Source organism: Hemitrygon akajei, chromosome 6, assembly GCF_048418815.1.
Source record: "Hemitrygon akajei chromosome 6, sHemAka1.3, whole genome shotgun sequence".
Lineage (NCBI taxonomy): Eukaryota > Metazoa > Chordata > Chondrichthyes > Myliobatiformes > Dasyatidae > Hemitrygon > Hemitrygon akajei.
The window spans coordinates 63,633,939-63,706,027 of NC_133129.1; the positions used below are offsets into that span (position 1 = coordinate 63,633,939).

Below are 72,089 nucleotides of genomic sequence, written 5' to 3' on the forward strand. Positions count from 1 at the left end.
AACTTTATCTCACCACTACTTCTTCACAGTTCCAGTGTACTAAAATTGTCAAACTGTTTGCCCAACAATGGATGAGCAGATAATTCCTCTGATTAAATCTTGAAAGACCAAAACCATCAATTTTATTCCCAATGGATCAATCCCTCTGTGAAAATGTGTTTACAATTCTATCGTCATCTTTGACCTGTAGAACAATCTTCAAAGATCACCTATTTTCATATTTAACATCTCCCTGTCTCATATAACAACTTTCTTGTTTTTATACCTTACTATTCCACCACGGTCTTAAGCAATCTTTCTCATTATATCCTCCATAAACTTGACATCATCCAATTTGTTGCCCACATTCAATGTTGCATCAAATCTTGTTCACCAGTGGTCATCCTTCATTTGGTTCCCAATTAAGCAAAGCTAGTATTTTAAAAATTGGTGTCTTCCTTTTCAATTCTCTTTTTTTTAATCTCAAACTTACAAATCTCTATTATCTCCTTCCAGTCCATAAACCTCCCTCATCTTCTCTAAGTTTAGTCTTTTGACCTTTCCTATATTTAATTGTCCCACAATTGTTCATGGTGTCTTCAGGGGTGATGCACCATCAATAACTCTCGGAGACGTGAGGCGAGAGATAGGCTTTTATTAGCTGGAAGAAAGCACTGTCAGCAGCAAGAGACCATCACACAACATCCTAGAGACTGAGGGAGGAGCAGTGCCTCCAATCGCCTTTATACAGGGGTCTGTGGGAGGAGCCACAGGAGCAGTCAGCAGGGGTCTGTGGGAGGAGTCAGCAGGGGTCTGTGAGAGGAGTCAGCGGGGGTCTGTGGGAGGAGCCACGGGAACAGTCAGCGGGGGTCTGTGGGAGGAGTCACAGGAGCAGTCAGCAGGGGTCTGTGGGAGGAGCCACAGGAGCAGTCAGCAGGGGTCTGTGGGAGGAGCCACAGGAGCAGTCAGCAGGGGTCTGTGGGAGGAGCCACAGGAGCAGTCAGCAGGGGGGCGTGTCCAGACAGGTATACAGAGTTCACCACAAGAGGCCAAGGCCAAAACACAGGAATTCTTTCCATCTTCATCCAGCTTTAAGATGCACCTTAGATCTACCCTTTGATCAATTTCTCTGAATTGTCAACTTTAGAGTAAAACCATTAATTTTTGGTTGATAATACCACAGAGAACCACTTTAGGATGTTTTGCCTTATTGAAAGTACAATATCAATTGAAGTTACGTTGACGTTTTGTAACAGGGGAGCAATTGTCAGTGTGCGTTACCTTTAACATTGTCCTTGACTTTGAAAAGTGCTTTGTTTCACAAACAGATACACAGTGTTTTATTTCTAACCAAGCAGGTTGTGCAATGTTTAAGGGTTGAGGGCAAGGTAGATAAGGCTAACATATATTCTCCTTTCCAGTCTGATCTGGAGAACATAATGATGAGCCACTTTTTTTTTTAAACTTTTTTTTATTGTGGTTTCAAGTAGTTACAGAATAAAAGTGTATGAAAAAGAAAATGTGTGTTACCCATCCCCCTCCCCTTAACCCCTCCCCCCTAACATCCCTATGGAAAAAAAGAAGAAAGAAAGAAAAAAAAAAGGAATGCCTGGATATTGGAAGATCCCCACATGCTCCATGGAGTTCATAATAACTTTAGTATATATATTTATTTCTTTCCCCAAGTAACCAATTATTTCATCTTCTGAGCACCTATATATTTAATCCTATCTTTTGTAAATAAGGGCGCCAAATTTTCAAAAATGTTTCATATTTATCTCTTAAATTATAAGTAATTTTTTCAAGTGGAATACAGCCATAAATTTCTTTCTTCCAACGATCTGTACTTAAATATGTATCCGATTTCCAAGTAACTGCAATAGCCTTTTTGGCTACTGCCAATGCAATTTTTATAAATTCTTTCTGATATTTATTCAATTTGGATATTGGTTTTATCCCTTCAATATCACCTAGTAAAAGTAATATTGGATTATGTGGAAGTTGTATTCCAATAATTTGTTCCAATAAAACTCTTAAATTTGTCCAAAAAGGTTGAATTTTAGAACAAGACCAAGTAGAATGTAAAAATGTACCAATTTCTTGGTTACATCGGAAACACTGATCAGATAAATTTGGGTTTAATTTATTTATTTTTTGTGGTGTAATATATAATTGATGTAAAAAATTGTATTGCACTAATCTTAATCGGACGTTTATTGTATTTGTCATACTCTCAAGACATAGTCTTGACCAATTTTTTTCTTCAATTTTAATATTCAAGTCACTTTCCCATTTTTGTCTTGACTTATGGACTCCTTGTTTAATTGCCTGTTTTTGAATCAAATTATACATACAAGAGATAAATTTTTAAATTAAAGTTTCTATTTCATTGGATTTCGGTAATAACATTGTTTGACCTAATTTTTCTCTTAAATAAGCCCTTAGTTGAAAGTAACAAAAAAGAGTGTTGTTTGATACTTCATATTTATTCTTTAATTGATCGAATGACATTAATATACCTCCTTCAAAACAATCTCCTATATATCTAATCCCTTTTTGAAACCAATTATATAAAAGTTGATTATCCATTGTAAAAGGAATAAGTCTATTTTGAGTTAAAGATCTCTTTGCTAATAAGGATTTCTTTGTCTCATTGTCAACATTTATCTTATTCCATAAGTCAATCAAATGTTTTAATATAGGAGATTCTTTCTTTTCCCGTATCCATTTAGATTCCCATTTATATATAAAATCTTCTGGTGTGTTTTCTCCTATTTTATCTAGTTCTATTCTAATCCATGCCGGTTTATCTTTCTCAAAAAAAGATGCAATAAATCTAAGTTGATTTGCTTTATAATAATTCTTAAAATTTGGAAGTTGTAACTCTCCTAGCTCAAATTTCCATGTCAATTTTTCCAATGATATTCTTGACATCTTACCTTTCCAAAGAAACTTCCTCACATATTTATTTAGCTCTTGAAAAAACTTCTGGGGTAATTGTATTGGTAGTGATTGAAATAAGTATTGTAATCTAGGGAATATATTCATTTTTATGTTATTTACTCTACTTACTAATGTTATTGGTAATACCATCCATTTATCAAGATCTTCTTGAATTTTTTTCAATAGTGGTAAATAATTTAATTTGTATAAGTTCTTTATGTCATTATCAACTCTTATACCTAAATATTTTATACCATTTGCCGGCCATCTAAATTGGGTTATTAATCGACATTGACTATAATCTCCTTTAGTAAGAGGTAAAATTTCACTTTTATCCCAATTTATTTTATAACCTGATATTTTCCCATATTCTTCTAATCTATAGGATAATTTACGCAATGAGTGCAATGGGTTTGTTAGATAAAGCAGAACATCATCAGCAAATAAGTAAGTTAATCTTGTATTCTTCCTGATTAACTCTGAAACCCTTAATATCTGGGTCCATTCTAATCAATTCAGCTAATGGCGATGAGCCACTTCTTGAACCACTGCAGTCTGTGGGTTGAAGAAGCACTTTCAGTGGTTTAAATGAAAAAAAAACAGGCTGCTGGAGGTCAGGCAGCATATGTAGATGAAAAGAGACAGTTAATTTTTGGGTCTAAACCCTTCTATTAAACTGATGAAGGATCTCGACCTGAAATGTTGACTATCCATTTCCCTTCATCGTTGTTGAATTTCTTGAGCAGTTTGGTGTTTTTGCTCCAGATTCCAGTATCTACAGCCTCGTGCCTCCCACACATTGTCGTTTGGTTAGACAATTCCAGAAATTTGACATAGTAATCATGAAGGAATGTTGATGAACTTCCAAGTCATTGTGCTCTGCAGAAACTAAAAAAAACTGCAAATGCTGGAAATCTGAAATTGAAACAAAAAATGTCAGAAAATCTCAGCAGGTCAGGCAGCAAAGAGAAACCTAACATTTCAGATGAGAGCCCCTTCATCAGAATAGGGGAAGAGAGGAACAAATTAGTGTAGTGAAGGGCAGTGGGTAAAACAAGGCAGATTTCCACCACTTCTTTGATAGGATGAAAAATGTATATTACTTAAGGAGCTATTAAGTATCTTTGTCCCTATAATGTGTTACTCTTGTATAGTTCAGCCTATTAGGACATGCCCAACATACCAGAAGAGATAACAAAAAACCATGGAGTAGCAGACAAAGCTGAATGCAAATAGAATGAAAGAATGAGTTAGCTAAAGGAGGGGAATTTGATATTGAGCCCTGCAGGCTGCATTTCTGTCTAGACAAAAGATGGGAAGTTGTCTCTCAAGCTTGTTTTAGGTCTTAGCGTAACAGTGCAGGAGGCACCTGACAGCAAGGTCAGAGTGGGAGTGTGCTGGTGAATTAAATCGGCAGGCAGCTGAAAACTCAAGACACACTTCTGTTGGCTGTGCAGGTGCTTCTCCAAGTTTAATATGAGTTGGACGAGGAAATGGATGTGGTGATGCTCCCATGTATCTGCTGCCCTTGTCCTTCTAGACAGTAGAAGTTGCTGGTTCCAAAGGTGCATTTGAAATTGTGCCCCATTGACTAAATTCCAATTTATTAAAATAGTTCCAACATATCTCAAGTTGCTTTTTTAAAGGCGTAAGCTGCCTACTGAATTTATTTTGTGCTATTATATTTTTAATGCTGAGTAAAAACTGTCATAGAATCAAACTGTTTTTATTCTAATTTTAACTACCTTGGTTGAAGAAAGATGGTGAGTTAATTTGCCAAGTTCTTAAAAAGTGATGAATCTTCTGGGAATAGTGCATTTCTCCATCTGTAACACTAGCTCATTGAGATGTGGGGCTGAATGTTTCCTTACCCTTTCTAATGCCATTAAAACCATATCATCAACTTGCTTGTGAAGGTTGCACACTGGGAGGGATCTGAGACTTTCAGATGGGGGGCTCACAGAATACTGCTGCCAGGATTTCCTATTTAATAAACACAGAAAATTCTGCAGATGCTGGAAATCAAGAGCACACACATGAAATGCTGGAGGAATTCAGCAGGTCAGGCAGCATCTATAAAGGAGAATAAACAAAGGTCCTGATAAAGAATCTTGGCTCAAAATGTCTGTTTATTCCCCTCCATAGATGCTGCCTGACCTGCTGAGTTCCTCCAACATTTGTGTGTGCTTTCCTGTTTAATGCTGTTTTTGAGCTGTTAATGCCCAAACAACAAAGAAATGTTTTTCTTTTGTTTAATCAACTTTACTTTCAATGTTTTAGTTCAGTACCTGAAGGCTGCTTCCTTTTTTCCCCACCATCCCACCTCCCCCCTCCCCCGACACACATAGAAGCACAAGTGCATATGCCTACTAAATACTTACTTAGTCCAAATGAACAGAACTCAGCACTGTCTCAGTATGCTGTTCCCTATCAATATATTCCAAGTTCATGCTGCTTTCAACACTCAGGCTTGCTGCTGCGAAGTTACCTCTTGGGAAAATGTAGCACAGTTTGATCATCTCTCAACTAGCCACAGGGAAACATTATAACAAAGTAATAGATGGGAGATTGCCCCTGGGAAATTGTGTTGACATGGATAGGTAGTGAAGAACAGTCCAGTAAAAATGTGTCTCTTGTGCAAGGGATCCTCCTCTGCTATAGCCTTATGTTCCCGGCACAAGACTGAGGAATAGAGTGTGGTCAGTGAATCCTGTACTTCAGGGAAACTTGCAATGCAAGCAAAAGCTCATGCCTGATTCTATGGATGGAAGGAAAAACAAACAGGTGGTCCGTAAGTGATCAGTGAGCAGCAACCTGATGGACACTGTAGATTAGCAGTAGCAGCCTTGAAACAGTCTGGAGGCTGGGAAGCTGAGACAGAACATGACCTCGTCTTCTACAGATAAAACAGTCAAAATATATGTCATGGGTTGTACTAGTGGTGACAGGAATTTACGGATATCTGTGATGATAGAATGTAATTTCAGTGTTTAAATACCATGGTTACAAAGGAAATGAGATGAGTAAATCTTGGCTGTTCTGAGGGACTGTAGGAAAGATGGGCAACTGAACCATGCCACCATGGTTCAGGGTGCCATCAAAGAGGCAGGAGAGAAGAGAAATTGCGTTGTAATTGGGGATAGGATACTCAAGGGAATAGACACAATTCTCTGTCGCATGGACTGAGTGCTGTTTTGTCTGCCTGATGCCCTAGTCCAGGAAATCTTATCTGACCTGCAGAGTAATTTGGAGAGGGAAGGTAAAGATCCAGTTGTCATGGACCATATGAAAACCAACGACATAAGAAGTGTGAGGAAAGAGGTTCTGTTGAGGGAATTTGAGCAGCCAGGGAATAAATTAAATTAAACACAGCACCAAAAAGGCAATAATCTCTGGATTGCTACTTGAGCTACATACAAAATTGGCACAAGGTTAACAAGATCCTAAGGTTAAATGCGTAATTCAAAGATTGGTGTGGAAGAAGTGAGTTTGAATCCCTAGGACACTAGCACTAGTATTGGCAAAGTATCTCCAGCTACCTGCCTTTTCCCCATACCCCTTAATTACCCTACAATGCATGTATCTATCCAACCTTGTCTTAAATATTTTTACTGAGGTAGCCTCCACTGCTTCATTGGGCAGAGAATTCCAGATTCACCACTCTCTGGGAAAAAGTTCCTCCTCATTTCCGTCTTAATCTACTCACCCAAATCTCGAAGCTATATACCTAAGTTCTAGTCTTATGTGCCTCTATCTTATCTATCCCTTTCATAATTTTATATGCTCTATAAGATCTTCTCTCATTCTTCTGAATTCCAGCACGTACAGTCCCAGGCAACTCAATCTCTCCTCATAGTCTAACCTCCCTCATCTCTGGAATCATCCTAGTGAGCCTCCTCTGCACCACCTCCAAAGCCAGTACATCCTTCAACTAAGGAAATCAGAAATGATGTACCCTGCACAGCTGCAGCATTATCTCCCTGCTCTTAAATTCAATCCCTCTAGTAATGAAGGGCAACATACCATTTGCTTTCCTGATAGCCTGCTGCACCTGCAAACCAACCTCCCAAGTCCCTCTGCACAGCAGCACTCAATTTTTCACCATTTAAATAATCTGCTCTTCCATTTTTCCTTCCAAACTGGATTACCTCACATTTACCAACATTGTACTCCAAATACCAGACCCTTGCTCTCTCACTTACCTATATCTCTCTGTATCTTCTAAACAATTTGCTTTTCCACTCAATTTAGTATCATCAGCAAACTTAGATATATTACACTTGGTCCCCTCTTCCAGATCATTAATGTATATTGTGAACAGTTGCGGGCCCAGCACCAACCCCTGCGCCATACCACTCACCACTGGTTACCAGAGTAACACCCATGTATCCATCCCAACTCTCTGCTTTCTATTAGTTAACCAATCCTCTATCCATGCTAATACATCGCCCTCAATTCTATACATCTTTCTGGGCAAGTCCTCTGGAAATCCAAGTAAATAACATCCATCTGTTCTTTTCCTTATCAATTCTTGACCATCCTTTGTTGAGGTCTCAAATTCATGTTTGTATAGTTGCAAGAAAAAGCAGAAAGCATTTTCATAGATTTAATATTACATTTTATTTTCCTGTAACCCGGAGTTGGAACACTTACTGTTATACTACATGCAACATGTAATACAATTCTTCTTGTTTCTAGTCATTGATTACTTTCACATCTGTGTAAATTTACAACAAAACTTGCATTTTTAGCATTAAAACAATGAGGAACTGTGGCTTTGGCACATGACCTAGTCAACTGACAACTTGCCAAAAGAAACTATGTGATTAAGTTGATAATTTTGAAAGATTAATAGCAGCCACTTGCCATAAGGACCCACCCTTATATCAGAACCTCTGGGCATTCCAGAGCAGGTCACAGCCAGTGAAATATTTTTGAACTGAGGTTTTTGAATTACAGGAAACAAGAGTAGTCAATTTGCCCATCAAATTAGTAAGGTGATAATGACTAGATAACCAAATATTAGCCCAAGATACAAGTACAGGACATTCTAGGGAACTATTGACAGATGGGCCATTTGGCAATCATGCTGTCTTTCTGATGAGATGTTGGATCATGGCACAGATTTGGCAACCAAAGCTCCATTGTGATGCTCAAAAATTTCTGCTTGTTTGAACTTTACTATCATCAAAGCACCATCAGGAAATGGCCAGCAAAAAACTGCCAACAAATATGTGCTTTTCTGCTCTAATGGCAATCCTGAACTTAGTGCCGGTTATGTGAAGAAATGCTGTTATGTTCTAATGCATTACAACCAGATTATAAAATACATAGGGTAGGGAAATACTACCAGATTCTTGACGGCTATTACATTCACCAATGAAATGTCCACTAAACTTCTAGCTCATTTATATTTGTAATTTGCTATGTGCATGTTGACTACCATGTTTTCTTTAATGGGTAAGTGCCATCCAAAATTCAGTAATAGCTGTAAACTATAGCTGATAGAGGTACAACGCAAGTACTTTTTTCTGCAATCTTATGGAAAGATAGAAAAAAAACAAGTTTTAAGAAATAGACATTTTCTGAGAAAAAGTAAATTTATCTAGTTTTTCTTATAGTAATTTTGAAAAATTTCTGAACAGCAAACATGTCTGAAACTTTTTTAAAAAAAAACACCTGAAGCCATGGTTGGTTTTGAGAACAAGATTCAGGAATCAGGTTCGTAACTGGGGTTCTCAGCATGTGATCAGAGCCAGGATCTGGAACATCAGGAATGCAGATAGGTTTACATACAGATTAAAACTGAAGTCTAATGCTGAAACATACACAAAAGTTATATCCAAAGACTGGTTGACCACTGTCTGTCATAACATCCTCTGTGTCACATTAAGTGGCCTTAATGGCATCTACAGTTTTGTAACCTGTGTCCTTTTCCCTCACAGATAAGGATTTAACGTATACAAAACATGAGGAAATCTGCAGATGCTGGAAATTCAAGCAACACACACAAAATGCTGGTGGAACGCAGCAGGCCAGGCAGCATCTACAGGGAGAAGCGCTGTCGACGTCCTGACGAAGGGTCTCGGTCCGAAACGTCGACAGTGCTTCCCCCTATAGATGCTGCCTGGCCTGCTGCGATCCACCAGCATTTTGTGTGTGTTGCTTAACGTATACCAAGTTGTTTCAATCCTATTTGATATTAGAAATTCCAATTGCTGAGCAAAAGAAATCAAAAATCACAGCTCTGAGAGACCTGGTATCAATCACCCCAGACAGAAAATAAATGATACAATTTTGAGGAATTGAGTGAAATTGTCACCGCAACCTAAATGACATAGCAGTATTATGGATAAAACTTACAAAGAAACATTACCAAATTAATTTTATCTAATTCAGTTCTTCAGAAGAAATAAGCACATTACTGAAATTAAAGTTACTGATAGAAACCAATACGGTTGCCTGAAAAGTGGTGCAAACCTAATGATGAATAAATATTAAAATCACAATAGTTCATGAGTATTTTCTTCAGATGAAGGATTAGAGAACAGGTTACAAGACTGTTTCCAGTCTAAAGCCAATTATACATTCTTATCTTCAGAAGGAAAGTTTCAACATCACTGAAACACCATAACTTCATAACAGTAAAATGAGGGTAATTCAATGGAATAAGAATGGAAATGCACTTTGTAAAATCTAAGTGTTTGCTCGAAAGGTATTGCAACTCATCACGGAAGATTGTTAAAGGTTTGTTATTTTATTGAAAGTGCAATGCTTTCAGCTGGACGAATTTAAACTTTGACAGTTCCAATGTCAGGTGGCTCTTTCAGAGGTTTTATCCTGAGGATTTCACTAAAGCCATCTCCAAACCAAGTGGTGATGTGGGCAGTGTCCAGAGTGAAATAAAAGAGCATGTCCTGGCACTGTGTCCTCCGATATATGGATCTTGGATCAGCTGATAACACAGACATCATGGCAGATTTTATTTCCTCTACAGACTGGAAATAGTTCAATGTCATTTTCTCTGGATCTGTAAATGTACAGAAGGTGAAAGATTTAGATTGGAAGTCAGATATTATAATAAAATTTAAGAAACACAAAAGAGCCATAAAACTAAAATTCTACAGATGGTGGTGGTGGCGAGAGGTGGGGGCTTTTAAAAATGATGCCATAAATACTGAACAGATGTAAAAGCATATGAGAAGCAGAATTAACATTTCTGGTCTATGACAGAGATTTCATGAGAACACTGGCTTGACACATCAATGCTGGCTGACATTAATCAGGTAATAAGGACTGATGTGGCAGGCATGTAAAGCAACTTTCATCTTCCTTTCAGGTCATCCTAAGCATTTAATATGCAATGAAGTGCTTCCAAAGTGTGCTTACTATTGCAGTGTAGCAGCTGCCAAATTATCAGGAAACTCTATTCTATTTTGATCAGGATTGAGAAGTGGGCCTTTTCCATTTTTATGTCTTCCTGACAACACAGCCTCACTTTAGCAATCCAAAAGACAGCACCCTTAGCAGCAGAGCAAATCTCACTTTATTCTCAATTTTCACCAAACACACTTAAATCCATAATGTTCTGACTCAAAAACGAAAGTACTATTCACTGAATCGCACCCAAAAAATAACTAAACACTCAACACATGAAACAAGGCTGTTAGGTTAAGGCATCCTATTCTTTTCAAAAGTAACTTCTTTTCATAACCAACTGCACAAACTTCATTCATTGTTATCAACTTCAAAGAAATCTAAATTAATGCTTACAAAATATAACATCTTGCCTGCATGAACACCGTAATGTCTCAGTATTAAGTGTAAGCAGTGGTGCGGTATTTGTGTTTGGGTGATAACGAACTACACTATTTTAAAAAGTACATGCTCCCCTTGCCCCACATTTCATTGTAGGATCACTGTAAACAGAAAATGTTTTAAATCCATACATGAGCAGATGGGTGGATGCAACTGTACTCATCTTTTAAGTACACAGGATCTGTAGACTTACTACTATAATGTATAAGGCAGCTTTTAGACCTCAGATGAAATGCTGAGTTCTAGTCTGCACAAGACACCTTGGGAAAAGGATGCCAGACATCCAATAGAAAAGGCTCAGTGACATTGATTATTTAGAAAAAGTAAAGGAATTAAAGCTGTCCCTGGGTTACGAACCCTGACTTATGGACAGCGGTGATAGAAAGCTTGTGAACCCTTTAGAATTTTCTCTATTTCTGCATAATATGACCTAAAACGTGATCAGATCTTCATGAAAGTCCTAAAACTAGATAAACAGAACATAATTGAACAAATTGAACTTTTTCATTTATTTACTGAGAATAAATATCCAATATTACATGTATTCGTTGGAAAAAGTACGGAAACCTTGCTTTCAGTAATGGGTGTGACCCCCTTGTCTAGCAATAACTTCAACCAAAGGTTTCCAGCAACTGTTGGTCAGTCCTGCACATGGCAAAGAACCCCACGCACCCCTCACACAATCTGTTCTCCCTCCTGCCATCTGGCAAAAGGTACCGAAGCATTTGGGCTCTCACAGCTAGACTGTGCAACAGTTTCTTCACCCAAGCCATCAGACTCCTCAATACTCAGTGCCTAAACTGTCATATACATCATTTATTATATTGTAATTTGTCCTCTACTGTGCCTATTGTCTTGTTTATATAATTATTGTACTGCCCGGCACTGTTTTCTACACTTTATGTAGTCCTGTGCATGTCTGTAGTCTAGTGCAGTTTTTATGTTGTTTTACGTAGTCTAGTGTAGTTTTGTGTTTCATGTAGCACCAGGGTCCTGGAGGAACATTGTTTCGTTTTTACTATGTACTGTACCAGCAGTTTATGGTCAAAATAACAATAAACTTGACTTGACTTGTTGTTGTGGTACCATTCAGTCAGACTGAAGATCTACCTCCTATATGCTGACTGCTTTTGATTCTGCCTATGGCAGTGGTGGCATCAGCAATCTTAAACATGGCATTCAAACTATGGTTAGCCACGCAGTCCTAAGTGTAAAGTGAGTAGAGCAGGGAGCTAAGCACACAGCCTTGTGGTGCACCTGTGCTGATGGAGATTGTGGAGAAGACATTGTTGCCAATCCAAAATGACTAGGTCTGCAAGTGAGGAAATCGAGGATCCAATTGCATAAGGAAGTACTGAGGCCAAAGCCTTGAAGTTTATTGATTAGCTCTGAGAGGATGATAGTACTGAATGCTGAGCTGTAGTCGATAAACAGCATCCTGACGTATACATCTTTGCTGTTCAGGTATTCCAGAGCTGAGTCAATGAAATGGCATCTGCTGTAGTCCTGTTGTGCAGGTAGGCAAATTGGAGCAGATCCAAGTCACTTCTCAGTTATGAGGTATTGTGTTTCATCATCAGTATCACAAAACAATTCATCATTGTGGATGCAAATGCTACTGGACAATAATCATTGAGGCAGGTTACCACATTCTTATCAGGCACCAGTATAACTAAAGCCTGTGTGAAGCAGATGGGTACTTCAAACTGCCAAAGCAGGAGGTTAAAGATCTTAGTGAACACTTCAGTCAGTTGATCTACACGGGTCTTTAGTACTTGGCCAGGTAACCCACCTGGGCTGGATGCTTTCCGTGGGTTCACCGTCCTCACGTGGGCCTCAGAGACTGAAATCACAGGGTCATCAGGGCTGTGGAAGTTCATGATGGTTCCTCCATGCTTTAACAGTCAAAGCAATCAATGCAGCGCAGACACAGGCCCTTTGCTGCATCTAACCCACGAAGAACTGTTATTCTATCTAGTCCCACTGACCCACAGCTGGGCCATAGCCCTCAATAACCCTCCTTATACTTATACAAACTGCTCTTAAATATTGCTATCAACTTGCTCCACCACTTCGTTTCATACTCACAGCACTCTCAGAGTTAAGACGATCCCCTCATGTTTCTGTTAAATATTTCATCTTTCACATTTAGCCCATGACCTCTTATACTAGTCTCATCCAACCTCAATGGAACGACCCTGCAGGCATATCCCATCTATACCTTTAAGTTCTGTATAACTCTATTAATTAATCTCCCCTCTTTCTCCTATGCTCCAGGAAATAAAAGTCCTAACTTATTCAACCACTCTCTAAAACTCAGATTTTCAAGTCCCAGCAACATACTTGCAACAGTCTTCCCAGTACTCTTTAAATCTTATTGATGTTTCTTATTGGTAGGAGACCAGAATTTCACATCTCTCCAATTAAACCTCAACTACACCTCATACAATTTCAACGTAACAGCTCAACTCCTGTACTCAGTGCTTTGATTTATGAAGGCCAATGTGCTGAAAGCTCTCTTTACAACCTTATCTACCTGTGACACCCCTTTCAAGGAATTACGGATCTGTATCCTCAGGTCCCTCTGTTCTACTGCACTCTTCAGCACCCTAATATTCATTGTGCACGTCCTACCCAACGTTTGTCAACCCAAAATACAACACCTCACAATTATTTACATTACATTCCATCAGCCATTTTAGCTGATCCACATCCTGCTGCAAGCTTTGCTTCTTTGCTGTCTAATACACCCCCCAATCTTGGTGTCATCCACAAATCTGCTGATCCAGTTTAACAGATTATCATCCAGATCAGTGAGACAGATGACAAAGAAACCAGCACCAGTCCCTGTGGCACATCACTGATCACAGGCCTCCAGTCAGAGGGACAACTACCTACTATCACTCTTTGGCTTCTCCCATGAAGCAGATGTTGAACCCAGTTTACATCATCCTAAATACCAAGTGACTGCACCTTCTTGACCAACCTCCCATGCAGGACCTTATCAAAGGTCTTGCTGAAGTCCATGTAGGCAGTAGCCATTCATCATCAATTTTCCTAGTAAAAATCTTTGAAAATCTCTAAGATTGGTTAGACACAACCTACTACAAAGCCATGTTGACAATTCATAATCAGGCTGTCTATCCAAATACTTACATATTCTTTCCTTTAGAATACCTTCCAATAATTTACCCACTACTGACATCAGAATCCCCAGCTTATTATACTATTGTTTATTTTTAGAACCTTTCTTGAACAATAGGACAACATTGGCTGCCCTCCAGTCATCTGGTATCTCACCCATGGTTAAGGTCATTTTAAATAGCTCTGCAATTTCTGCATGAGCCTCCTGCAAGGTCCAAGGGGATACTTTGTCATTCCCTAGGGATTTATCCATCCTAATTTACCTAAATGACAGCAAGTACCTCCTCCTCTGTAATCCTGATACAGTGCATGACCTCACCACCATTTATAGATATATAAATCATATAAAGCATCAGTTATATAGATTCCGCATCCATCTCCTGCATAAATACACATTCAAAAAAATCCATTTAATATCTCCCCCATCCCTTTTGGCTCCATGTGTGTGTAGATGACCATCCTGATCTTCAAGCAGACCAATTTTGTCCCTTGCTATCCTTTTGCTCTTAGTCTACATGTAGGGATTTTTGGGATTCTCCTTCACCTTGTCTGCCAGAGCAACCTCATGCCTTCTTTTAGGCCTCCTGATTTCCCTCTTTAGTGTTCCAATGCATTTCTTATACCCAAGCACCTTGTTTATCCCTTCCTGCCTATTCTTGCTATGCACCTCCTTTTTTTTCTTAACCAGGGCCTCAATATCCCTGGAAAACCAAGGTCCCCTAAACCTGTTATCCTTATCTTTTATTCTAACAGGAACATACAAATACTGTACTCTTAATATTTCACTTTTGAAGGCCTCCCACTTACCGTGCATCCCTTAGCCAGAAAACAATCCATCCTAATCTACACTTGCCAGATCTTTTACTGATACCATTAAAATTGGCATTTCTTATCCTTGTCCATTATTATCTTGAAACTAATAGAATTTTGATCACTAGATCCAAGTGTCCCCTATACACATTCTTCTGACTTATGGACAAAATCAACTGATGGATGCATGTAAAAAACAGAACCCACTGATTATCTGGTGACAGTTAGCACAAAGATTTAATACAGGTGTTCAAGATAACAGGCAAAAAAACTAGAGGGAAAATTAATTATTTTGTGCAGCTATTTGTGATTATCTGCAGTGGTCCTCTGAAAGAAAACTGGAAGCAGGATAGTAATTTTCAAATTGGAGCTGATTGGAAGCAACTAAAACAGAAAACAAAAATCACAGGACCAGATGTGGGACAGTGGATAAAAAGCAATGCAGCCAAAAACTTTATCCAAGAACTCTCAGAGGCTAGTAACCTTACTTATGAGTCATTACTATTACGATAATTTCATTATTCAGTTGGTGATACATCTGAAAGCAGAGACCTGGATTCTACATTCCAATTTCACTATTAATTGCTACTGCACCATCATTCATACCTGACCCTCCTGGAGCCTGAAACTGCTGCAAATCCATTTCTGCATGAGGAGTGAATCGAACCTTTAAGGAAATCACAGGTGGCTGTTTTATCCAAGTTGCAATATTTCCATTGGGCAATTTATTCCAAGGTATGTTAATAGCAACATTATCTGTTTTCTTCCTCTTGCTGACTGTCAGAGATTTCTCAGGCTTAAAGCAAATTACTTCTTCTTCTTCAGTTATGTTGTTTACAATATCACTGTGAACTAACTGGCTTTTGATTTTCTCCACGGTTAAGTGTATGCTTTCATAAGAAGCAATCCCTTTTCCAGCAAGCTGATCAACTTTCTCACTTAGTTGATGTTCACAATACTTCTCTTTTTCGGGGTTATCATTGGTAGTTTGTAGTGAGATTTTTCCGACCTTGCCTTTTTCATCCATTATCTCGCCATCTGTCTTTCTAAATGGACACGAGGTATCTTTGGGGGAATGTTCTACCTCACCAATAGCACAATCGGCTACTACCTTTGAAGCCACTTTGACATGGATTGATTGCTTATCCTCACTCTCCTCAGTTACCTTCCCAGAGATTGGATTGGGTATTCCTTGGCATTGCTCTTCTGGCACAAAAACCCCTTGACTCTCATTTACATTATCCATTGGATCAACCCTAGGTGCGTCATAATCTGGAATATATGGTTTAATGTCCAGTACTGGCGTTCCTTGTATCATGTCAATTCCCGAAAGATAAAGAGTATCACCTGAAAAAAGTTTGGAAATTATACAGTATCAAACGCAAATAAAAATCAGTATTCATTGTCAAGCATGAGTAACCACAATATTAAAAATTGGGCTGAATCAATTTGATCTATTTTTGATGGAATACAATTTAAAATACTGACATAAAGAGTCAAAGTTGATGTGAACTGGGTTCTCCAAATCCGGGAGAAACTGATCCAAAGCTGAGCTTTCAAAATTGCTTCAATTAAGAAACAATTTCACCTGTATAATGTAATCCCAACCTTCCCATGTCAGAACATGTGTAACACACTTAAGTCTCCAAAGTTTCCCAACAAATCCTTATTTTAACTTGATTTTGAATTAGATCACTGTTAATCATTACTGGCTCAGAATTTTGGAATGATCCATCGAGAAACTTCACTACACATGCTGCAGCTGTTTCAAGCAGTGGTTATTCAGCACTTTTAAAGGCAAGTAGGGACAAGTGATGAGTCCCAGGAGTATCAAAGTCCTCTATATTTAGCGTGTGAACTACCAAATTTCCAGTGCTTCCCTCTCAGCTCTCACAACCTCTATTATGGGCACTGGCAATTTTGCAAAGGTTAATAGCATTGTTCTTCAGATTCCTTTCACTGATCATTTAACCAGTTTGACACACTATCTTAGTAATTTTATGACTGTTCATTTTTTAGTATGGAAACTGCAAACACTCATAGAGCAAACATTCTATCATTAAGAAAAGTTCCACCCTCACACTTAAAAATTTATTACTGCCTCCTTAATCTGGAATTCATGCAGACAGCACTAAGATCCTTACTTCTGCTTTTCCTGTTTTCAATGAAGTCTTATTGTATGCAGCAATGTAGTCTAGCGCCCACACTGAATATATCTGAAGCAGCTTACCTTCAATCTTATCAAGCTTCCCCAATGTTAAACCTACTGCATTGGGGCGGTGTGGACTTCTTGTAGAAAACACTCCAGTTTTTAATCCATTCAGTCGAGGTGGTTTGACTTTAGCTTTATAGCTTTGATGCCCATTCTTGTGAAAAATAAAGATAATCCTGTATAAATCAATTGTTTCACATTTAAAATTTAGATACTTAATCACATATTCAAGCAAAGAATAGGGTTATTCATTGGTACAGAAATTTTTTAAAGAGTATAGAACTTGTGTTGCAATATACCTATCGATTATTGATGGAATAATATAAAATGACTCTCAGACAGTGATTGCAGTATTCTGTAAATTGAGATATAGTCTTTAGTAACACACAACCACCACCATGACCACCACCATCTAGAGGACAAGAACAGGAGATACCTGGGAACACCACCACCTGGAAATCCCCTCCAAGTCACTCACCATCCTGATTTGGAAACATATCACCGTTCCTTCATTGTCGCCTGGTCAAAATCATGGAATTCCCTCCCTAACAGCACTGTGGGTACCTACACCTCAGGGACAGCAGTGGTTCAAGAAGGCAGCTCATCATCACCTTTTCAAGGGCAACTAGGGATGGGCAATAAATGCTAGCTTAGCTGGTGACCCCCATTATCTCGTAAATGAATAAATAAAACACAAACATAACAGAAAGAGCCACTCATACTTGCTGCATCATTCAATGAGTTTTAAGGCTAATCTTTATCTTAGCAGCACTTTACTGCACTAACCACAAATCCCTTAAATCTGAGTACCTCACAGTTGTTGTTATATCAGTGTCATAGAACTGTACAGCACAGAAACAGGCCCTTCAGCCCAATTTGTCCCCGATACCCATGTATACTAATCCCATTTGCATACATTAAGCTCATATCCCTCTTCTTTCCTATCCAGGGATCTATCCAAGTATTCCCTTACCCATTCGTCCCTCCCCACTATTTTCCCTCCTCTCATATATACCTGTAAGTGGCAGAAACACTACACCTACCCATTCTCCTACTCCCTTACTTCAATTCAGAGTCCCAAGCAGTGTTTCCAGGTGAGGCAACACTTCACCTATGAATCTGTTGGTGTCATTTATTGTATCTGGTTCTTCCGATGAGGCCTCTTCTACCCAATGTGAATCCGTGGAACTACTTTTTCAAGCAATTCCGCTCCTTGTGCCAAAAGTGGAATTTTCTGGTGGCCTATCCCCATTCCAATTCCGATATTTAAATTCCTATCCCCATCGTTATTCCGACATGATGATCCATGGTCTCCTCTTTTGCCATGATGAGGCCATCCTATGGGTACAGGAGCAACATCTCATATTCTGTCTAGCTGGCCTCCAACATGTTGGCATGACCGTTGATTTCTCCTTCCAGTAATTTATCCCCTCTCCCTTCCCTCTTACATTCCCCATTCTGGCTTCTTACCTTTTCTCCTCACCTGCCTATGACCACCCCCTAGTGCCCCTTCTATGGTCCACTCTCCTCTCCCATCAGATCCCTTTTTCTCCAGTGCTTTCCCTATCCCTCTCTCCTGGATTCACCTGCACCTTCTTACATGTCCTCCTTTTCCTCCCCCTCCCCCACCTCACTTCATTCCGGCGTCTTCCCCTTTCCTTCCAGTCCTGTTGAAGGGTCTCAGCCCAAAACTTTGAATGTTTATTCATTTCCATAGATGCTGCCTGACTTGCTGAGTCTCTCAAACATTTTGTACATTACTCTATCTGGTCAATGCCTTTTAAACATTGTAACACATTCCAAAGATGTACCAGTTGGCAGGTTAACTACTCATTGCAAATTGTCCCGTCAATAGGCTGGGGTTGCCGGGTGAGAAAGGCCAATAAATAAACAAATGTATCTAGCTCTACCAGTTCCTCTGGCAACTTGTTCTATATATTCAGTACCCTCCATATGGAAAACTTGGCCCTCATATCTCCTACTTCAAATAAGAAGTACTCAGTCTATCGAATCTCTCCTTATAAATAAAGCCCTTGAATTCAGGTGCATTATGATGAATACCATCTGCACACTCTGAATGCAACCACATCCTTCCTGTAGTGTGACAACCAGAACTGCACATGATACTCCAAGTGCAGCCTGACCAATACTCTGAACAAATCATAAAGCATATTTTGTACTTAAATGCCAGACTGATGGTGGAGAAAATATTTCTAACTTTCAAGGAAATCCATCATCATATTAAAATAATCCACTCTTCATATTAGACAAACCTAACATATTTGCATATATTTTGTTTTCAGACTGAGATCTTGCATCAATACTCGAGCCGGCCAGTGGAAAAGTGGCATCCGGACTGGAATTCAAGGCGGATGGTCCTGCGTTGAAATCTGGCCAGGTCCCAACTGGACAGGAGCAGTATCTGCGCGGAAGAAAGGCCTGGCAATTTGCTTCCATATTTTGCCACAAAAACCAGATGGACAACTACACTATCCATAGGGTTATCATGAGTCAACAATGACTCGACGGCACAACACTTAAAAAATTATATTATACTATTATTCTCAACATCCCCAGTAGACAATCTTATGACAAGACAAGGAACTAGAAAAATATACTGCAAGGCTCTATTGTTCTTATGGAATCTTTCAGGATGAGGCTACAAATCAGAGCCTCTCTTATTTTTTTTTCCCACTCTGCTCTTTAGTCCAAGGACATATTCACTTATCCTAGCTGGGAACTGTATCAAAAAGGAATGCTGATCCGAGATATTAAAAATCACACTGTGATGCTGGTGCTCCAATTTGTTACAGCATTGTCTTCCTCTGGGAGTGTACAGTACCTAAATTTGAACATATTGCTACAGTTTTATTTTCTTTCTGAAAATTAATATCCAAGTTATAGAAATTGATCACAAATCATTAAGCATTAGAGCAGGAGCTATAGTTCATGGTAGAGTAGCCCCACCACTTGTATTGGAATCCACATTCCTGAGACAATGCAAATATAAGCCAAAAGAAGAAAATGAATTGGTTTGTTATCTGCAGCATTGCTCATTGGAATCTAGGGACTCAGATATACAAATGACCAGAAACAAATGAAAGCACCAGACATGTACACTGGAATAGCAGAGAAGCTTTGTTAAGCAACTTTAACACTCCACATAAATTTCTCATCTCCATAAAAACATCCCAGAAAAGATAGAATCTGATAATTTATTTTCAAGTTTAAATTTACAGTTACTTTCTCTAAAAAAAAGGAGGGCGATGTGTCAACCTGAGGTTTATAATATAACAAAAAGCCTTGACAGGGAAAATACTTGCAAACTGAGAACCCGAAACTAGAAATCAAAAATAAGATATAGCCACTAACTAATACAGTGGGGAATTCAGGGGAAGAACTTCTTAGAATGTGGAATTCTCTTCCAGAATATGCTTAAAACAAACTGGGCAGATCCATTTACAGTGAAGCTTGGTAGCAAAGAGGAGAAAGGAATTAAAAAGGCCAATGTGAAGGGGTTTGAAGCAGTTGATTTGATACACAAATAGTAGGATAATTAAGTTGAACTGAATAGCTTGCTTTTGCAATGTAGGTTCAATGTATGAAGAATTATTTTAAAATACATCATAGTTATGACAATGTACTTTACTTACATCCTAAAATCTTATCATTCATTGTATTTATAAAATCAAATGTACTGATTACCCACCTAATCCAGAAAGAGAAATAATTAAATATATTACATTCAGTTGATCCACTGGAATAAACTAATGCTTCAACAATCTAATAAATAATTTATCCAAATCCTTAGCTGAATATGTGCTTGCCATTTACCCATTCCAGTGCATAACTAAGTAAAGCTGACCAGCTATCCAATCACAATATATTTCCAATTATTTATTTCTGAGATTATGATGCAAGCTTGGAAACTGAGTATTTTAAAATCCCATCACTGTAAGCTGTGAAATTGAATTTGCTAACAGTGGTGACATAATCAACAAGGTGACATGGATATTGGATTTTCATGAAAATAATTTATTTTGTTTATAGAGATACAATACCGGCAGAGTAGGCTCTTCCAACCCTTCGAGCCAAGTTGCCCAGCAATCCCCAATTTAATCCTAGCCCAATCACAGAACTTTTTAAGCTACGAACCGGAGCACCTGGAGGAAACCCACCTAGTCACGGGGAGAACATATGAACTCCTTATAAGCAGCAGCAGAAATGACCCCAGGTCGCTGGTATCGTGAAGCACAATGCACTATGCACCATGCAACCCAAATAATACTGGTTCATCCAAGTCAGGTAAGGGAACCTATGATACCAGAAGTGGCATAAAAAACTACTGTACTTTATCAGATTTACTCAAAGAGTGATTGAGTAACATAGTTGCACTAACAATCACAATGAAGCACGATGGAAGTTAGCCCAATAACACCTAAACAAAGTAAAAACTTGTGCACTAAATATGCCCTGCCAATTTTATACAAAAGGATCAGTACAGCAGCTAACACGACCAAAGATCCCCACCAACCCTGGCCATCGTCTCTTCTCTCCTTTCCCATCAGGTAGCAGATAGAAAAGCTTGAAATAAAGTACCACCAGGTTCAAGGACAGCTTCTATCACGCTGTAATCAGACTTTGGAACATAGCTCGTATGACAAGATAGATTCTAGCCTCATAATCTACTATACTATGATCATGCACTTTATAATCTACACTGCACTTTCTCTATAGCTTTGACATTTTATTTTTAATTGTTCAGCAACACACACAAAATGCTGGTGGAACACAGCAGGCCAGGCAGCATCTATAAGGAGAAGCGCTGTCAACGTTTCGGGCCGAGACCCTTCGTCAGGACAGTCCTGACAAAAGGTCTCGGCCTGAAACGTCGACAATGCTTCTCCTTATGGATGCTGCCTGGCCTGCTGTGTTCCACCAGCATTTTGTGTGTGTTGTTGTTTGAATTTCCAGCATCTGCAGATTGTTATTTTTAATTGTTACTGTTTTACCTTATTCTACCTCAATGCACTCTGTGATGATTTGATCTATATGAACAGAATGCAATTTAAGCTTTTCACTGTACAGTCGGCCCTCCTTATCTGCGGGTTCCGCATGCGTGGATTCAACCAACCGCAGATCGGGAAAACCCGGAAGTTCTCTCTCCAGCACTGGTTTGAGCATGTACAGACTTTTTTTCCTTGTCATTATTCCCTAAACAATACAGTACAACTATTTACATAGCATTTACATTGTATTAGGTATTATAAGTAATCTAGAGATGATTTGAAGTACAAGCAGTCTTTAAGTCGGATTTGGACGCAAGTCAGAACAGGTACATCTGGTATTATTTAGTGTCAGTTAGTCAAACGTTTGTCTTAGTATATAGTATATATTTTACCTTTCTATGCATATAAAACACTTAAGAAGCATATGTATTTCAATAATTAAACCACTGCATTGCTTAGTAATAACTGTAGCTTTCATTGGGGCAGGGCCTTTCGCATGCTCCATTATTCTCACTTTATCCTTTAAATTTGTTCCAATCGTTGACCGACTGTAGCCTAACGCTTTTCCAATGACCGATGCCGTTTACCTATTTCCGATCGCTTTATTATTTCCACTTTATTTTCAATCGTGATCGTTTTCCGTCAACGGTACAGAAACACTGCAGATTCAGCAGCAGCTGCGGGCCGCAGGTCCTGAGCTCCGCCGGGTCCTAAAGTCCACTGCACTGAGACATGTTAAATAAGGGACTTGAGCATCCACGTTTTTTGGTATCCGTGGGGGGTACCGGAACCATTCCCCCGCGGATAAGGAGGGTTGACTGTATTTTCATAAAAGTGACAATAGTAAACTAATAATAATGAAAGTGAAGATCACAATACAATAAAAAATTACAGAAAAAGGCCAGGAGTCAGATTTATTTTGCTGAAATTTCAGTACATAAAGTGTATTGACCAAATCAGGTTGCCAAAAAGTGCTACTGTTAGATCCAATGAGCTTGCTAACAGACAACATTTCCAGTCAGTTAACCAATTTCACAAAACATTTAATCCTTTTGTCATAATCGAGTGGTTATCCTGTGGCTACCCACTTTCTATGCAGGCGAACCAGCTCACAAAATGGCGCACGCAACAGCAGAGGCCAACGGATTACCAAGCCACGTGCCTAACAGCAGGCCAGACCAGGCCCGGCAAAGGAGCGCACACAACCCAGAGGCAGGCATGAGGAGGCCAATGAACAGTGGTGTTTCTACCACCAGCGGTGGGGCACAGAAGCCCACCATTGTCGCCCGCCCTGCAAGTTCCCAGGAAACGCTAGGGCCAGCCACTGCTAATAGCTATGGTGGCTGGCCACCAGGACAGCCTCTTGTTCGTCTGGGACAAACAGTTGGGTCGCCGCTTTTTGGTCAACACCGGAGCGGAAATCAGCGTCTTACCCCCGATGGGGTACGACACCTGCATCAGGGAGCCAGGACCCACCCTGAGGGCTGCAAAAGGCAGCACGATACTGACCTACGGCACCCGCACAGTGCAGCTGCAGTTCGGCGCAAGCCGGTTCACGTGGGACTTCACACTGGCTGCCGTGGCCCAACCATTCCTGGGGGCAGACTTCTTGCGAGCTCACAGCCTGCTGGTTGACTTGCAAAGGAAAAGACTGGTCCATGCCAAGACTGGGTGAAGCCAAGTTACCGGCCCCGCACCTGGACTCCATCACGCTGTCTGACAACGAATTCACCAGAATCCTGGCGGACTTTCCATCAGTTCTGGCACCGCAGTTCACGGCAGCCATGCCCAGACAGAGTACAGCACCACATTCCGACCTAGGGACCACCCCTCCACGCCCACACACGAAGGCTCCCCCTGGACAAGCTCCGCCTGGTGAAGGAGGAGTTCAAGAGGATGGAGGAATTGGGGATCTTACGGTGGTACGACAGCCCATGGGCCTCCCCCTTGCACATGGTGCCCAAAGCAGCCGGGGGCTAGAGACCATGCAGCGACTACCGCAGACTGAACGAGACTACAACCCCAGACCGCTACCCCGTGCCACGCATACAGGACTTTGCAGCAAACTTGTACAGGGCAAGCATCTTTTCCAAAGTAGACCTCATCCAGGGATACCATCAAATTGCAGTACACCCTGAAGACATCCCCAAAACAGCACTCATCACCCTGTTTGGCCTGCTCGAATTCCTCTGAATGCCGTTTGGCTCGAAGAATGCCGCACAGACAATCCAGCGGCTAATGGATGTGGTGGGACACAACCTGGACTTTGCGTTCATCTATTTGGACAACATCTTCATAGCCAGCAGTAGTCATCAGGAGCATCTGTCCCACCTCTGCCAGCTCTACTCCCGCCTGAGTGATTTCTGCCTCACTATCTACCTGGCTAAATGCCAGTTCCGACTCGACACCATCGACTTCCTGGGCCACAGGATTACCAAAGACGGGGTAACACCTCTGCCTGCCAAGGTAGACGCGATCCGCCACTTCACCCAGCCTGACAGTCAAAGGCCTGCAGGAGTTCGTTGGTATGGTGAACTTCTACCACCGTTTCCTCCCCTCAGCAGCCCGTATATCATGCGCCCTTTGTACACCCTGATGTCGGGTAAAGGCAAGGATATTACTTGGGACGAAGAGGCCATGGCCGCTTTCGTTAAAGCCAAGGAAGCCTTGGCAGATGCCGCGATGCTGGTGTACCCCAGAATGGGCGTTCCAACCCCCCTCACAGTGGATGTATCCAACACAGCAGTCGGTGGGGTGCTGGAGCAACTCATCAAGGGGCGCTGGCAACCCCTGGCGTTCTTCAGCAGGCACCTACGCCCACCCGAACTCAAGTACAGTGCCTTCAACCGGGAGCTGTTGGCACTATATCTGGCAATCCGGCATTTCAGGTACTTCTTAGAAGGCAGGCCGTTAAACCGCGTTCACGGACCACAAACCGTTGACCTTAGCGTTCACGAAGGTGTCCGATCCCTGGTTGGCCTGCCAGCAGCGACATCTGTCCTACATCTCTGAGTACACGACGGACATCCAGCACGTCTCGGGAAAGGACAACGTCGTGGCGGACGCACTCTCCAGACCAGCTGTCCAGGCCCTGTCCCTGGGGGTTGATTATGCAGCACTGGTGGAGGCACAGCAGGCAGACGACGAGATGCCCAGCTACAGGACCGCAGTCTCCGGTTTGCAGCTGCAAAACTTCCTTGTAGACCCAGGTGAGAGGACCCTCCTGTGTGATATGGCTACCGACCAACCTCGCCCCATCGTCTTGGCAGCGGCGAATTTTCGACTCCATACAGGGCTTGGTGCACCCATCTATCAGGACAACCGTCCGGATGGTCTCCAGCAAGTTCTTGTGGCACAGACTTCGCAAGCAGGTCAGCAAATGGGCCAAAACGTGCACGCAGTGCCAAACAGCCAAGGTGCAGTGGCACACCAAAGCCCCGCTGCAGCAGTTCGAACCCACCCGCTGGAGGTTAGACCACATTCAAGTGGATATCGTGGGGCCCCTGCCATTGCCGCAAGGAGCGCGGTACCTCCTAACTATGGTAGACCCGTTCACAAGATGGCCAGAGGCGGTCCCGCTCACCGACACCACCGCTGATTCCTGTGCCCAAGCGCTGATTGCAACCCGGGTAGCACGCTTTGGGGTACTGGCCCACATTACCTCCGACAGAGGCACCCAGTTCACCTCCAGCCTATGGTCGGCTGTAGCCAGCCTGTTGGGAACGCAGCAACACCACACAACTGCCTACCACCCACAGTCGAACGGACTAGTGGAACGCTTCCACCGTCACTTGAAGTCAGCTCTCATGGCCCGCAACTGGGTGGACGAGCTTCCCTGGGTCCTGCTTGGAATCCACACACCTCGTCGGCCGAGCTGGTGTACGGCGCATCCCTGGTCGTCCCAGCAGAGTTCATACCAGTCCCAAGTTGACAAGAGGAAGAACCCGCAGCAGTCTTGGACAGACTACGCGAAAGGCTCGGCAACCTGGCCCCTGTACCAACTTCACAGCACGGACAGATCCCAACCTGAGTACCCAAAGACCTGCAGAAATGTAAGTTTGTATTTGTACCAAGGGGCGCATACCGGGCACCGCTACAGTGGACGTTAAAGGAACAATCAGGAACAATGGGTCCATGTACGTTTTGGATATTGGGGGGAAAGAGGAGGTTTTCACGGTGGACCGACTCAAACCAGCCCATGTGGACTTGGCACAGCCGGTCGAGGTTCAGGCACTGCGGTGCAGAGGGAGACCGCCCAAACAGAGACTGATCCAGACTGTGGACATTGGGGGGTGTATCGCCGGTTCGGGGGGGTTATGTGGCGACCCACTTTCTACGCAGGCTAACTGGCTCACAAAATGGCGCACGCAGGAAGAGACTTTTGTAATGCACCTCTGACGTCATTTCCGCCCGAAGAGGGTGGGAACGGAACTGCGTAAAAGCCAGTGCCGTGAAGTTTGAATAAACTAGTCTGGAGTGCAACTTACAGACTGCGTGTCATTATTTCTAGCTCTGTGTGTAGCACATCACTACAATCCTAAAGAATAAAAGGACTTTATATCAATTCAAAAGGGAAATTGGAAGTTGTTTTTAATTGAAATTTATGTTTCTTTACAGCTCTGTGGACCAATCATTGAGTTATAGCCAGTCATAGAAAACTACAGTAGAGTAACAGGCCCTTCAGCACATTTAGCCCATGCCAAACAGTTTAAACTGCCTAGTCCCATTGACGTGCATGCAGACCAAAATTCTCCCATCCATGCACCTATCCCAAACTTCTCTTAAGCGTTGAAATTGAATCCATCACTCACCCCGGCAGCTTGTTCCGCACTCTCACCACGCTCTGAGTGAACAAAGTTTCCCTTCATGTTGTTCTTAAACATTTCACCTTTTATCTTTAACCCTGCCTCTATCAAATCTCCCCTCAATCTTCTAAGTTCTAGAAAATAAAGTTCTAACTTATTCAACCTTTCCTTATAATTCAGGTCCTCAAGTCCCAGCAACATTATTGTAAATTTTCTCTGTACTCTTTCAATCTTATTTAAATCTTTCCTATAGGTAAGTGACCAAAACTGCACACAATACTCCAAATCAGACTTTATCAACGTCTTATACAACTTCACCATAATATCCCTATGCTTGTACTCAATACTTTGATCTATGAAAGCCAATGTGCCAAAAGCTTTCTTCACGACACTATCAATGAATTATGGAGATATCTGTTCTACTGCTAATGTGCAAGACCTACCCTGGTTTGTCCTCCCAAAGTTCACACTTGTCTCTATTAAATTCCATCTGCCATTTTTCAGCCAACTTTTCCAGCTGGTCCAGATCCCGCTTCAAGCTTTAATTAGTCTTCCACAAATTTGCTGATCCAGTTAAGAACATTATCATCCAGATAGTTAATATAAATGACAAACAACAGATCCAGCACTGATTCCCTGTAACACTTCACTAGTCACAGGCATCCAGTAAGAGAAGCAACCATCTACTACCACCCTCTGGCTTCTCCCGCAGCCTCATCTTGAATCCCAAGTGTCTAAATCTTCTTGACCAAGCTCCCATGCGGGGATTTGTCAAATGGCTTGCTGAAGTCTACGTAGATAACTGCCTTGCCTTCAATTTCCCTGACAACTTCCTCAAAAAACTCTAAGATTGGTTAGTCATGACATATCACACACAAAGCCATGTTGACGATCACTCCATCAGTCCCTGTCTATCCAAATTCTCATATATCCAGCCCCTTAGAATACCTTCCAATAACTTCCCCACTACTGATGTCAGGCTCACTAACCTTCAGTTTCCTGGTTTATTTTTACTGCCTTTCTTAAATAGCAGAATGACATTAGCTGTCCTGCAATACTCCGGTACCTCACCTGTCACTAAAGATAATTTAAATATCTCTCCTAGGGCCCCTGCAATTTCTGCACTGCCTCCCACAGGCTCAGAGAGAACACCTTCTCAGTCCCTGGGGATTTGTCCATCCTAATTTGCCTCAAAAGAACATACACCTCTTCCTCTATAATCCGTATAGAGCCCACGACTTCACTGCTTCTTTGCCTTACTTCTAAAGACTCTGCGTCCTTCTCCAGAGTAAATACAGCAGTCCTGACGAAGGGTCTCGGCCCGAAACGTCGACAGCACTTCTCCCTATAGATGCTGCCTGGCCTGCTGTGTTCCACCAGCATTTTGTGTGTGTTGCTGTTTATCCATTTAAAACCTCTTTTGGCTCCATGCATAGATTAACATTCTGATCTTCCAGAGAATCAATTTTGTCCTTTGCAATCCTTTTATTCTTAACCTTACGATTCTCCTTCACCTTGTCTGCTAGAGCAACCTCATGCCTTCTTTCAGTCCTAGATTTCTTTTTTAAATGTTCTTCTGCATTTCTTATACTCAAGTACTTCATTTATTCCGATCTGCCTGTATCTGCTACCTCCTTTTTTCTTCACCAGGACCTCAAAATTGCTTGAAAACCAAGATTCCCTAAACCTGTTATCCTTGCCTTCTATTCTGACACGTACAATTTCTCTTTTCAAGGCCTCCCAATTACCAACTACACCTTTACCAGAAAAGAGCCAATCCATACTTGCCAGATCCTTTCTGAAACTATTAAAATTGTCCTTTCTTCAATTTAGAATCATTAAACACTGACAATGTAAATACGCTGGAGCACTAAAATGCTTCAAAGTAAAGTTGCGATCCATTTATTATTCACAAAATTTATGGATTATATTCATTAACACAATTAATTACAGGGTATTTCCTAATTATATGAACATAGATTTTCAAAATTACATTAGCATATGAACATAGATTTTCAAAATTACATTAGCATATGAACATAGATTTTCAAAATTATATTAGCATAATTTCAAAATTATATTAAAATTATATAAAACAAAATGTCAGCTGCTCGGCAGGAAAGACTACGTGTGGGAACATTTCAGTTACTAAGCAGCCTCACACCTGCACAGCTTAGAGGGAACAGTGATTTTTACACACAAAGGTTAAATGATGCAGTTCAGACAAATGTGTTTTTACAATTAAAGCCAACTTACCAAACATGTGAAAATTGTTCCAAGCCCATGAGTGAATGCTCCGCATTAGTAAAAATAGTCTTGCTAATTTTAAGTCGTGCACGAGACAAACCACAAACTGTTGGTTGCCGAGGTGTGCCATTTTTGGCAAAGAAGCAGGAGTCAATGTATCCTATGGGTGTAGTTTGAATGTTTCCTTCAAAATTACCAAAACATACTTGTTTATTATTTCATGACTTGGGTAAGAAACTACAATTAACTTATACTATACTTAATTCTGCTATAACACTTTTCCATGATGCAAATTGGATATAAAGCAAATGATGAATTGGGGAACACCATATGTATTTTGCAGACCTAATTGGTTATAACACTATTTCAATCGGGAACTAGACCCCAATAACCAGGTACCATTGTCTCTTAAGAACACAGTATGCCAGTTTCACCATGGGAGACCTTTTGAGAGTTACTCCGGAAACTGACAGGCAATCGCTTTTATTGGTACTTAGAAATACAATTATAGTGTAATAGCAGAACCACCTGTACTTCCATTTCTAATCAGCAGGTCTGGGGAAAAATGTTTATCATATGTTGACTTGAAGGATAAACAGACTTTTATGCAATAAAGCTACTTACCAATGCTATCAGTAACCAAAGAGATATAACTTGGCAATTTATTTAAATTATCACTTATATCATGGGTAAAGCCCTCCTAACCACTGAGCATATCTGCATGAAATGCTGTCATAGGAAAGCAGCATCCATCATCAGAGATTCCCCACCACCCAAGTCACACTCTCTTCTTGCTGCTGTCATCAGATAGAAGGTACAAGAGCCTCAGGACTCTCACCACCAGGTTCACAAACAGCTACTGAAATGAAAGGGAATAACTACACTCATTTGCTCCATCATTGAAATGTTCCTACATGAGATAATGAGATAAAGGATTCAATCTTATTATCTCAAGTTCTCCTTACTTATTGCTATTTATTCATATTTGCATTTGCAGTTTCTTGTCTTCTGCACTCTGGTTGATCTTTCAATGATCCTGTTGTAGTTACTTTTCTATAGATTTGCTGAGTATGCCCACAAGAAAATGAATCTCAGGGTTGTATAGGGTGGCATACTTGTACTTTGATAATAAAAATTACTTAACTTTTAACTTTTTATATGAAAGTAAATTATCATTGACCAACAGGTATGGAATTTTATAATTGCACCTGCATACAAAGTTTCACCAAATTGAAAACTTCCCATTTTTATGTCATGTCTAATTTGTTACAATTTGTTCAGTAAATGTGATTCAAGAATGTATTTTCATTAGAAACACAAAAGCACACCTTCATTTCAATCTTCTGTTTTCATCTGGTTTCTAATCCAGTTCGTTTTATAGGTTTAATAAGTTAACAGTCACTCATTGTTGTATTCTGAAATCACGTTCACACAAAGTAAAAGCCTCTACTAATGTTTATACAATAGGTTCCCAGGCTTTGACAGGCTTTATTCCTGAAAACTGTTCGTACATTGGAAATAAGCAAAATTTGTCTGTGGGATAGGACCTGCTGTGGTTCAGGAAGATTGACAGCTGGCCAGCCTCAATAACTCAGTGAGCGAGTTGGCTCAATGCTCAACTTAGCTTAGTTCGACAGCTGAGTTGTTGCTGCTCAGGAAGGGTTGCTGAGGGAAGCCAAGCAAAAAATGACCCGTTCCACTCAGCAGAAGTTACCCACAGCCAGAAAAATGTAGGCCCATCCATCCTGCCACTCCCACAAATGTTCATATGTAAGGGAAATCCACTAAATCGGGTATTCATAGTTCAGGGAGGACCCATATCCTAAAGTTATAATCTAGGATCGCTAAATCAATGATACAGTACAAAATTAAAACTTAACCAAACACTACATGTGCCCTCAGACAATTATTATTTTGAAGACAGCCACCACTAACATCCAAGAGCTGACCCAGGCCAATGCAACCCAAACCATACTCAAAGACATCATTTTCTTCAAAATCAACCCAACCTAAACCTTATTCATGCAGTTTCCTCCCGCTGAGATCCTAATTCCTTATTCAGTCATTCTTTATTTTACATGAACAGAGGCGGAATGGCATAGGACAAAGGACACCATGATAACCCTGCTGTACAGAATTTTATTCTGGTACTTAAAAAAGAACCAGTAGTTCTCAATCCATGTATAAAGACGTATTACTTCAGCAAGCAAACCCACTTCAGCAACATAGACAAATACCATCTGAAATAGAAACAACATATGCTGCGAAACTCAGCAAGTCAGAGAGTGTTTACTTAAAGAAAATCTGTCAATGTTTCATGTCTTGACCATTCAGGAAAATTTTTTAAAAAAGGCTGCCAGTTAAATTACAATTTGGAGAGAAAGCGTGGGAGGGATAGGTAGAACAAGTCAAGAGTTAAAATGACATAATGGCAATAGATAGCCAGCCAGCAGTGAAGTGGCATCAGCACTGAAGTGGCATCAGCACTGGACTTCAAGGCGAATAGTCCCCAGGTTTGAATACGGTCAACTCTTTGCATGCTCTCCATCTGTGCTGGATTGAGCATTGAACTAGCAACTAGGGCTCAGAAAAAAAGTCAAATGTTACAGAAACAGCAAAGATGCTGCCCATGTGTCAGAAGGCACGAAAAGGAACAAACAACAATAATAGCAATAGTTACTAATGCATAAAGCTTCTTGGACTGTGCAATGAGTTGTTAAATGTAAGGCACTGAGACAGCCTAGTAGGTTTAACAATTACAGAAAGTTAAGAAAAACCAGGCCCATTGCATGTTTATTACTTAAGTAATATTGTAAAGACAGACGCATTCAACTGCGCGACAGATAACTGGGTGATGCATACTGAACGAATTGATCAGTATTTTAAAGGAAATGGAATAGCCAATGAGAAATGAGTGCCAGTTTTGCTGAGTACAATTACTTAGGCGTTTGACTGCTCCAACCAAACCAGACAAAGTGAATTTTGCTGATAATGTGAACATAACAGAGGAACGTTTAGAACTGAAACCATTGCTGATTACACAATGCTTTAGGTTTCATAAACAGAATCAAAAGGCAGGAGGGTCCATTTCAGTTTACATGAATTGAAGCAGTTGTCTGAGCATTGTCAGTTCAATAATGGGCTTAATGATGCACTCAGAGATCATTTGTCAAATCTTACAAGAAAGCAATCAAAAACGGCTCTGAACTGAAACATTTAAAAGAGCAGTTGAAATCACTGCATCAATGGAAACAACAGCCAGAGATGGAATTGAGTTGCAGTCAGAAATGAAAGTGAGCGTGAACAAAATTGCAATGGTTAAACAGAAACTGTCCTGGCTGAACTAACTGTGTTATTGTTGTGGCAGGGGCTCACAAACACCAGACCAATACTAAATTCACATCGGGCAGACAAAAATAAATGGACTGCACAGGGAAGAGAAAAAGATAAAATAAAAATCAAGTTGCAGTTTCAAGAAGAGCACTAAATCTGCATGCAATTGATTTAAAATCTGATAATGATGAAAGTGACACAGGACTGAGTAGCCTTGAGATCTACAGTGTGAAATCAGACAGGAGACAAGCAATGTGGCCAGAAGTGAACGGCATACTCATCAAAATGGAACTGGACACTGGCTCAACCAAGAACTTATACTGGAGAAAAAATAACTCCTGAGGGAATGACAGCTGTGAAATGAAACAACCCACAATTATGTTGCCACCCACAACTCTAATCTGCTAAATTTGGCAATGACACTACATTGATAGGCCTAATTGCAAATAATAACGAGGCAGCCTACAAGGAAGAAGTCATCTCTCTGACACAGTGATGTCATGAAAACAACCTCTCCCTCAATGTCACAAAAACAAAGGAGCTAGTTGTGGATTACAGGAGGAATTCCTACTAACCCCAATTAACATCAATGGCTCTGGTGTTGAGAGGGTAAACAGCTTCAAGTTCCTCTGCATCCACATCACCAAGGACCTCATGTGGTCTGTAACACCAGATGTGTGGTGAAAAAGGCACAACAGCGCCTAATGTTGAGTAAGTTTGGTATGGGCCCCCAAATCCTAAGAACTTTCTACAGAGGCCCAATTGAGAGCATCCTGACTGGCTGCATCACTGCCTGGTATGGGAATGGTACCTTCCTTAATCACAGGATTCTGCAGAGCGTGGTGCAGACAGCCCAACACATCTGTAGTTGTGAACTTCGCATGATTCAGGACATTTACTAATACAGGTGTGAAAAAAGGGCCCGAAGGATCACTGGGGACTTGAGTCACCCCAACCACAATCTATTCCAGCTACTACCATCCAGGAAACGTTACTGCAGCATAAAAGCCAGGACCAACAGGCTCTGGGACAGCTTCTTCCACCAGGCCATCGGACTGAATAACTCATGCTGATTTGAGTGTATTTCTATGTCACATTGACTGTTCTATTTATTATAAATTACTATGTTTGCACATTGCACATTTTGACAGAGACGTAACGTAAAGTTTTTACTCCTCATGTATGTGAAGGACATAAGAAATAAAGAAAATTAAATTCAACCAACCAACCAACCACATTGGGCTTGTATGTGGTACAAACAGGAGGGTCAGATTTGTGGGGCGTTGATTGGAGATTCATCCACCATTTGCATGCCACATCCACTTCAAGAATCAGCTGAACGGGAATTAATTAAGAAAGGTACTGGTTCCTTAGATAATCTGTGATAATGCAGCCAATGAGCTAGATGGTATGGAGGCTGGAGGAATTCTTTCCAGTGTTGAGTGGAGCCCATGGGCAACACCAGTGTTTCCAGTAGCCAAGAAGAATGGGTCTGTCAAGATCTGTAATTATTTTAAGGTCACCATCAACTCATTTCTGAAGGTAGATCAATACTCTCTGCCCAGGATAGAGGATCTCTTTGCAAAGCTTTCTGGAGGGAAACACTTCAGCAAAGTAGACTTAGTTCAGTTAGCTGAGGCCTACCTACAGATGGGGATGGAGGAAGAGTCCAACTAATTTCAGATCATAAACACTCACAAAGGGCTGTAATTGGCTTATTTTTGGAATAGCATCTGCACTCTGGCAGAAAGTTATTGACCAGATGCTGTAAGGCTTCCCAGGCAGTGTTACCTGGATGACTTCACTATTACTGGTGAGTATGAAAAGCAACATCTCCAAAATCTCGAAACAGTATTAAAAAGATTAGTAGATTGTAAGCTCAGAACACGATGCAGCAAGTGATTTTTAAACCAAACATCACTTCCTGGTCACACCACTGACGCACAAAAATTACATGAGTGCACTGAGAAAATTCAAGCAGTGGTTGATGCCACAAGGCCAAAGGGTGTGTCACAGTTGAGGTCCTTTTTAGGACAGAGGCCTTCAGCCTGGTTTGGGGTGTAAAACGTTCCAACCAGTACTGTATGATCATTATGATCATCAATCACAAGTGTCCATTTTCATTCCAGACAGCAGCAACATGAGTGCAGAGATGGGCTCTGCTTTTCTGAGGACAATTCAGGAGGACAATTAATCACAGAAATACTGATGGACTGTCCCATTTACGTTTGGAAAAGGAAATACCTGAAAACTTAATCCTCTAGATGTAATCTCCTATAGTAAATTGAAAGTCTACTTATTACAGCAGAGATGATCCAGAGGGAAACCAGCAAAGACCCCACATTGTCTCAAGTCTACACGGCAACCCAAAATGGCTGGAATGTGCATCAGAAATTTCAGTTCCTCCATTCTTACCAGCACTAGGATGAACTTCCCTTTGATGGGGTTTGCCATACATGGGGATTGAGAGTTGTACCATCTAAGTTGAGAGCTAAAGTGATGGAGTAGCCACATGCCTGTCGTCTAGACATGGTCAAAGCTCTGTTTGGTGGCCTGGGATAGATCAGCAGTTCGAGCAGCTTGTCATGCACTGTTCAAGATGTCAACACATCCAGAAGAGCAGTGCATCTCCATCTCTGGGAATAGAATGATGATTGACAAATATTATCTGGTCTGCTCTGATTTTAAAAAACCATAATCCAAAGGCCAGCAGATCAAATAAAAATAATTCACCACAGCCAAAATTAAATTCTACATTAAAGTTAATAGTTTTTTCATTCCTAGTTAACAAAGTTCAAAGTAAATTTATTATCAACGCATAAATATATACATCACCATATACAACCCTAAGATTCTTATTCTTGTGGGTCTATCAATAAATCCAATAACCATAATAGAATCAATGAAAGACTGCATCAACAGGGGCAGATGTACAACCAATGTGCAAAAGACAACAAACTGTTCACATACAAAAAGAAAGACATAAGTAAATAATATTAAAGAAATATGCAGTAAATATCAAGAACATGAAATAATAAGTCCTTGAAAGTGAGACCAAGGTTGTGGGAATAGTTCAGTTGAGTGAAATTATTCCCTGTTTCAAGAGCCTGATGGTTGAGAGTTAATAACTACTCCTGAACCTGGTAGTGTGAATCTTGAGGCTCCTGTACCTTCTTCCTGATGGCTGCAGCAAGAAGAGACCAGGCTGATGGGGATCTCTGATAACGGATGCTGCTTTCCTGTGGTAATACTGGCTCCATCTATGGCCAGCATCCTACAGATACCAAAGACTTATTGAATATGAATCATTCTTTAAAAAGATACTGTGAACCATAATGCACCATAATGAATGCTTGAAAATATTAAATAACATACTTTTTCTTCTTCTACTGTCGTTAAGGAATATATAGGTTAATTGTCAAATTAGAACTTTAGCTAATTATAATTTCTTACCTTTCTCCAAAGATAGAGATAGTTGATTTCTGGTGGGAACATCATTCTGGATGGGCACATCAGCTTGGATAGACCCTCTTTTCAAACTATACAAGAGAGCTCGTAGATCCTCAATTGATTTCTTATGTACTTGAACAGCTTTGTTGACTTCTTGCCTAAGATTTTATATATTTAAAAGAGATCATTAGCAATATGGATACAATACATTTCAGAGTAACTCCTCTTTTGCAAAGGAATCGATAACTCTGAATTAATCTAAAAGTTACCCATGTCTGAAGACTTAGTAATAAGAAGACAATTTTGTAACGATGTAATATACAATACAAAAGAAAAAGTATATTAAACAAAAGGATTACCTTATAAGAAGTGTTAAGAGAATCTTTAGAATTCCACCTGCTATGCATAATTCTTTTTACAGATCACTTTGAAGAGATATTTTGATTCTGGAATGCATTTAGAGCACCACTGCATGATTTCAACAACTTGCGTACGGTATGGTCTCTTTAGAAAAAGAAAGACAGGAATTCCTCACAAATGCAGATGATGAGCCTATAAAGATATTACGAAGGGTTGGGAAATGCTCCTTTAAAAATGTAATAAAATAAAGGACACGTTTAAAAGAAGAGCATGAAGGCCTTTCGGAAAAGGGAATTCCAAGGCCAAAGCAACACCCTGAACACCAATGAAGAGACGATGGACATGGAATGATTCACTGGAAGAAGAGCACCGTTGAAGAGCAAAGTGCTTCCATTTACAGAGCATTGCTGAAAAATTGTGGGCTAGGTTTACACGGAAGAAAGCTTTTGAGAGGTATCTTGTACAGAACCATTTTTGAAACAAATGCAGCAAAACAATTTCACATTCAATTAATTGTATTTTTAAAAAATCAGCATTAACTCTATATTGACTTTTAGGTTTCCTTGCTCAAGTTACTGGTCAAAAGCTACCTAATAAAATTTTAGCAACAGACACAAATCTTTCAAATCTACTCCTCAGCTTTTTTTCTCCAGTCTTGCTGAAGGGTTTTGGCCCGAAACATTGACCGTACTTTTTTCCATAGATACTGCCTGGACTGCTGAGTTCCTCCAGCATCTGCAGACTTTCTCTTTTGTGATCTAATAAAATTTGAAACACATTAATCAGAGTGTATGCCCAATATAAGTAAAAACAGAACTGAATGTATTTTAGAGAAATATTTACATTTACAAAGCACCTCCTTTATCTTTTCCTAGGTCATCCTAAAGCATTTTACAACAAATGGAAGTATTAAGGTGGAGTTGTTACTTTAACCTAGTGAAGAATATTCAACAATTTGTACACAGCAATTGTCAATATGCATTCCAGAATCTAAATATCTGTTCAAAGTGATCTGTTTGTCCACAAACAGTAATGAAAAAGAACACTTCAGATGCTGGTAAAGTGCAATAAAAAAAATAAAAAGTTGAATATAGTCAGAAGGTCAGGCTGTTTAAATGTCTCTCAATCTGTCCTAATAGAGACTCAACCCTAAATGTCAACCATTCTTTATGCTTGACCCAGTGAGTTCTTCCAGCAGTTTATTAGTTAACCACTAGAAATAGATTATCTTCTTTTGGATGCTGGTTCAAGATATAACCAAGTAATTAGAAGGAATGCCCTAATGATCTTCAAAGTGGCAGCCAGAAAATATTTTATATCCAGATGGGGCTCAATTTAGTGTCACTTCAAAGAAAACTGCATTCCATTCAAACCAGCTGGAAACACAGGTTGCAAAATAAGAGTGGGAGTTTTTTTGCAGTCCAAAAATCAAATAAAAACAGAAAATACTGGAAACATTTAGCAAGTCAGGCAGTATCTGTACAGCAAGTGATACACACAAGATGCTAGAGGAACTCGGCAGGCCAGGCAGCATCTACGGAAACGAATACAGTCGATGTTTTAGGCCAAGCCGATTTCCAACCAATGTAGATTTTCTCTTGTTTGTGATCTGTACAGTGAGAACTGTTAATGTTTCAGGCCAATAGCCTATTAAATAATTTTCAGCATCTGCAGTTTTGTGATTTTTAAACAATTAATAAATCCCTCTTTTCCAATTAGAAGTATAACCAACTATTCCCAAACCAATTCCATTTGGTCCTCTACATCAGGTTTCTGTCCTACTCAGAGACTGGAACATAACTGAGACAGAATCTCCAATGGAATAGAAGAACTGCTATACTGTCAATGAGACAAAAAACGGCTATCTGCCATCTCAAATGAGCAAAATTTCTAGTAAATTTTAAAAAATGAAGATGTGGATATTTAACGAAGGGCTGCTACCCCATTTCTTTCTCCACATATGCTGTCTGGCCTGAGGTTTTTTTTTTAGGCATTATCTGTTGTATTACAAAATATCCCAGGGCCACAATATGAAAGATTGGGGCAGTTTTATCAAGAGTCCTGGAGGCAATGTTTATTTTCCAGTCAATATCAATAAAATCACATTACAAACAATAGCTATGATCAAAAGCCAACACAAAAACAGAAACTACTGAAAATGCTCAATAGGTCAGGCTACATTGGTGGGAACAAACAAAGTCAATACTTCAGATTGAAACCCCTTCATCAGAACTGAAAAGGAAACAAAAGTTTGTAAAGCTACAGAAAGAGGGACATGTCTGACAGGTTAATATTGGGGTAATCATGGGGTTAAAACTGGGGTAACTATGAGGATGAGCTGAATTAGTTGATCAATGAGGGAACATGGACAAAAGAATGATTGAGATTTGAAATGCAGAGTGCAAGGACAGGCCCAAGTCAGACTGGGGATATCTTCCACTCCCAGAGGGAAAAAAGGTTTAAAAAAAAGATGAGCTGGTATGATAGGATGAATGACTGATCCAAACTAGGAAACCTCATTACCTGAAGTTGTAGAATTCAATATTATGCTAATAAGGCTCCATCCTGCCCAGACAGAAAATAAGGTATTGTTCTGGGCACATTGCAACCTTTTGGGCTCATTATTGAATTCTGTAACTTCAGGTATTTTGATTTCTGTAATATTACCTCGGCTTATAGATTTATTTAAATTCCTTGCTTATCTCTTTGGCAGCTCTGGATATGCGCATGCTAACCTTCTGGGCCTGTTAAACAGCACAGAAACAGACCCTTAGGCCCAAGTGGACTGGGCCAACCACAGCATCCCCCTGCTGGTCCCAGTTGCCTGTGTTCAACACAAACTCTCAGAGCCCTTTCCCTCCAGGAAAGAACCATTTGCCTCTCCAAATGTCTCTTAATTGTTATAATTGGACCTGCCCTGGCCACTTCCTCTGGCAACTCATTCCAGAAACCACCCTCTATTACTCTCGGTGTAAAGGAGTTACTTTTCAGGTGTATTTTAGATCTCTCCCCTCTATCTTTATCCTCTAGTTGTAGCTCCCCAACTCTCAGAAAAAAATACGACTTATTCATACTCTTCATTTTATGAACTTTTGTGAGGTCATCTCTCATTCGCCTATACTCCAACCTCTAGGTTCTCTAGTGCAGGCAGCATCCTTGAAAATCCCTTCTACACCTTCTCTAGCTTGACGCTATCTTTCCTGTAACAGAATGATCAGAAATGTACACAATACACCAAGTGTGTCATTACTTGCATAACTTGGACATAATGCCCCTACTCCTAAACTCAAAACGTCTTCACAGGTGAAGGGCAGTACACAAATGTCTTCTTCACCACCCTATGTGTGGGCCACTTCCAGCACACTTGTAGCCCCAGGTCCCTCTGTTCCACAACACTTGTCTGTATCCTGCCATCCACTGTGGTCCTCTCCTGGTTTAAAAGTCCAAAATGCACTGCTTCATGCTGAACTCAGTTGAAATTTATTTGTTATATCTCACCTCATCTCCCTTACTGATCAAGATCTCCTCATAATTCATTGTAAACTGCTTCATTGTCAACAAGACCTATAACTTTGCATCATCAACAAACTTGCTAATCATGCCATGTACAATCACATCCAAATTATTTACATAAATAGTGAGTAAAAGGTCCCAACACTGAATTATGGAGCACCCCACTAGTCAGAAGCCCCCAGTAAGAGAAATGACCTTCAGTCATGACCTGCTGTTTCTTAACAATGAGCCAATACTCAACCTCATGTAACCTAATTTTTCAGATAAGCCTGCCAAGCAGGACCTTGTCAAAGGCTTCAATGATGTCCATATTTATTTATCGATACAACCTCCACTGCCCTACCTTTCACCTATCCCCTTAGTTAGCTCTTCAAAAATAAAGTCCAAATGGTTCATCAGACATGAATTCATTAGATGATCAGAGGTGGAGAGGGTCAGTAACTTTAAATTTCTTTGCATTATCATGTCAGAGGATCTGTTCTGGGACCAGCATGCAAGTGCCATTTCAAAGAAAGCACAGCAGTATCTCCACTTTCGTAGAAATTTGCCGCGATTTGGCATGTCATCGAAAAACTTGACAAACTTCTACAGATGCATTGTATCCTGACTGCTTACACCATGGGCCAGTATGGAAACACCAACGGCCAATAACAGAAAAGCCTACAGGCGGAAGGCCCTCCCCAACATCGACATCTACAAGGAGCAATGCCTCATGAAAGCAGTATCGATCAACAAGAACACCAACCATCCAGGATATACTCGCTTCTCACTGCTGCCATTGGGAAGGAGGTACACACCAGAAGGTTCAGTTACAGTTATTACCTTTCACCCATGAAGCTCCTGAGCCAGTGGATAACTTCACTCACTTCAACACTGAACTGATTACTGAACACAACCTATGGACTCACTTTCAAAGACCCCACAGCTCATGTTCTCAGTATTGTTTATTTATTATTTGTGTTGTGTTTTTGTATTTGCAGTAGGTTCTCTTTTGCACACTAGTTGCTCGTCAGTCTTTGTAGTTTTTCATCGATTCTATTCTACTCCTTTGTTCTACTATGAATGCCTGCAAGAACATGATTCTCAGGGTAGTATATGGTGACATACACACACTTTGCCATTAAATTTACTTTGAACACTTCCAAAGCCATGCTGACTTTCCCTGATCAAGTATTGACCATCCAAGTGATGGAAGGCCTTGTCCCTCAGAAATCACTCTTTTCTCCTCCTGTACATAACTACCTCATCATTTTGTCTAACTTGTCACTAAATAACTGCTCCCATTCACTGAATCATAATTTACCCTTCCTTGTTTACAACTAATTCCCTTAGCCACCCAGTGTTTTATCCAATCACAGACAGGCACCTGCAGCTCACCAAGTTTATTTAGTTCCATTCTCAGTTTTGACAGTCTTCAATCCAAGTTACCTAATCATTTCTCGCCCCACAAATGCAGCCCGTTCTGTCTTGTTTTACTTTATCAAATTGCTGCTTGTGGATCACGCTGTGCATACTGGCATTTCCTATTAATATTCCAAAAATTCGGACAGGTGTACGTAGAGGAACAGGTCGGGTGGATGAGAGTCAAATGCAGGTCTAGTTCAGGAAGAAACCCTGGCCAACGTACACGAGTGAGACAGACAGAAGGGCCCGTTTCCGTGTTCTGTGATTGCAGACCTTCGGGAACGGCGTGGGGAGCGTCCTACAACCCGGTCCATTGTCTGAGGCCCGAAAGGCCGCAGACCCCACCCCCTTCGCTTCGGTCCCGCTCCCTCACCTCAAATTCTTCAGTTCAGCCCTCAGGGTGCGGGCCTGAGCCAGCAACAGCTGCGTGCTCGCCGCCTGCACTCCAGTACGGATATCGGCCTCTGCTCCCACCGCTACATCTAATCCAGTCACATCCATGACAGCAGCAAGCGCTCTGCAGCCACCCACGTGATCCGCCGCCCCGCCTCCACCACGTGACCCAGAGGACCTCGGTTACCATGGCAGCGGATTGGCCCGTGGGAGTCCCTTCACATTCAAAGTTCAAAGTGCATATAATCCTGAAGAACTATCTATTTCCATAGGTGCTGCCTGGCCTGCTGAGTTCCTCTAGCATTGTGTGTGTATTGCTTTGAATGTCCAGCATTTGCAGACTTTCTCGTGCTTATATTATCAAAGTATGCATACAGTATACAACCATGAGATTTCTATTCCCGCAAACAGCCACAAAACTAACACCGTAGAACCTGTTCAGAGAAAAACCCCACAGGAAAAAGACCATCAAACGCCCAACAAGCAAAAAAATAGAATAAGTCATGAAAACAGCAAAAAGTGAGCAGATAACACCCAGAACATTAAACAAAAAACCACAGTCCTGGAAACGATTCCAGAGCCACAACCCCCAAGTCAGTCAGTTCAGTGCTGTGTCAATGGCTGCAGGCCACAACATGCATAGCTAGTTCCATGCCTCAATCAAATTGCATAAACAGTAAAAAAGAGTAAACACAAAATACATGGAAAGTGAACCGTAGAAACCGCAAAAGTGAGTCCACAGCCGTGGAGCACGTTCAGCATTGAGGACATCAAACATCAAACTGCAGAGTCCCCCAAAAATGAGTCCACACTCACGAGCCTCTGGGATAATTGAACCTTGCAGCATGGGAACCAAGACTCCTGCAGCTTCGAGAGGAGACCAGTTAAATGCAGGCAGAGGCTGCTGAACGCCTGTTCGTTTTCCGCTCTCCTCCTCATCAATTTTAATCTTGCTCGACGCTGTAAGTGGAGTGGTGTGATGGAGCCAACCTCGGGTTCACATTCCCAAGGGATCAATGAGCGCTCTTGCGTCCTCCACTCTCCAACCTCAACAAGTCCCACTGGGGATCGCAGAAATGCCGCCGCAGACTGGGAGACCGTTTCGCTGAACACCGGCACTCAGTCCTCCAGCAATGGCAGGATCTCCCTATGGCCACACACTTCAATTCCACAGGCCACTCCCACTCCAATATGTCTGTCCATGGCCTCCTCTACCGTCAAGATGAGACCACATGTAGGCTGATGGAGCAATACCTTATCTCTCGCCTAGGTAGCCTCCTACCTGCCGGCATGAACATTCAACTCACAGACCTCCATTGATACCCCTGCCCCCCCCTTACCCCATGCCTATCTATAATTTTAGTCTGGTTCTCTTTCTCTCTCTTTTTCCCCCCTCACTATAATCTCCCCCCAGCCCTACCTTTCTTTCTCTTTTATTTCCCATAATTCTCCACCTTCCCCCTAGCCCATTTCCCTCCAGCCCATCACTTCCCAGCTCTCTACTTCATCCCTCCCCCCACTTCTTATCCCCCCTCAATCATCCCATGTTACTTCACTCCTGATGAAGGGTTTTGGCCCAAAACGTCATCACTATCTCCTTCCATAGATGCTGTCTGGCCTGCTGAGTTCTGCCAGCATTTTGTGTTTTTATTTATTTCCAGCATCCGCAGATTCACTCGTGTTGCCGCTACAGCAGCAGCCGCTTTTACCTGCAGATGGAGTAGTGCCAACGCTGCCTGTTGTAGAGCATAGGTTTAGCTACACCAACCTCTCTCACAAGAACATAGCAACAGGCTACTCAGCCCATCCAGCCTGTCCAACATGGCTGATCTGCCATAGGCCTCTACTCTTCTTCATTGTCACTTTCCTACTCAATTTTCCTCTTTAAATACCCTCAATCATCAATCTGTAAAACCTTCTGTGGTAGATAACTCCAGATGTTCACCACTCACTTCAAGAATAACTTCCATCGCACCTTAGTTTTAACCACAGGCCTCCCCAGTTTACAGACACTCAACTTGTGTACTTATGACCATTTGGCAGACCAATGGAATGAAGTTGCTGGCTGGTGGAGGCTTGCAGGTCTCTTCTACCTGTGAGAACTTGGTTTGTGGCTACATTTCCAATTTCTAACTTTGATTTACAGAGTTTACAGGAACAGAAGCCTGCCACTGCCTGGAGATGTTCTGCAACTGTCCCTTACTTGCATTGTCTTACTGCTCTCTATCTCTGTGACCTCCTCCAGTCCTGCAACCTTCTAAACAAAAATATATTTTTTAAAAACTGCAGATGCAGAAGATTTGAAAAGCAAAGATGCTGGAAACAATCAACAGGTCAAACAACGTCTTTGCAGACATCCCACCCTGCAAAAACTCATTTCAGGGAGGTAGCACCACCACCACTGCCCCCTGCAACCCCATATCCACCCCCCCCCCCCACGGTCAACTTCCAAGTGTTTATATTATATTATCATGGAGTCGTTTTATTATTCTATTACAACTTTAAGCAAGTCTACACAGAGTTTGACGACATCAATAGAGTAGCTCCTTCGCAGCTAGCCAGCTAGTTTAAATAACGATAGCTATGCTAATGAATGAATGACACCTGTTAAAATCACCTCAGCATGTCTTTTACATTTTAACCCATCATGGGCAATAGAAAAGTCACTGTTGCAAATAGTGCAGTGAGCAACACTGTCATTATTTTTGACCCCTATTAGGCAGGGGTACACTTCAGTGTAGTCTGGGGTGAAGTATGTTTTATATTTTATTTTTTTGGAACACTCTGCCATGGCACTACAGGACATTAAACTGAACTGATGGACAATGAAAGAGAGAGAGAGGTTGACTGTAAATCCCACCCACAGAGAAAACTGATAGGCCTACTTAGCACTAAGAGTGACATTCTCATTCATTCTCTCTCTCTCTCTCTCTCTCTCTCTCCTCTCTCTCTCTCTCTCTCTCTCTCTCTCTCTCTCTCTCTCTCTCTCTCTCTCTCTCTCTCTCTCTCTCTCTCTCTCTCTCTCTCTCTCTCTCTCTCTCTCTCTCTCTCTCTCTCTCTCTCTCTCTCTCTCTCTCCCTCTCTCCCTCTCCCTCTCCCTCTCCCTCCCTCCCCACTAAGCAGCAAATAAACAAAGGGAATCCCAGCTATTTTCTTGATTAGTTTTTTTTGTTCTTTAAGAGTTGTACTAATTAAGGAACTGTCCTAATTAACAGATGCCCAATTAACCAGAATCCATTGTATTTTGTTTCTTTGCAATCTTATGCTCCACCACTGATCTCATGTGGATAGCCTATTTTGATAAATCTGCCTTTGATAGCTGTGCCTTCATCTGTTGCCGTGGTTTCACTGGAATTCCCTCCTGTAAAACTCCTTGAGACATATTATTGCCTAAAAGGTGCTAGATAAATTCAAATTCTGGTTCATATATGAAGCATAGAGCAGAGTAGCTGAGGAAGAAGAATAACGAGATGTTAGGGTTTAGTAAGTTTCTGTTCTGAGTTACACAAATCAAAAGATTGTGGGATCATTCAAATGGCCTGAGGGCAGTAGGGATGCCAATTGTTTCTAAATTCTATCAGTATTGTACAGATTTCCAGTTCACCAGAGAGAACTCCAGTGCTTTCTGTGTTGATTTTGCACATTCGTCCTTTGACTGGGTTGGTTTGCCCTGCAGTGATCCAGTCTCCTCTCACGTCCCAAACGTGTGGGTTGGCAGGTTAACCAGTCATTGTAAACTGCGCTTGTGTAGGTGAGTGGTAGAATCTGGTGTTGGGGAAGTTTATGATAGTATTGAGAGAATAAACTCTCAAGATTAGTGCAAAAATGAGTGCTTGGTGGTCAACAGCTTAGAGACATAAAGAACTTGGGATTTCCAAAGGGACCACTCTATGGAGTTCAGGAAGGGTAAGATGAGGGAACATGAACCAATTCTCATAGAGGGGTCAAAAGTGGAGAGAGTGAGGAGTTTCAAGTTCGTGGGTGTTAAAATCTCTGAGGAACCAACCTGGTCCCGACATATTGATGCAGCTAGAAAAAAAGCAAGGCAGAGGCTATATTTCATTAGGAGTTTGAGGAGAATTGGTTTGTCACCTAAAACACACAAAAACTTCTACAGAAGTACCGTGGGGAGCATTCTGACAGGCTGCATTACTGTCTGCTGTGGGGGTTACTGCACAGGATTGAAAGAAGCTACAGAAAGTGTTAAAATTAGTCAGCTCCATCTTGGATACTAGCCTCCGTAGTATCCAAGAAATCTTCAAGGACTGGTGCCTCAGAAAGGCAGCGTCCATTATTATGGACCTCAAGCACCCAGGACATGCCCTCTTCTCATTGCTAATGTCAGGAAGGAGGTACAGAAGCCTGAGGCACGCACTCAGTGATTCAGGAACAGCTTCTTCCTCTCTGCCATCCGGACAATGAACCCATGAAGCACTACCTCACTTTTATTCTGTTTTCCACTATTAAAATTCAACTATTTAATATGCATATGTGTATATACTTGTAATTGATTTACTTTTTTTATAAAATCATGTATTGCATTGTACAGCTGCTGCTAAGTTAACAAATTTCATGGCATATTTTGGTGATATTAAACCTGATTCAGATTCTGATTCTACATGACTCCCTCGTCCATTAGTTCTTCTTGGCACTTATCCCTGCAAGTATGACAAATGCTACTCTTGCCCCCATACCTCCACCCTCACCAGAATTTAGAGCCCCAAATGGTTCTTCTGGGTGAGACAATGGTTCACTTGTGAGTACTTTGGGGTCAGCTCTTGCACCCAGTGCCAGCTCGTGCACGTTGCTGAGACCTGACCGCTTCACTCAGCATCTTCATTCTACCTGCCGTCAAGGGCAGGATCTGCCAGTGGCCACCCATTTCACTTTGACTTCCCATTCCCAAACTGGCATGTCTGTCCATGACATTTTCTACTCCCATGAAGAGGGCAAACTCAGGCTGCAGAAGGAACACTTCCTATTTCATCTGGGTAGCCTCCAGTGTGATTACATGAACATTGATTTCTCTAACTTCGATTAACTACTCCCTTCGCCCTCCTCCCTCTTCTCATTCCCCATTCCAGTTACTCTCTCAGTCCCTTTCTCCTCATGTGCCCACCACCTCATCTAGCTCTCCTCCTTCCTTTTTTTTATCACACTCCACTGTCCTCTCCTATTAGATTCGTTCTTCTTCAGCCCTTTACCTCTTCCACCTATTCCCCCCAAGTATCTTACTTCCTCTCGTTCCCTCACCCACCCACTTTCCTCCTCATCTGATTTCACCTACCACTTGCCTACTTGTTCTCCTCCTCTTACCCCCCCACCCCCCCACAACCTTCTTTTTCTGGCCCCTTCTTTTCCAGTCCTAATGAAGAGTGTCAGCTGAAACATTGACTGTTTCTTTCTCTCCAAGGATGTTGTAGCACCTGCCGAGTCCCTCCAGTATTTTGTGTGTTGCTCAAGATTTCCAGCATCTGCAGAATCCCTTGTGTCTATGTTGTACAACAGTCTGATAAAGTGACATCAAGTCGAGTGGGAGGAGCCTAGTGCGTAGCAAGGACCTCATTGGACAACATCAGCTGCTTCTGTACAGTTAATACTTAAAGTTCGATAGATTATTTTCATTTCAGTGGGAAGTTTATCAGATCAACACACACAAGATGCTGGAGGAACCCAGCAGGCCAGGCAGCATCTATGGTAAAGAGTAAACAGTCAATGTTTCAGGCCGAGACCCTTCATCAGGGTGGGTACTGAAAGAATGTGTGGCACAACTGGCAGGTGTGTTTACAGACAACTTTAATCTCTCTCTCTTCATCCAGGACACCACCAATTACAGGACAACATCACCTGACTGTGCGGGTGATGCCTCCCTCCCAGATGCGCTGAATAACTTCTACGCCCGTTTTGAGGCAGAAAATGACGTGGCAGCGAGGAAGTCCACCCGTTCTACAAATGACCAGGTGCTGTGTCTCACCGTGGCCGATGTGAGAAGGACCCTGTGCAGGGTCAACCACGGAAGGCTGCTGGACCAGACAATATTCCTGGTAGAGTGCTCGGAGGATGTGCAGATCAGCTAGCAGATGTTCTCACTGACATCTTACGCATCTCCCTGAGCAGCGCCACCGTTCCAACGTGCTTCAAGGCCGCCACCATCATCCCCGTGCCGAAGAAGTCTTCAGTGTCCTGCCTAAATGACTACAGTCCCATTGCGCTCACATCCATCATCATGAAGGGTTTCAAGAGGCTTGTCATGAGGCATATCAAGACCCTGCTGCCCCCCTCACTGGACCCCCTGCAGTTTGTGTACTGTCCCAACCGCTCAACAGATGACGCCATTGCCATCACCCTCCACCTGGCCCTAACCCACCTAGACAAAAAAGACACATATGTTCGAATGCTGTTCATAGACTTTAGTTCAGCATTCAACACAATCATCCATCAGAAACTGATTGGAAAGCTGAGCCTACTGGGCCTGAACATCTCCCTCTGCACTGGATCCTAGACTTCCTGACTGGGAGATCTCAGTCAGACCGAATCGGGAGCAGCATCTCCAACACCATCACACTGAGCACGGGGGCCCCCCAGGGTTGCGTGCTCAGTCCACTGCTGTTCACTCTGCTGACCCACGACTACGCTGCAACACACAGCTCGAACCACATCATCACATGTGACCGTGGTGGGTTACATCAGCAAGACGACGAGTCAGCTTACAGAGAGGAGGTGCAGCGTCTAACAGACTGGTGCAGAGCCAACAGCCTGTCTCTGAATGTGAACAAAACAAAAGAGATGGTTGTTGACTTCAAGAGGGCACAGAGCGACCACTCTCCGCTGAACATCGACGGCTCCTCAGTAGAGATCATTAAATTTCTTTGTGTTCACCTGGTGGAGAATCTCACCTGCTCCCTCAACACCAGCTCCATTGCAAAGAAAGCCCAGCAACGTCTCTATTTTCTGCAAAGGCTGAGAAAAGTCCATCTACCAACCCCCATCCTCATCACATTCTACAGGGGTTGTATTGAGAGCATCCTGAGCAGCTGCATCACTGCCTGGTTCGGATATTGCACCATCTCGGATCGCAAGACCGTGCAGCGGATTGTGAGGTCAGCTGAGAAGATCATCGGGGTCTCTCTTCCCGCCATCACGGACATTTACACTACACGCTGCATCCGCAAAGCGAACAGCATTATGCAGGACCCCACGCACCCCTCATACAAACTCTTCTCCCTCCTGCCATCTGGGAAAAGGCTCTGAAGCATTCGGGCTCTTACGACCAGACTGTATAACAGTTTCTTCCCCCAAGCTATCAGACTCCTCAATACCCAGAGCCTGAACTGACACCTTACTGTTCTATTGTCCTGTTTATTATTAATTGTAATGCCTGCACTGTTTTGTTCACTTTATGCAGTCCTGGATAGGTTTATAGTCTAGTGTCGTTTTTTTCTGTGTTGTTTTTTACATAGTTCAGTCTAGTTTTTTGTACTGTGTCATGGAACACCATGGTCCTGAAAAACGTCGTCTTATTTTTACTATGTACTGTACCAGCAGTTATGGTCAAAATGACAATAATAAGTAACTTGGCTTGACTTGACTTGACATATTTTGAGACATTCTTGGAAGAAGAGGCCTGCTCGACCCAACATTACGTGACAATTTTTTTTGCCAAAGATCAGAGGCAACAGCAGGACAATTCTATAGTTACAACAATTCTATAGTTACAATGTATCTACAATGCTTCTTTAAATTACAAATAGTTTTCAAACACCCACTTCTTCACACCCACACCTGAAATGAATGTTCATCCCCACTGACTCTAGGCCACACTCATGCATATGCAGGCAATTGAGGACCAAGTGGAATGGAGTGTTTCTTTATTTGCAATTGACCCCAACCTGCAGCTCCAGGAAACCCATTGTTCTGAGCTGCGTTTTAAATTCAATCTGCAATCCACATTCAAATCTGAAGAATGGCTACTGTTGAATTTAATAATTGCTATATACCCTAACTGTAGAATACGTCCTAACACTTTCCACTGAGATCCCTTACAGAGGACTCTGGGATTGAACTCCAAACTCCGGAACACCCCAAGTTGCAATAGCATCATGCTAACTGCTACACTACTGTTACGTCCTTAAGAAACTTGGCACAAAGGCAAAGTGAGGATTACTTCCACAGCGTGGAATCATTTATTAATAAAGGCAAATATCAATAGTGACATCACTATCAATGTACAAGCACAGCCTTTGGACATCAGAGAAAACAGTATTTGAAAATCAAGACCTCAAAGCTTGTAACAAAAAGCAGTTTTCCTTTTCCTCCTGACATTGTCATTATAAAGTTTTCCAAATCTAATGGCAGGATAAGTGAATGAGCATCGACATCCCCTCTTAGCCCACTGTCCCCAGCATTGAGGTCATAATTAGGGCTCCATTGGGCAGACATGTTCTTTGCATTCCTGATACCCGACTTCCAAAACAGTCTATCTGTACCCCTGTAATGGGAAGAGGTTATCAGATGGAGAATATTTTTAACGTTTAAGTAGGCTTTCAAAGCTTCCTTTAACAATAACACGTGACACCTAGTCCATGTCTGGTTATGACCAAAGCAGCTGTCAGTAAGGCAATGAAAACCTGAAGTCTGTGAACCTGGACCAATCAAAGTCCAATGAGAGGAGCACACTACTCAGAAAACTACCCTCCAGGTCCTCCTGCCCATCTATAGTAGAGTCTGCAGGTCCCACATCGACCTCATCAGTCTTCATTGAACCTACTGCAGTAGAAGCAAATCATCATGGATCCCAGAGGACCACCTACAAGAATACTTTGTAAGACCAGGTGAATGCATCCTGAATTCCATCAGTGGATGTTCAAAATGAATTGACAATACAAGACTCACTCACTTTACTAAGCACACAATTCAAGCAACAAAATTAAAATCTTCTTACTGGATAGACAGCAAATAGATTTAGGAGGAGAAGCCAAAGGATAGTTGTCTCTCTGATTGGAGGCCCGTGATTGATGCTAGGTCCGTTGTTGTTTATCATGTATATTGACAGTTTTTCTGATCCCGTTTACTGCATCATCATGTATATTAATAATTTAGATGATAATGTGGTAAACTGGATCAATAAATTTGCAGATAACACCAAGATTGGAGCTGTAATGGACAGTAAGGAAGGCTATCAAAAGTTGCAAAGTGATCTGGACCAGCTGGGAAAATGGGCTGAAAATGCCAGATGGAATTTAATGCAGACATTAAGACTGAGATGCCCAGACTGTAACAGGATTGAATGGGATAGCATTTATCAAATGTATTCAGGAAAAAATTTCTGAATCAATATATACAGTACTGTGCGGAAGTCTTAGGCACATATACATATATATACACATACACACACACGCTAAGGAGCCTAAGACTTTTGCACAGTACTGAATATTATGTCTTTCCTGTTATTGAGTCATATCATCTGCTGAAATTCTCTTAGATGGGTCTATAAAGGGAAAATGGGAGGATGAATACAGGGCCCGGGTGGAGGACTTTGTCAAATGGTGCAAGCTGTATCATCTGCAGCTCAACATTGGTAAGACAAAGGAGATTATGATGGACTTAAGGAAGACTAAGCCTGGATTGGTCTTTATTACTACTGATGGTGAGGATCTGGATGTATTGAGGACCTACAAGTACCTTGGGGTGTACCTGGATGACAGACTTGAATGGAGCACCAACACAGAGGCTGTGTACATGAAGGGCCAGATTTGCCCCTACTTCCTGAGCAGACTGAGGTCCTTTGGAGTATGCAGGCCTCCCTTTCACCTGTTCTACTAATCTGTTATTGCCAGTACATTCTTCAATGCGGTGGTGTGCTGGGGCAATGGCACCAACACAGGTGATGCCAACAGACTCAATAAACTGATTAGAAAGGTTTGCTCTGTTATGGGAGTCAAACTACTGGAGGCTGTGATAGAAAAAGGACCCTACAGAAAATCCTGCAATTTTGGACAATGTTTCTTATCCTGAACAGAGGAGTACTTTTAGTAGTAGACTAAGACAACTGTGCTGTTCTAAAGAGTGCTATATGAGGTGTTTCTTACCCTTGGCAATTTGGCTCTACAATGAGTCAACCTATAGCCAGAGAAGTGATGACCCCCTCCTGTAAGACTGTTTTTGGTAACTTATTTTTTATTCTTTCTACTTCTCTTTAATATTTATATCTGTGTACTTGGAATGCTACTGTGACATTGTAATTTCCTTTGGGATCAATAAAATATCTATCTATCTATCTTAACAAATAACACTTAATACTACTGAGCTAATACAAAGCTAAGTACTCTTATTTCTTTTTTCCAACTAACTTCCTACTTTAACCAATAACCTATAGGCATCCTAGCTACATATATGCACCCAAGACTCTTGCACAGTATTGTAAAGGCCCAACTAGAGAGAGGGTGATACTGGATCTCTTATTAGGGAACAAGACAGGACAAGTGACAAAAGTGTGTGCGAGAGAACACCTTTAGTTCTAGCAATCATAATTGTATTAGTTTCAAGATAATTATGGAGAAGTTTAGGTCTGGTCCTTGGGTTGACATTCTAAATTGAAAAAAGGCTCATTTTAATTGCATTGAAAAGAATCTGGCAAGTGTGGTTTGGGGAAGATTGTTTCCTGGCAAATCTGTGGTTGCAAAGTTAGATGCCTTCAAAAGTGAAATTTTGATAGTACAGGGTTTCTATGTTCCTTTCAGAATAAAAGATAAGACTAACAGGTTTAGGGTACCTTGGTTTTCAAGATATATTAAGAAAAAGGAGGTGCATTGCAGGTATAGGCAGGAAAGAACAAATGAGGTACTTGTGGATATAAGAGATCCAAGGGAACAGTTAATAAGGAAATCAGGAGGGCTAAAAGAAGACACAAAGAAGCTGTTCTAGCAGACAAGGTGAAGGAGAATCCTAAGGGCTTTTATAGATATATTAAGAGCAAAAGGATAGTAAGGGACAAAATGATCCCCTCGAAGATCAGAGGGATAATCTACGCATGGAGCCAAAAAAATGTGGGGGAGCTCTTAAATGAATGTTTTGCATCTGTGTTTACTCAAAAGAAGGCACAGAGTTTATAGAACTGAAGCAAAACACCAGTGAGGTTATGGAACATATATGGATTACTGAGGAGGAGGTTCTTGCTGTCTTGAGGCAAATTAGGATGGATAAAACCCCAGGGCCTGACAAGGTGTTCCCCTGGACCTTATAGGAGGTGATAATGTTTTCCATCAGTCCTTGTAGAAGGCAACTTGTGTGAAATCACTTTCAGGGGTTCAGCGAGTGGAGACAGAAGACAATCACTACTGGTAAGTAAGTTACCCGTTTATTTACAGGATACGTCAAACATTAAATATTCAGTAAACCATAGCACTCAGTTACAAATGCATATCTAATGTGTGCACCCAGGCCCTCTCTTACTGCAGCACAATTTCACTGTTTCTATGGCACCATCACAACCTGGCCTACTGTGACTCAGAGGGTAAAAGGATAGCTTTCAGCATATTAGATTTATACCCTATATGTGCTGTTGCAAGTAGGAACAAATAAGGGAAAACGCAAAAAATGCTGGAGGAACTCTGCAGGTCAAGCAGTGTCTATGGAAATGAATAAACAGTCGACGTTTTGGGCTGAAACCATTCATCAGCACTGGGAAAAAAGGATGAGAATGTAAAGCAAGAAGGTGGCGGAGGGGAGGAAGAGCATGAGGTTGCAGCTGATAGGTGGAACCATGAGAAGGGAAGGGGGTGAAGGGTCTTGGCATGAAACGTCAACTGTACTTCTTTCCATAGATGCTGCCTGCCCCGTTGAGTTCCTCCAGCATTTTGTGTGTGTAGCTTGGATTTCCAGCACCTGCAGACTTTCTCTTGTTTGAAGTTGATTGGTAGATGCTCAGTGAAGCAGTCTCCCAATTTACATCGTGTCTCGCTGATAAATAGGAGACCCCCCCCCCCCCGATACAGAATACCTGACATAGATCAGGAGACTGCTTTGCCAAGCATCTACCCTCTGTCCACTAGAAAAAGCAGGATCACCCGGTAGCCACCCATCTCAAATCCACTTCACATTCCCATTCTGACACGTCAGTCTATGGCCTCCTCTATTGCCACGATGAGGCTTCACTCAGGTTGGAGGAAAACATCTTACATTCCATCTCGGTAGCCTCCAACCTGATGGCATGAACGTTGATTTCTCCAACTTTCGGTAATGGCTACCCCCCTCCACTCCACCTCGCCATTCTCCACTTCTGTTTCCCTCTTTCTCCCATCTCCTTACCTGCCCATCACCTCTCTCTGGTGCCCCTCTTCCTTCCCTTTCTTTCATAGTCTTCTACCCTCTCCTATCGGATTCCCCCTCCTCTGTTCCTTTATCTCTTTCTCCTATCAACTTCTCAGCTCTTTACTTCACCCCTCCCCCTCTCCGGATTCCACCTATCACCTGCCACCTCGTGCTTCTTCCTCTCCTCCCCCCAACTTCTCACTCTGACTTCTCGTATTTTTCTTCCAGTCTGATGAATGGTCTTGGCCTAAAATGTCGACGGTTTATTCATTTCCATAGAAACTGCTTGACCTGTTGAGTTCCTCCCCAGCATGTTATGTGGTTTGCCTTGGATTTCCAGCATCTGCAGATCTTCTCATGTTTGAGGAACAAATAAGGTGCTTGAGAATACAAGAGATGCAAGAGAGCATTTAATAAGGAAATCAGGATGGTGCTGAATGACTGCCAGTGGGAGGGCTACAATGCTTCTTAAACAGGTCAATCTTAGCTAGCACAAGGGTGTGGCTCTCGATAAACAGGTCAAATAAGACACCTACTGCAACATTCCACTCCTAGAAATCTGCAACACTGTGACATCTAGTCCACAGGCTAGTATAATCCCTGTGGATGCCCCACTATTCTACATACAAATACTATGATGCCCAGAAGTATTGGCTCACCAGTTGCTACACAGTGAACTACAGTAGTCCATCAACGTGTCAGTGCCACTTTGTCTTAACGTTTGGCTGATGCATATGTGAATGTTTCATGGCCACCATTTTGTAAAGGTGTGCTCTTAACTTCAATTTACTGCTGATTCTTGTTTGAATTAATTTCTGCTACATTCACATAGCTCCAGAATACTCTTTAACCTCCTCTTGCCCCCGGACAGAAATCTGTCCCAGCAAGGCCAAACTTTAAGGACAATCTAATTAAGTAGGTCAGCCAAAATGCCTTTCATTTCAGATAAACATTATACAGTGAATGGTAGCACGCTGAGTTGTGTGGTAGAACAAGCAAACCTGGGAATACTGTCTCAACAAGTCATTTCATGTACATAAGTGTAAGGAGAACAAAATAATTGTTATCCCAGATCCAATGCAGCACAAAGTAAAACACAAAAGATAAGGAACACCGTAATAATAATAACAACAACACATAATAAATACAAGTTCATAAGATAGCTTATATTGATAGATTGACAAGATGCGACTTGACATCTAATACTTTGACAAGCTAATGTAGATGTTTGGTGGAGAGTATGTTGGTTGGTTGCATCACAGACAGGTACAGTACACCAGTGCCCTTGAAAGGAAAATCCTACAAAAAATAGTGGATATGACCCTGTCCATCATGGGTAAAGCCCTCTCCAACATGGAACACATCCATATGGAGCGTTGTTGCAGGAAAGCTGCATCTATAATACTACTTTAACTTTAACTTTGTCATCTTTGACTTTATGCCTTTTGGAAATCAGGTCATCTTTTACTTGCTTAGCTATTCACAGTAACAGAAATTTCCACCAGGTGCCCAAACTTCTGCATGCCACTGTACTTTGATAATAAATTTAATTTGAACTTTGACATATGATATTGATGAGACCAGTTTCTTGTCACCATCTTGGAGGAAAGATATTAATCAGCTTGAAAACTTACCTGGATGTTGCTGGTATTTTAAGACCTGAGTTACAGGGATAGGTTGGTACTTCATTTCACTGATTGCAGGAGAATGAGGTGTGCGTAATTATGAGGGGTATAGATAGGATGACTGCATGCAGGATTTTGCCCCTTAGGTTGGATGAGACTACAACTAGTGGTTGTAGGTTTAGGGCGGAAGGTGAAATATTTAAGGGGAAATTTTTCACTCAGATGGTGGAACAAGCTGACAATGGAAAGGGTTGAGGTGGGTTCATTTAAGAGAAGTTTGGATATGTACAAGGATGAAAGAGTGTCAAGGACTATGATTCAGATGCAGGCAGATGGGGCTAGGCAGAAAACCAGGGTGGCACATGTTAGAGGGGCCAACTGTCCTGTTTCTGTGTTGTATGATTCGATAACATAAAAGGAAATTGTCTTGACATTGTGCATTTTCCTGTAAATACCTGTAGAGGGAGCAAAAGTGCTGTTAAAGGAAAAATGTTCTCTTACCACTGTTAACTTCAATTACTGTGTGCTTCAGACCTTGAAGAGCTAAGTGACAGGAAAAACATTAAACAAATGGTGCCATTAAAATGTTGTAGAAAAGTAAACAACTCAGATGTGTCAGTTTTACTAATTTAATTGTTTTCAATAGTTCTGATCAGTGAAATTATTGCTATTGCTATTGTCTTATATGATCTAAGGACATTCTGTGACACATTATAGTTAATGAAATATTTCTGGTGTTTGGTTACTGTTGTAATGAGGGAAAGATGGCAGCCAATAAGGACCCACTAATAGTGACAAAGAAAATTACATGCCTGATTATTTTAGGTATTGGAGTATAAATATTGATCACCAAAACAGGATCCTTCAATTCATTTGGTGGCATTTTCACCAGTGTAGCACTTCAAACAGTAATGGAGTGATGCATCAGTCTGCATTTTCATGCTCATCCCAGAGTGAAACTTGAATGAAAAGCCGTCTAACTCCCAACTATAGTGTTACCAATCAAGCCATACACCGTATTCCCCTGAGAAGGTCAGCACACTTTATTTTGACTTCTCTGAATTGATGGCCCTATAGCACCAATTTTAAAAAAATGTCATAGGTCTCTGCACAATTGTGTTTGGGCTAGGTTCCAGAATTTGCAAATTAATGTGCCTCATTTTGTCCTGTACCCAGAGTGTGACTATGCTTATAAGCCATATTGAACTTTTGGCAATTGCACTGAAAGTTGTTTCATAGCAGTACAATCTTTTTGAATTGCATCATATCATGCAGCAAAATAGAGCCCAATTCGTTGAGTAGGTTTATTTGTACAATCAGTCTGATGAGGAACCACCCACTCTCCTTCACAAAGTAATAGCATATTGCAGAGCTTCAAAGCATTACCTTACAATTGAATATAATTAGGATTGTCTGGAAAGCCTTTTGCAGCTGTCTGATTTTCTTCCAAGGTTGCTACCTCAGAGCCAGACTAAAATGAATTATGGATCGGCCATTTTTCAGCTCATTGGTTGGCTTGTTTTTAATCAAAAGGTTTCTTAGATTCATACCAAAGGGGAACAATGGTTCATCAAAGAAGCACAATCAGAGTCAAGTCCATGGTATTGTGGTGAACCCAACTATATTGAAACGGGTCTAGAAAAGTTGCAGCGATAAATGATTCAATATTTGGTGGGGTGGAGGGCATTTCACTGACCACATACAGAATGTAATTCCAGAATGGTGAATTGCTTCCAGTGCTAGGATCAAGGTATCTGCTAAATAGCTACAGAGCATTCAGATGGGAGAGGTTTCACAACTAGAGTTTGTCGTCCACTTTCTGGGAGATTAGTAAGTAGGATCACAAAGGTAGTAATATCAACACTACTACCTGCAGCATGTGTCAATAGGTACAGAAGTATGAGATTAATAGAGCTGAATGTGTGGTTTAAGAGAGATGGTGCGGAACAGGGCTCTTTAGATTCATGGGATATTGAGAACTGTTCTGAGAAGATGGGACCAGTATAATCCATAAAATCGTAAGACATGGGAGCAATATTAGACCCTTTGGCCCATCAAATCTGCTGCATCATTTGATCATGGCTGATGTATTATTCTTCTCAAACCCCATTCTCCTGTCTTCTCCCTATAACCTTTGATGCCCTTACTAAGCAAGAAGCTATTGACCTCCGCTGGGTTGAGTTGCAATCCAGGCAGTTTGCGACTCAAATGGGCTGGGAAAATTATTACCACGGTTGGAAAGAGTTTAAACTAGATTGGGAGGGGATGAGAACCTAACTGCATTATACATTGAATGTGGCTACATTTTTCAGAAACATCTGTACCATGCAGTATGACTTTTGAATCATTGATGTATTGGTGATTGTTGTCAGAGTATTGTATACCATCAGTAAAGTTGGTAAACTGTAAGGTCTGTCTTGTTACTTACCATATTAAGCAACAATATGAAGAACATTGGTAACATGGATAAGTATCTTCTGAGTAAGTGGCAAGGCAGTGATCAGGTGTTTGGAAAATGAGGGTAATAATGGCCATTGGTGAGTGGTGTGTATGTCACACAGCCAGAAAATATGAGAGGTTGGAGACATGAGAGACCTGCAGATGTTGAAATCTAGATCAACACATAATCTGCTGGACGGACTCTGCGGGTAGACCTGCATCTGTGAGGGGAATGAAATAAGATTGGTGATTTTCACAATTTATACTGTATAATTGGATGAAAAGAGGTAGGTAAAGGGTGTATTTTTAAGACCATTTTAGAACAAGCCCCACAAGATCATTTAGATAGCAATCAGAAGATTCAAACAAAACAGCTTGACACCCTGGATCCGAAGTTTGGGGAGTTACTTTTTGCTTAGAGCATGATATTGAGGGGCAGACATTAAGCAAGCCATGGAGTTAGTAAGTACCCATTTAAGAAGGGTCAATTTTTTAATATCTGCTGGATAGGGCATATTATGTGGTTCTGCAGGCCACTCAGGAAGGCAACCTCTGCTGAGGATAGTCGTCTCTTTTTGGCATAAATATAAGGGAACAATGATGTAGAACAGTCTCATTGGAGAACCATCTATACAATGGAGTTAGAGAATAAGAGACAGAGACAAAAGCAGAGAATACTTAGCAGCTCAGACAGTATCTGTGGTAAGAAAAAAACAGTTCATTTTTCAGGTTGGAGATCTTTTGTCAGAATGAAAAGATAGAGTTGGGTACTTAAATGGCATTTATTCTGCACTTGCAGAGGGAGTTATGAACAATGCATTAGTAGCTCTCTTATCAATTGAAGACATAATAATCACTGTAGTTGTGTTGCCTTTAAGGCATTTGTTTAGTTTATTATATTTTCGCTTTAGTAATTCGTTTGTAATCGTTTTCTAGTTAAAGATAAGGTTGTTTAATGTAAATTTGTTGTCTGTGATATATCGCGGCATGCGATGACGTCACACCCGGTTTTGCCGCGTCCTGTGGAAAAATACCGGTTTGGAGAAACGGGAGGGAGGGGGCTTAGGTGTGAGCAGGATCAGCGTGAGAAAAGTTTTCCTTCTACGCACTAGAAACATCAGAGAAGCAACGCCGTAAGTTCATGAGATAATCGTTGAAGTTGTAACACTTACCCAACAGGCTGGTATATGTCTAGGGGAAAAGGAGATCCCGCCCCTGATCACTCACCAACCCCACCTCCCGTACACGCAGGTGCTGTGAGAATCAAGTTTATGCCTCGCGCCCGCACACAGTATCAAATTCACACCAGATACCGTTATGAAATACACTTTAAAGAGTTTACTAAAACTAAAAGAGTACTAGGCAATACAATATATATGAAAGGAAAGGAAAAAAACAAAAGACGCCAACTTATCAAAGTTCAGTCATTTAGTGCACATCGTTGGAGCTCAACCATCGAACCATTCGACCCCTTGTCGCTTGCCTCTGACCTCCACGTTTTCGCACCTGGGACCACCCCCAGCGGTCAACCAAGCAGTGCAGCGCACGTCCACCTTCCTCGGTGTCTTCCTCTCGACTCTCCTCAAAAGACCGCGAACCCCCCCCCCCCCCAAGTTCCCAGCCTCACAAGACAAAATAACATTCCCCATTGGTTAACAAATGAATACAATCCCCATATCAGCAAATCCAAAGCTAAACAACTGCGAGAGAAACACTTATCAGACAAAGAAGCATTCCTACTCTTAACAAACCAAAGAAGCCATTTTGAGTAACATACACAGGATATTGTACAAAGTAAAAATGTTAACGCTGATTCTGTTAAAAGTAATGACGGTTGATAAAGTTTATGTTCTTTGTTATTTAAAGAGTTGTGGATAGTTTGTGTTGATGTATTTAAAGCCAGTCAATGGCGTAGGTAGATTCTGACTGTATGTTGCACTTTACTGTAATATAGTTGTTGTAGTTTTACTTTTGCAAGTATTTATGATGTAAATGTGATGCCAAGAAGGAAACAAATACTCTATATATTTTGTATTGTTTTATCAACAGTTTTCACCATACGTTAATGTGGAAGAGTGAACAGTAAACGGTTAATCTTACTGGGACCACCTCATTGACTGGTTTATGCTTGGTGTTTAGTTCAGAGTTCTTTTACACCTGTGCGAGAACACTACAGTAGTCATCACATAGAAGACAGTTGGAATAAAGATTCTTTTTCATGCTGAAAGTATGGTATGACTGCCCTAAGGAGCAGTTGTTGCCCCTCAATTATTTATGATTTATGTGGAGGAAGGCACAGAGAGTATGCTATCCAAGTTTGCGATTAACTTTTACAAAGTGTACTGAGAGAACATGTAGCATTGAGAATACTTGGTTCGCTCCCCCCACCCTCCAACAGAATATAGATAGGTTGAATGAGTGGACAAATCTTGGCGAGCACAGTCTAGCGTGGGAATGCATGACTTTCTGGACTGATATGAGGAATTTAATGGTAGACTCTTTTCTAAATGGAGGAAAATTGCAGTTGAATGAAATACAAAACCATCTAGGAGGTCTTGTCTTTGAATCACAAGTAAAATAGCAGGCGGGTGCCGCAAATTACTAGGAAGGCAAATGGCATATTCCCCTTTATTTGAAGACAGTTAGAGTTTAGAAATAAGGAAATAATGCTAAAATAAGTACTGGTGAAATCACACCTGGAGTATGGTGCACATTTTGATTTCCCTATTTAAGAAAGGATATAGATCAAAAGAGACACACTGACATAATTGCTGGGGGTTGGGGTGGGGTCGGTATTGTCGGTACCACCATCAGCTAAATTAGATTTATATTCTTTGGAGTTTAGAAATATGAAGGTTATTTTTAATGAAGCCTATGATACTGTGTACTGTGGGAGTATGACAGTAGAAGTTGCACTGTTTCTAGTGGAAATTTTGAATGAGGGGACATAGTTACAAGATTAGAGAGCTGCCATTCAAAAGTGAAATGCATAAGAATTTCTCACAGATGACAGTGAATCTCTGGAATGCTCTACCTTGGAGGATTGTGGAAACTAGATTGTAGGGGGTAGTTAAAAAGAAACTAAATATCATTTTGAAAGATTAGGAATTGACCATTCTTGGGAAATGGCATGAAGAGGACAAGAGGCCTGGGGCATATGAGTCAAAATCAGATTGAATGGTAGGGCAGGGAACAAAGTGGCATACTCCTCATCCTATTTTCTGGTGATTCTATATTATTAAAAGTCAGTTAGTTTTAGGAAAAGTGAATACCAAAATATATTAAGCATTCTTTTTTGTGAAGTTGGTGTTTTGCTTTTATGTGGAGATAGATTCTAGGTTCTTGGAGGAAAAGTTTTTGCGATTTAATTGGAATCAGTTGGTTCCAGGGACTTATCATGGTGATAGGCCTGTGTCGTGTTCCTGTTGGGTGTTGATTGAATTAAGCCACTTGAGTTGAGAGATTGTAAGTTTTTAAAAAATGACAATGACAAGATCCCAGCATCAATCAAGCTGAAGGATGTATTGTCATATCCAAGAACATTTAATGGAGACTCAAGAGATGCCTTGAAGTCTTGAGCCTGGAGAATGAAAGGGTGGATATTTCTTCACTCCCTGGAAAGGTAAGAGAAGGAAGCATGCATGGAGAGTATTGTGAAGACTCGTGATGATAACATGGAAATAATAAGCAGTGATTGTGATGTGAGTTGTGATACGCAGTCATCATTACAAATGGAATTTGAGGAGAACTCACCTCATCCAAAATGCAAGGCTTGGGCCATAAAGCAAGAGAGAGGAAAATGGAAATTTTTCTCTAGAGGGGTAAAGGTAAACATTGGGTAAGTGTATGTGAAGACTCCATATACAAGAGGTTACAAAAATGTGGAGTTATAGAGGAATTGCAGGATTACATGGTCCTGGATACAATGTAGAACCTTTAATAGAGAGTACATCTAGTGGAAATTTTTTTAAAATCATAATTGAAAAAAATCTGCAGGTGCTGAAAATCTAATGCATATTTCCATATGTTTTTTGAAGCCTGAGCAACTGGCACATCTCATCATCCACAGAAGCAGCTGTGCAGGTGTATATTTGGCTGCCTGGTAGCAGGTAAAGCAGAACACTGGCAGTGAGGTACGAGGGTGCAAGGTATCCATGGTAGAAATAATTCATGGTGACTGCCATTGGCTGAATAGAGGTTACTGTCTGCAACTTCATTGAAGCTAGAAATGCGTATGTTCTGCAGTGACAAATAGTACTAGATGAATTGTTTGAGTCAAGGTCATAGTGGAGACAGTGATGTTGCTTTTTCAACCTGATGGAGTATACACAGTCTTCAGTAGCAATCAGCTTGGAAGTGGATTCTATAACTTATTTAGATGAAACAAGATAGATGCATTAAGACAATAATTACACCATTGCTTAAATTACTGGGAAAACAGCAGGTGAGAAATTAACATTTTACTGTAGCAAAGCTAATCCAATCAAGTTGGATACTGCTGTTGTAGTGGAAAAGGCTTCTCAGGTTTTGGAACAGTGTGTGGCATATATGGCTCTTCTGTCATTCATGGAGACACAGAAGCAGACCTTGAATGTTTGTGTTGACATATTAAGATTGCTTTAATGAAATTGAAGGTGGCATACATGGCAGTGCCTCGGGCATAGTTTTACTGATGTTGGTACATTTCACAGCAGCCTAGGTGCACAAGATAAGCTGAAGCTCACAATCGGTGAGTTGCATGCACTGGAAACTATCCAGAAAGGGAAGGTCAATAGCAAATCAACTTAGCTTTGAAGGAGTAAATTGAAAAAAAAAGGAAGATCCAGTGTATATAGAAAACCTCTGGTGCTCACTACTCATTGTGCCCAGAGCTTTGGGTGTACAGTGTGTCCTAATGTTAAGCTAATTTCACTAGATTTGATTAATTTTGGAATTCAAAGTTACATTTTAACAGAACAAAATAAGATTCATATTGCTGAGCAATGTAGTGTCAATAATTATTTTCCTTTGATACTGAGTGGTGCAATTTAAAAACACAAATATGCATCGTAAAATTTTAAATTTTGTGTGCAATAGGAAGCACTGATAAAGATTGTCCCAATAGTTCATGGTATGGCTGTTGCTCTGGTAACAGAAGAGCATTGTGCTGTGTTTCTTGTGTGATAACAGCAAGAGCCATATGGCAACTGTTAAATTTTTTATATATTCAATTAACACCCTGTGCACCTGCTATTAATTCTTTTCAATGCATAGTGATTATATTTGGAAAATACGAACATCTGAAATTTCATCTTTTCTCATAATTAGGATGTTCAAGATGACTTAAAAAGTTGTAAGGATTGGTTAGAATCCATATCCTCTGGAAGAGAACCCAGAGCACGAGAACTTCACTTAAAATAAAGACTCAGACAATTTAGGATTGGTGTCTGGAAACACTCCTTATCACAAAGGGTGGTGGAAATGTAGAACAGCCTAATAAAATGTTTTTGAGTAAGTGAATCAATTACAAATTTCGAAGTTTAGACTGATTATTTTTGTGAGTCAAAGATTGTTAAAAATTGGACAGCAATGGTGTTAATGCATGTAAGATATGGATCACCTATGATCTAATTAAATGTTGAGTCAGGTTTTGAAAGACTGAATAGCCTACTGCTGAACCAGTCATAGAATCATAGAGTTATACAACACAGAAATAAGTCCTTTGGCTCAACACATCAATGTTAGCCAAGATTTCTTCATGAGGTGATCCCTTTTGTTTGCCTTTGCCCCATATCTCTCTAAACATTTCCTAACCAGGAACCTATCCAAATGTCTTTTAAACATTGTAATTGTACCCATTTCTGTCACTTCACCTGGCAGCAGCTCATTGCATATACCTATCATCCTCTGTGTGAAAACGTTGCTTCTCTGGTCCCTTATAAATCTTACCCTCTCACCTTGAATCTATGCCCTCCAGTTTCAGTTTCCCCTACCTTGCGGAAGAGAGTGCTTCAATTCATCTTCCCTATTCCCTTCATGATTTTATAAACTACCCCTTAATCTCCCTTTCACCAGGGAAAACAGTTCCAGACTGTACTGTCTCTCCAGTCCAACACAAGACTTCCAGTCCAGCTACCTCCTCATCAATATGTAACCCAAATGTGCAAAACAACTTGCTCCAATTATTTCACATCAACTTATCAAGTGACCTAAGAATCTTGGATGGAGATGAAAACATTTATAGCTGTACCATGGAGAGCATTCTGACAGGCTACATCACTGTCTGGAATGGAGGAGTGGGGTGCTACTGCACAGGACCAAAAGAAGCTGGAGAAAGTTGTAAAATTAGTCAGCTTCATCTTGGGTACATAGTCTCCATAGTATTCAAGACATTTTCAAGGAGAGGTACCTTAGAAAGGTCTATTATTAAGGACCCCCATCACCCTCTTCTCAGTGTTGCTGTCAGGTAGGAGGTACAGAAGCCTGAAGGCACACACTCAGCGATTCAGGAACAGCTTCTTTCCCTCTGCCATCAGGTAGGAGGTACAGAAGCCTGAAGGCACACACTCAGCGATTCAGGAACAGCTTCTTCCCCTCTGCCATCAGGGAGGAGGTACAGGAGCCTGAAGACACACACTCAGTGATTCAGGAACAGCTTCTTCCCCTCCGCCATCAGGTAGGAGGTACAGAAGCCTGAAGGCACACACTCAGTGATTCAGGAACAGCTTCTTCTGCTCTAACATCCAATTCCTAAATGGACATTGAACCCATGAACACAACCTCACTTATTAAAAACATATTTCTGTTTTGCACTATTTTTAATCTAATTATTTAATATACATATATTACTTACTGTAATTGATTTGCTTTTTTTCTATATTATCATGTATAACATTGTACTGCTGCCGCTAAGTTAACAAATTTCACAACACATGCCGGTGATAATAAACCTGATTCTGATTCTGATTCAATAATGGGTCAGGTGAATGAAGTTATCCCCTTTGTTCATGAGCCTGATAGTTAAGGGGCTTATCTGTTATGATCCAGTATTATCAGGCTGGTATGTTATCTCTTTCTCCGCCTCCACAGAGGCTGGTTGGTCTTCTGTGTATACTTCCAGCATTTTCTTTTCTTTTTTCTTGTACGGCTATGTAACTCTAAATTTTTAGTTTATCCACAAATGTGGTTTGTACCCTTGGATTATAGATAAATATTAAATAAATGAGCAGAAAAGCAATTTGAATTAAATAATGCTAAATTTAGTCATGAAGTTTTGAATCGTTTGAACTTATGTAAAGCAAAATTATGTCATTTATGATTTTTGGTTCCCTGTTTTATGGATAAATATGCATTCACAATTTTTGTGACAACTTTGGTAGCTGTTGTACATTATTACTGCAACAAAATGCTTCTATTTTCAGATGCAGGATATATAATTTATATCACCAATAAGAGCATGTACCCAAGATTGGAAAGGTAAGTCCCTATCACTTCATTTTGCTCAGGAATAATCTATGAACAATCTATTGAAATACAGGGGTAAATAATTTCTTTATTTTCACATTCTTTTACATTTTTTCTTTTTTTGTACATCCACTGCACAGTATAAAATATCATGTATAAAAGTCATAACATGAACATAACTAATTTGATAAAAGTGAGCTACTTGAATGGGAAGTGCCGTGTAACATTTACAAAGATAACACTGAACCTCTGTCGAACAGGTGTTGTCAATCATGCACGTTACTATGGGGAGACACCTACAGTTGCTAATAGGGTTGTTGAATCTCTGTACTGCATTCTCTGATGACGGAGACATAATGAGAATTTTGCTCTGCTCTTCAGCTTTGTAATTGGTGTCTGTCTAGGTAGTTGAATTGTATCATTTCAATGTGTGTCATGCTAAGTGTCATATGAATTTTCCCAATAGGTAGTGCTAGTTGACAAGTACATTGGGAAAAAATAATGTGTAAAGTGTAGTTGACTGCATTTATTATCTACTGATCCTTCTCACTAATATATCCAGTGGGGAATTCAAAGGAATCTCCTTTATTCAGAGTCTGGTGAAAATGTGAAGCTCATTATCACATGGAGTTAAGGTGAACAGGTGAGATGCATCAGTTGACAGTTAAATAAACATATTGGGGAGAGATGAATACAAGGATATTCTGATACATAATATTAAACAATCTTGAGTTAGTTCTGTTGCCCAAAATATTAGGGAAAAATAGGGCAAAGTCAGATATATGAAGTTAGATCAAGTTAGTTATTTTGGATACTTAGTCACTCTGATTGATCGTTAGACTCTAAGGGAAAGTGTTGAGGTAATTGTAGATAACTATCACCTTACCCCATCCAGGAAAATCTAATACATATTGGTGTAAGGATAGATCTTGATATGTTGATTTGTGAGGCAGAGGAAGTACGGAAGAAGGAAAATAGTTATAGAGAGTCAGACAGCATAGATGCAGGCTCTTCAGCCAGCAAAGTCTATCAGGTACCCATCCCTACTCATCTATGGTCAGCACAGCTCTTAGTTCATAGTCAACTATACCTCGCTGATTCAAGTGCTTGTTCAGATACTTTCTAAATGTAATTAGCATATGTGCCTCCATCATCTATTTAACCCTTTGGTTGATTTTTTTTCAAGGTCATAGGAAAACATTTCCTTATTAATTGTATCTATAATTCTCATAATTTTGTACACTTCTTACAGGTTTCGCCTCAGCATCCGCTACTAAGGAAAATAAACCCAGCCTATCAAGTCTCTCCTCTTAACTAAAATGTTCCATATCAGGCAACATATAAATAGACCTCATTTGCACCTTCTCCAGAGTAATCACATCCTCTATGTAGTTTGACAACCAGAACTGAACACAATATTTCAGCTGTAGCCTAACCAATGTTTTATAAAATAGTACTGTGGCCTCCAAGCCCTCATATTTTGTGCCCCAGTTAATGAAGGCCAGCATTCTATATGCCTTCTTTGACCCTCCTATCTACTGTAGAAGTATGGTCCCTTTACATAAAGAACAATGCAGTTGTTTTGGAGACAGTGCAGCATAGATTCATTAAGTTCATTCCAAGGATGAAGGAGTTGCCATATGAATTGCGAGTTAAGTAAGTTTGGCCTATATTCAGTACACTTTACAAGAATAAGAGTGATGTTTTCTGAGAGGAATTGATGGAGAAATGCTGGGAGGCTGTTTCTTCCAGATGGCGAGTCTAGAACGAGGGTGCATCGTCTCAAGCTTTGGGGTCAGCTGCTTGGAACTGAGATGATGTGAGCTCTGCATGTTCAGTCTCTGAATATATTCAAGGTGGAGATGGTTGGATGTGTGGATATAGGGGGAATGAGAGGAGGGGGGTACAAGAAGAAAATAAAGGCACATAATTAGTCAAGACCTTATTGATGGCAGAACACACTCAAGAGCATTTGATTTACTTCTGCTCAAATTCTTATTTTTAACCATGGTCTTAATGAAAGGCCAACCAGTTACAGGGGACTGAATGGCTGTACCTAATGCTGTGTTCCTCTGATGGAGACTTGCATAGAGTATAAATACCTGCAAACACTGGTCGGCTGAATGCCCTGTTTCTGTAATATGTGATACCCTGTTTAATTTTTCTGTCATAGGGTCAGCTCTCTTTTACTTTAAGATACTCCTTTATCATTTTTTGTGTTTCCTTGCAGAATGCATCATAAATGATCAGGAGACTGTAGGGATTTTGTTTCACATCCTGCCAGAATGTGGCACATTAAAGAAAGATGTCAACCGTCATCAAAGTCCTGATGTATCAGACTGTATTGTGACGGGATGCAAGTCTGCACCTTCTATAATGAGTGTTTTGGCCTGTGGTGACAAAAGTACTATTGTTATCTCCCCTGTGTAATAATAACTGTCAGATAAAACTCAAAAAAATCTATGAAATTCACATGTGTTGATGTTTTTATATGAACAAAGCTATTTGTTCTTCAGATGGGGCATTTTCCCCAGGCCCGTCTTCTGCTTGCAGTTGCAAACTCTCTGGTATCTTCATACAAGCTGGCTGTACTCCTCCAAGCTCATCTAGAATAAAGGTGATGAATATAGTATTTTAGTTTCATCGTTGAAGTGCAGTATGATTATTTTCCTGACTACAAACCATCATAGGCACTTCATGACATTTAAGTCATGTTGATTAGGCAGTACTGTAAATATTTCATGAGGTATACAACCCATCATATTGATTCCTATAAGGTTCATTCTACACAATTTTTATATGAACCTGATATCATTTGCATTTAGATAACCTCTTAAAATGTAATAACCTTTGTAATAATCTGACTAAGTTATGTATTTAATAAATTGTGCTGAATCCTAGGCCCTAAGCTTAGTAGAATATAGAACAGTACAGCATTGGAATTGGCCTTTTGACCCATAACATCTGTGCTGCCCATGGTTGGTCCCAAATTAAAGGAATTTTATCTGCCTGCACATGATCCATAGTGCCCATGCTGAGTACCTGTTGAAGTAGTAGCAGGATACCCGATTATTGAAAGGGTTGCACTTTGCTGCAGTGGTGTAGGCTTCTCCCACTGAGGACTCGATTGTTCTACTTTGTATCTGGCTTCCTCTTTTTGTTCTTGCAAAGGCTGTGGTTCTTGGAATGGCGCAGGTTCAGCTGCAGCATGAAACTCCAGCTCAGGCTCAGGCTCAGGCTCAGGGTGAGACACCAGCTCAGGCTCAGGGTGAGACACCATCTCAGGCTCAGGGTGAGACACCAGCTCAGGCTCAGGGTGAGAGACCATCTCAGGCTCCGGACGAGACACCAGCTCAGGCTCAGGCTTCTTGGTAAGCTTAATGCTTATTCCACTGGCCTTTCCTTTTCTTCCTCTTTTTGACTTTGATTTCTCCCTATGCATCAATGTGACATAAAATACTTCTCATTACCGTGCATATGAAGGCAGTATATTATAAGCCATGCAGAGACAATTGATTTTTCAAAGTTCAACGTACACTTATTATCAAAGTATACAACCTTGAGATTTGTCTCTTAACAGGCAGCCACAAGACAAAGAAAGCCAAAAGAAGCCATTTTAAAAAAGACCATTGAGCATCCAATGTGCAAAGAGAAAAAAACTCATGCAAATAATAAACACAAGCTAATAGTGCTCTGAACTGAAGTCCACAAACAGAAGTCCGACCACAGACCCTTAGTTCAGTACAGAGCAGAGTAAATGTCACAGAGCAGCGAGCTGAACTGGACCATCCCTCCCCTTACATCCTGACACCCTGACCTTTTCAATCCAGCTTGGCACCTAGATCGTTGTCCAAGTATCGGGTTCAGTAGCTTCGATGTGCTCTGGGGCCTGGGCTCCACCACTTCAATTCAGCCTGCGCCTGACTTTTCCAATTCGGCCGAGCACTTAAATCTATCAAACCTAGTGTTTTCCTCACTCTCCCCTCAGTTCTGCCACATCGAGTTGCCTCCAGGTAAGAGAAGCTACAGGATGTTGGTCGCGATGATCGTGTACCAGAAAAAGCATGACTAACAGTATTTAGCTGTTTTCTCTGTTTCTTTGGCCAGCGGCTAGAAGTCGCAGAAATTCACCAGGGCCATCTTAAATCCAAATTTTTTCTTTAAAAACAAATTTAAATAAGTATTTGTTGGTAATACTGGTAATTAGAAAATAAGAAAGGAAATCTTGTGATAGAGGTAGGCAGTCTAGTAGCACAGCAAAAAGTGCTGGCATTCTGGGCTTGATCCCAACATTTGGTGCTGCAAGTTTGGAGTCCACCCTATGATTATATGAGTCTTGTCTTGGTGCTCTCGTTACTTAAAAATGTCCTAAACCTATGCTGGTTGGTGGGACACCTGGCTAATATCCCAAATGTAAGTGCAGTAGGGGAATCAGTGTGAAGTTTATGGTCATCAGAGAAAATATACGGTAGATTATAGAGAAATAAGTGGGGAAATGGAATTAAAGGGATCAGACTGAGAGCTGGCATTGACACGAAGGCTCAAATGGTTTCCTTTTCTGTCATTAGAAAGTGAGATGATGTAAAGAAATTAAAATTGTGGAGGGCTATTGTGCAAATTTTAAGGTGAGCTTCCTATAGTGAAGTTCCACCATGTATGAGAGTCAAGTCAATGCAGCTGCTGGGGATAAGTTAGCCTCAATTAAGGGAGAGGAGCAGAATAGAACCATAGAACATCGCTCAACAAATGTATCATCTTTCTTTAAAGTTTAACTTTAGAAGTAATTTCAGACTAGTTTAGCTTTATCTTAATTATTCCATGTAATGTCTATATTTTTATTATAGACTGTTGTCTAAGCAGTCAATTTCCATCATGCATATTGCAAACCCTTTTAGTTATAATTCTATTTCAGTCATTTGTACTTACAAACTTTTCCACCACTATCATGTCACTTACCTGTTAACAAAGAACATTAACAATTAGGATTATTCAGTAGATTTATGACCATTTTATTAAAGGTTATTAAAGCACAGTATTTTTAAAGCAAAATGAATGAATACATAGATTCTGCATGATTAACTAGTATTACCAGTTTAAAGTTTCATTAATTAATAAAAAGGTGGTCGCAGTGTAGTCTTCGGTTTTTTTCTGTTTTAACAGCTTTAATATTATACGTACAAACAAAGGATTAATTCGTCTTACTAATTATTGATCCATAAATGTTTCAGAAGACTATATTTCAGCAAAGGTCCATATAAGATATTATATGTTTGGAATTTAAAATGAGGCAGTGCGATTATCTCATTTATTTGTAAAGCTGAAACAAGTTATAGAGGTAGGTAAGGCCAAAGCCTTTCAGAAGTTTGGAAACAAACATAATTTTAAATTTGAAGCTATGCTTAATTGAGACCTCATGCAAGTCAGCAAACACGGGAGTGCTACTGCAAATTCTGACTATGGTAGCAAAATTCTGAATGACCTAACATTTATGCAAGGCAGAAAGTAGGAAGACTGTGATCAGTTGGGCTGAGGCAGGATCACAGTTGGGTAATGTGGAAGAAGTGGAAATAGTACACTTATGTGATTGGTTGTTCATTCCTTGGCCAAAAATCTAAACATGATGCCTAATCTGTAAATAGATATCAGGTAATTGTCAGCAAGAAGAATAAAATAAATGACCTTGAAATCTATATATTGGACCAAAGATGGTGGTTTTGGGATTTCATAATATTTTGATGAATATTTTGTGGATCTAGAAATGGATCTCAGACAAGCAGTGTAACAACTTTGATGAAGTGGAACAATCCAGAGAGGTAGAGCTGGCACTGTATTTTCAGATGATATTAACAAACACGTAGTGGAGAATTAAGAAATGCCACAGAATCTTCAAGATGCGTGAGTGATTAAGGTCCAGGAGCAGAAAGAGAAACTGTTACAGCAATCTTCTGATCTCAAATGAATATATAAGAATGGAATAGGACAAGTTTAGTCCAATATGTTAGATGTTGAAAGAGACTTTTGGAAATAGATTGTGAGATTAGCCAAATCAAAGACTGTGGAGAATGGATTACCTTTGCAACAAGCAACAAGTTAATAATGTTTGATATTTTTCAGTAACCTACCAGAGACAGAATTCTACTCTGAGGACTTTATACAGGGACTCTTGTAAAAGACAGGTGTTGAACTGACAGCCAACAGCAGATACGAGAACTTCTAGATCAAGATGTTAAAAGTGGAGCTACATTTTGTGAGGACAGAGAGGTAAAGGCCTTTTCAAAGGAGGTGATGACAGGTTTTTTGAAATAAAGGATAATGGTTACTGAGGAAAGCAGACTGTTTAAAGTATCATATCGGATGAAAGCCCAGAGGAAAGTTAAGAAGTTTAATTGGAAGAGGGTTGGGGAATCTGGAGACAGCTCTCCTAGGCAAGGTGAACTAGGAGATGACACTAGGAGAAAAACAAGGAAATTAAACAAAAAGTTAACTACAACTTTCAAAGCTATATTTGAAGAAAGGATAAACAAGGTTAATTTTTAACCCAGGTACACTTGAGAGAAGTTATTCAATGGATTTCTTGTTTTGTTTTTATAAATTACGTATATTCAAGCCAGAATCAGGATCATGCTTATTATCACTGACAAATATTGTCAAATCTGTGCTTTGTTGCAGCAGTACAGTTACATAATTTTACATTGCAATAAAAAGAATAAATAGTGCAGAAGAGGAATAGTGAGGTAGTCCAATCGCAAACAAGAGAAAATCTGCAGTTGCTGGAAATCCAAGCAACACACACACACAAAATGCTGGAGGAAATCAGCAGGCCAGGCAGCATCGTGGAAAAGAGTACAGTCGA

General features: G+C 40.8%; 2 protein-coding genes across 3 annotated transcripts in view; both read right to left on the reverse strand.

Annotated features, from left to right (window-relative positions):
* Window positions 1-9,070: 9,070 nt before the first annotated feature.
* Window positions 9,071-41,560, reverse strand: trmo (tRNA methyltransferase O). Its single transcript, XM_073048465.1, has 6 exons — window positions 41,401-41,560; window positions 35,754-35,908; window positions 28,977-29,151; window positions 16,925-17,082; window positions 15,301-16,041; window positions 9,071-9,952 (listed from the first exon to the last, which is right to left on the reverse strand). Exons 1-6 carry the CDS (start codon window positions 41,526-41,528, stop codon window positions 9,714-9,716), a joined length of 1,596 nt encoding a protein of 531 aa, XP_072904566.1. The 5' UTR covers window positions 41,529-41,560; the 3' UTR covers window positions 9,071-9,713.
* Window positions 41,561-65,304: 23,744 nt separating this feature from the next.
* hemgn (hemogen) overlaps window positions 65,305-72,089 on the reverse strand; it is a 16,374-nt gene continuing 9,589 nt past the window's right edge. For both annotated transcript variants that reach the window (XM_073048467.1, XM_073048466.1), the window contains exons 3-4: window positions 68,279-68,670; window positions 65,305-67,842 (exon numbers count right to left, since the gene is read on the reverse strand). In XM_073048467.1, coding sequence (XP_072904568.1) covers window positions 67,724-67,842; window positions 68,279-68,670 — 511 coding nt within the window. In that variant the 3' untranslated portion in view covers window positions 65,305-67,723. The remainder of the gene's footprint in view (window positions 67,843-68,278; window positions 68,671-72,089) is intronic.

Coding starts and splice junctions, on each gene's coding strand:
- trmo (XM_073048465.1), bottom strand. CDS start 41,528: ATGGATGTGACTGGATTAGATGTAGCGGTGGGAGCAGAGGCCGATATC. Junction 16,042..16,924: donor GAAGCTTGATAAGATTGAAG/GTAAGCTGCTTC, acceptor AACTTTTTTCAG/GTGATACTCTTTATCTTTCG. Junction 9,953..15,300: donor TCAGGCTCCAGGAGGGTCAG/GTATGAATGATG, acceptor GTACATTTACAG/ATCCAGAGAAAATGACATTG.